This window comes from Triticum aestivum, chromosome 4A (assembly GCF_018294505.1).
Source record: "Triticum aestivum cultivar Chinese Spring chromosome 4A, IWGSC CS RefSeq v2.1, whole genome shotgun sequence".
Lineage (NCBI taxonomy): Eukaryota > Viridiplantae > Streptophyta > Magnoliopsida > Poales > Poaceae > Triticum > Triticum aestivum.
In genome coordinates, this window is record NC_057803.1 from 73,492,184 (window position 1) to 73,564,272 (window position 72,089).

The 72,089-nt window shown below is 46.2% G+C and overlaps 1 protein-coding gene across 1 annotated transcript; it reads left to right on the forward strand.

Annotated features, from left to right (window-relative positions):
* Positions 1 to 23,634: 23,634 nt before the first annotated feature.
* LOC123085222 (protein Barley B recombinant) lies at positions 23,635 to 25,680 on the forward strand. The gene is made up of 2 exons (XM_044506846.1): positions 23,635 to 23,940; positions 24,079 to 25,680. Exon 2 carries the CDS (start codon positions 24,210 to 24,212, stop codon positions 25,254 to 25,256), a length of 1,047 nt encoding a protein of 348 aa, XP_044362781.1. The 5' UTR covers positions 23,635 to 23,940; positions 24,079 to 24,209; the 3' UTR covers positions 25,257 to 25,680.
* The last annotated feature ends 46,409 nt before the right edge of the window (positions 25,681 to 72,089 follow it).

Here is a 72,089-nt window from a genome sequence, read left to right on the forward strand (position 1 = left end):
CAATTGATCCTATAACCCGATCTCCCAACTACCACCATGAGACCAGTAAAATAGAAGACCTATCAAGGGAAAACCTTTGCCTTGCACAAAGTCCACTTGAATTATATGATGACGATCTTGACTCCCTCAAGTTGGACCACCTTTCTTGATTGCGTTGGCTCGATTAAGACTAGATGATTGCTCCCCCATAGTCCACTATGGGTGAGCCACTCATCGGCAAATCTTCACAAGTCCATTGTCACCACAATGGACGGCAAGCTTCAAGCACTTGATCTCTCGTGATGCATCACTTGAACTCGCACACCGCAACCTAACCCCACAAAGAACTCTCACGAAGACCATGGGTTAGTACACAAAGCGTAATTGACAATGCTTACCATACCATGGGATCACTTGATCCCTCTCGGTACATCTTCTACGCTTTGTGTGTTGATCAATTTGATTCACTCTTTGACTTAGTCTTGATCAACCTCTCACAAGACCAATCTTTAGGTAATTCCTTGAATAGCACCTTGGTCGACACAAACTCTCCTTGAAACCAACACATGTACTCCAAGAAAAGCCTATGGACAAAACCTTCAAATATAACTCAAGGCAACCATTAATCCATCGAGATTGTCATCAATTACCAAAACCAAACATGGGGGCACCGCATGTTCTTTCATGTGCTACGATGTGCAAGCGAATGAGCTAGAGTGCTAGCGAGGCTTTACACGTTGCTGCGAATTAGATGGGCGTGTCGGGGTGACCAAATGATCGCTGGAGCTACGTTGGCATACTTCTGTCAACTTTGAATCGACGTCTACGGTGAGTGATACATCTTCGTCGTATCTATAATTTTAAATTGTTTCATGCCAATATTCTACAACTTTCATATACTTTTGGCAACATTTTATATTATTTTTGGGACTAACATATTGATTCAGTGCCCAGTGCCACTTCCTCTTTGTTGCATGCTTTTTGTTTCGCAGAATACCCGTATCAAACGAAGTCCAAATGCGATAAAAATGTATGGAGAATTATTTTGGAATACATGTGATCTTTGGCAAGTCGAACCAACATGAGACGATGCCCGAGGGGCCCACAAGCCCTAGGGGCGCGCCCCCTACCCAGGGCACACCTGGCAGGCTTGTGGCCACCCCAAAGGTCGATTAGAGGTGTCCTTAGGCCGCAATGAAGCTTATATCCAGATAAAAATCGTGTTAAAATTTTAGCCCAATCCGAGTTACAGATCTCTGGATATTTAAGAAACGGTGAAAGGCCAGAAAACAGGCCGCGAAACAGAAGAGAAACAAAGAGATAGATCCAATCTCGGAGGGACTCCTACCCCTCCGCCGCCATGGAGGCCAATGACCAGAGGGGAAACCGTCTCCCATCTAGGGGGAGGTCAAGGAAGAAGAAGAAGGAGGGGGCTCTCTTCCCCTCTCTCCTGGTGGCGCCGGAACACCGTCGGGGCCATCACTATGACGCCGATCTACACCAAAAACTTCGCCGCCGTCATCACCAACTCTAACCCCCTTTATGCAGCGGTGTAACACCTCTTCTCCCCACTGTAATCTCTACTTGAACATGGTGCTCAACGTTATATATTATTTCCCAATGATGTATGGTTATCCTATGATGTTTGAGTAGATCTGTTTTGTCCTATGAGTTGATTGATGATCATGATTGGTTTGAGTTGTATGTTTTATTATTGGTGTTGTCCTATGGTGCTCTCCGTGTCACGCAAACGTGAGGGATCCCCACTGTAAGGTTTGCAATATGTTCATGAATTGCTTATGGTGGGTAGCATGAGTGACAGAAGCATAGACTCGAGTAAGTAGGTTGTTTGCATATGGGAGTAAAGAGGACTTGATATCTTATAATGCTATGGTTGGGTTTTACCTTAATGATCTTTAGTAGTTGTGTATTCTTGCTAGAGTTTCAACCATAAGTGCATATGATCCAAGTAGAGAAAGTATGTTAGCTTATGCCTCTCCCTCATATAAAATTGCAATAATGATCACCGGACTAGTTATCGATTGCCTAGGGACAAATAATTTTCTTGTGATAAAAAGCTCTCTACTAAAACTAACCTAATTGTTTCTTTATGTAAACAGCCCCTAGCTTTCTTTTATTTACGCCTTCTTTATTATCTTGCAAACCTATCCTATCACACCTACGAAGTACTTCTGGTTTCATATTTGTTCTAGGTAAAGCGAATGTTAAGCGTGCGTAGAGTTGTATCGGTGGTCGATAGAACTTGAAGGGATATAAATTCTACCTTTAACTCCTCGTTGGTTTCGACACTCTAACTTATCGAGAAAGGCTACAATTGATCCTCTATACTTGTGGGTTATCAGTGAGCGATAGACCACGTGGTTAGGGGGGAAGGTCCATGAGCTCACAATGAAGTCGACAGCGGTCTCAGTGGCTTGGGGGAGGTCTGGTGCGGGCGGAAATATGGTAGCGATCTCCGGCATCCCGAGTAAGAAGATGACGACGTGGAGGTGATGTAGGGCCTCTGGTGAGGATGACGATGCGACGAAGCTCTTGGACACGTCGAGAAGTCGAGGGAGAGGCAATGGCTATGGCTATGGTGGCGACGCAAGCTTGGAGGCTTCGGCCATGGCGACGGGAGAGCGAGAGAGAGTGTGAGGGGGCTAATGGGTATGTCGGCTCAATGCAAAGGGCTCCCGCAAAGTGATCCACGATGTCGCACTGGCTAGGGGAGGCCAGGCAGGCAGCTGCGTGGCGCGTGGAGCACGCACGCGTCAGGCACGCGCCCAGTCCTTCTGGCGCGACGAGGAAGAAGACCCCCTTGCCCCTAGTGGGCTAGACCGGCCAGTTTGGCTATGTCAGGTAAGCTCTCTCTCCTCTCTGTCTTTTCTTATTTTATTATCTGTTTTCTTTTTCTTTGCTCTGCTTTGATTTAGAAAAAATACTAAACCATTTATGTTGCTTCTCAAATTCATTGTGGATGCAATATGGACTATTCCAAAGCCCCACAACAAATTCCAGAATTATTGGAGGTGTGATTATTTTTATAGCATTTACTAGCCCCAATTCAAATACAATATGGGTTAATTCAAAGCCCATAAATACCATGCAAAAATGTGCACCATCTTTGGTTAAGGTTTTCACCTTTTTCCTTAATCATGAACATTTTTGAAGGGCATTTTGGGTTCATTGAAAAGTATTTTAGTTGAATCTAGTTTATTAATGTGGTGCTAGGGTTTATTCAATTCCCATTTCAAATTCTTTGGAATTTAAACATGATGCATTCAAGAAATTTACTAGCCTAGATCATTACCATACTAGGGATGTGACATACACACTACTAGCAAGATATGAAGAGAGCCAACATATCTAGGAACACAACTCTCACAGGACCTTTGTTAGCGCCGGATCGGATGCCATCGAGGTAGGGAGAGACCAAAAAGACGTTATTTCAACATGCCATGGCCATTACCATCTTATCGATGTTGCTGGAATAAAAAAGGGACAGATGGGTCTCACGCCTCTTGCCGCCTAAAAGACCGCCTAATTAATGGAGAAGATGAGGAGGACCAAGGTGGCGGCGTGGCAGAGGAACTTGGCGGCAGCTATGGTTGAGACTTGGTTCTCCCTAAAGTTACTCAGATGTTTGAGGGGATTTGTGGCACGCATGTGCGGGGCATTGAACCCATTTTTCTTTGGGCTTTTGGTTTTGAATCTTTTGCATCTTTTGAATCGAAAGTACAAATTAAGTTTTGTTTGCATACTTGTGACGAGGGTTTTCAGATAAGACCACTTTTAAATAGGTTTTGACAAGTTTTTATAACTTCATCAAATTTCAAGTACTGGAACATGGTATAAAGGAACGACAAAATAAGCATGTTTCAGAAACTAAAACTTAAAACTTGGGGCATCCTCATACGGAACCCAAAGACTTTGCGGACCGCAAAACAATCGTACAATGAGGCAGGGCTAGGCATATGTGTGCCCTTGCACCTGCGTGCCCCTGTGAGTTTCTGTTTTGTTCGTAGAAGATACTTTTGTTTGCATAGTAATACATCTCATTTATACCATAAAGATCACAATATAAGCCAACACACCGACTTGGCAAAACTAAAAAGACAACAATGCTAGCCTTGGCACAGAGGAACGCTAGCCAAGAACAAAAATTACAATCAAGACTGAAGAATACCCTGAGCTTAATTGACATGAATGCCTGTCACCTGCCTCCGGTTCCACCATAATAGCCACCAAAGAAAAAAATGATGGATCACCTCCTCACTCGAGCTGGACGCGGCTCCATCACTGATATGCAGCTTTGCGGACCTCCAAGGTGACTCACCAAAGGTGAACCCATTGCCGTTGAACGAATCAGACCGAGGCAACACCCCGGACATGCCATCGAACTCGAGATATAGCACCCCACATAACTAAGACATCGGAGGAGGAAACCATACCTGCCAGCCACGAACCACGGACCCAACATACTATTCACCATCTTCTAGATGTCGTTCATGTACACCACAATGTGCATCTGCTCCTGGACTATCTCCCAAGCTCCATGTCGACGCTGGAGCAAACGCCGTCGCAACGCTGGAGCCCAAGGACACAAGTCCACCATGAGGATGACACTGCCGCCACGCCATTCTTGCTTGAGCAGACTAGTTCCCAAATTCATCCCTAATCATAGGGCCGACCGCCTCATCGAGGAAGGATCTAAAGCTTCTTTATTTAACGTCATCATCATCTCTACCAAATCCAAGCCGATGAACAACCAAAAACCTAAGCTACCAGGGCCTAAAACCTGAAGCTAAACAATCCACATGCGTGGATCTGGTGACCCCCTCACCACCAACGACGAAGTTCGTTGGTGGAGGGGAGCTGCCGGAGGACGATGACCGAAGAAGACGCCCTGGCGGCTGTGCGAGATCGCCTGGTATTTCTTCCTGGGACAAAAATAAGCAAAGCATGTGAGCGAACCCTAAGTTAATCGTTGGAGTTAAGAGCATCTACAACTGGATACACCAAATCCGACCCCTCAGACGCCCGCGGACGTGCCCCGGCGCGTCTGCAGAGAGTGACTTGTCACACCTCAAAGAGACATTTCCACAACCGGATACATCAATTATGAAACCTCAAATCCATACAATTACATGCAACGTGAAACCTGATCTAAGTGGAGCTTGTCCGGCTCCGTCCTGCCCATGTCTGACAGCTGGCTACGCCCCTCAAAGTGTTGCTCTGGTTGCCGGCAAAGTAGAGTAGGACATGGGACACACATCGGCTCACGGGACTCAAGGCGCAGCCATCTCCAACGTCCTACTCTTCCTCGTTGGAGCCCAGAGCCTTCATGTTGCTGATCGATGTGAGGTCGATGATGGATCTGTCGTATTCGGGGAAGGCCGACACGTCCACCATGATGCGGTTGCGCTGCTCGAGGTTGCCGTCCACTCGTATCGGCATCGGAGAGTGCAACTCTGCCTCGCCAGCGTCTACCGCGAGGGCTGCCATGGCCTCCTGCGCCCTCTGCCTTGCATGGTGGGCACACCATGAAGGAAATATGCCCTAGAGGCAATAATAAAGTTGTTATTTATATTTCCTTATATCATGATAAATATTTATTATTCATGCTAGAATTGTATTAACCGGAAACTTAGTACATGTGTGAATACATAGACAAACAAAGTGTCCCTAGTATGCCTCTACTAGACTAGCTTGTTAATAAAAAATGGTTAAGTTTCCTAGCCATAGGCATGTGTTGTCATTTGATGAACGGGATCACATCATTAGAGAATGATGTGATGGACAAGACCCATCCGTTAGCTTAGCACTATGATTGTTTAGTTTGTTGCTATTGCTTTCTTCATGACTTATACAAGTTCCTATGACTATGAGATTATGCAACTCCCGAATACCGGAGGAACACTTAGTGTGCTATCATACGTCACAATGTAACTGGGTGATTATAAAGATGCTCTACAGGTGTCTCCGATGGTGTTTGTTGAGTTGGCATAGATCGAGATTTGGATTTGTCACTCCGATTGTCGGAGAGGTATCTCTGGGTCCTCTCGGTAATGCTCATCACTATAAGCCTTGCAAGCAATGTGACTAAAGAGTTAGTTACGGGATGATGCATTATGGAACGAGTAAAGAGACTTTCCGGTGACAAGATTGAACTAGGTATGAGGATACCAACGATCGAATCTCGAGCAAGTAACATACCGATGACAAAGGGAACAACGTATGTTGTTATGCGGTTTGACCGATAAAGATCTTTGTAGAATATGTAGGAGCCAATATGAGCATCCAAGTTCCGCTATTGGTTATTAAATGGAGATGTGTCTCGGTCATGTCTACATAGTTCTCGAACTCGTAGGGTCCGCACGCTTAACGTTTGATGATGATTTGTATTATGAGTTATGTGATTTGATGTACCGAAGGTTGTTCGGAGTCTCGGATGAGATCACGGACATGACGAGGAGTCTCAAAATGGTCGAGACGTAAAAATCAATATATTGGAAGGCTATATTCGGACATCAGAAAGATTCCGAGTGATTCGGGTATTTTTCGGAGTACCGGAGAGTTACGGGAATTCGCCGGGGGAAGTAGTGGGCCTTAATGGGCCATACGGGAAAGGGGAGAAGGGCCTCAAGGGGTGGCCGCGTGCCCCCCCCCCATGGCAAGTCCGACTTGGACTAGGGAGGGGGTGGTTGCCTGATGTCTACTACACAACCTTCTTCTTGTAGACGTTATTGGGCCTCCAAGTGCAGAGGTTTGTAGGACAGTAGCAAATTTCCCTCAAGTGGATGACCTAAGGTTTATCAATCCCTAGGAGGCGTAGGATGAAGATGGTCTCTCTCAAGCAACCCTGCAACCAAATAACAAAGAGTCTCTTGTGTCCCCAACACACCCAATACAATGGTAAATTGTATAGGTGCACTAGTTCGGCGAAGAGATGGTGATACAAGTGGTATATGGATAGTAGATAATAGTTTTTGTAATCTGAAATAATAAAAACAGCAAGGTAGCAAGTGATAAAAGTGAGCGTAAATGGTATTGCAATGCGTGGAAACAAGGCCTAGGGTTCATACTTTCGCTAGTGTAAGTTCCCTCAACAATACTAACATAATTGGATCACATAACTATCCCTCAACATGCAACAAAGAGTCACTCCAAAGTCACTAATAGCGAAGAACAAACGAAGAGATTATGGTAGGGTACGAAACCACCTCAAAGTTATTCTTTCCAATCAATCCGTTGGGCTATTCCTATAAGTGTCACAAACAGCCCTAGAGTTCATACTAGAATAACACCTTAAGACACAAATCAACCAAAACCCTAATGTCACCTAGATACTCCATTATCACCTCAAGTATCTGTGGGCATGATTATACGATATGCATCACACAATCTCAATTCATCTATTCAACCAACACATAAAACCTCAAAGAGTGCCCCAAAGTTTCTACCGAAGAATCACGACGAAAACGTGTGCCAACCCTTATGCATAGGTTCATGGGCGGAACCTGCAAATTGGTCACCAAAACATACATCAAGTGGCACGTGGTATCCCATTGTCACCACAGATATCCACGGCAAGACATACATCAAGTGTTCTCAAATCTATAAAGACTCAATCCGATAAGATTACTTCAAAGGGGAAACTCAATTCATTACAAGAGAGAAGAGGGGGAAGAAACATTATAGGATCCAAATATAATAGCAAAGCTCGCGATACATCAAGATCGTATCATCTCAAGAACACGAGAGAGAGAGAGAGAGAGAGAGAGAGAGAGAGATCAAACACATAGCTACTGGTACATACCCTCAGCCCCGAGGGAGAACTACTCCCTCCTCGTCATGGAGAGCACCGAGATGATGAAGATGGCCACCGGAGAAGGATTGCCCCCTCCAGCAGGGTGCCGGAACGGGTCTAGATTGGTTTTCGGTGGCTACGGAGGCTTCTGGCGGCGGAACTCCCGATCTATTGTGCGTTCTAGAAGTTTTAGGGTATATGAAGTTATATGGGCAGAAGAAGCACGTCAGGGGAGCCACGGGGGCCCCACGAGGCAGGGGGCGTGCCCTAGGGGGGTGGGCGCGCCCCCACCCTTGTGGGCAGCTCCCATATCTTCTGACGTGGGGTCCAAGTCCATCAGGTGTGTTTCCTTCCAAAAATAACTTCTCTAGTTGATTTCGTTCCGTTTTGACTCCGTCTGATATTCCTTTTCTTCAAAACACTGAAATAGGCATAAAACAACAAATCTGGGCCAGGCCTCCGGTTAATAGGTTAGTCCCAAAAGTAATATAAAAGTGGATAATAAAGCCCAATATTACCCAAAACTGTAGATAATATAGCATGGAGCAATCAAAAATTATAGATACGTTGGAGACGTATCAAGCATCCCCAAGCTTAATTCCTACTCGTCCTTGAGTAGGTAAATGATAAAAAGATAATTTTTGATGTGGAATGCTAGTTGGCATAATTTCAATGTAATTCTTCTTACTTATGATATGAATATTCAGATTCGAAAGATTCAAGACAAAATTTTAATATTGACATAGAAACAATAATACTTCAAGCATACTAACTAAGCAATTATGTCTTCTCAAAATAACATGGCCAAAGAGAGCTATCCCTACAAAATCATATAGTCTGGCTATGCTCCATCTTCACCACACAAAATATTTAAATCATGCACAACCCCGATGACAAGCCAAGCAATTGTTTCATACTTTTAATGTTCTCAAACTTTTTCAATCTTCACGCAATACATGAGCGTGAGCCATGGACATAGCACTATAGGTGGAATAGAATGGTGGTTGTGGAGAAGACAAAAAGGGAGAAGATAGTCTCACATCGACTAGGTGTATCAACGGGCTATGGAGATGCCCATTAATAGATATCAATATGAGTGAGTAGGGATTGCCATGCAACGGATGCACTAGAGCTATAAGTGTATGAAAGCTCAAAAAGAAACTAAGTGGGTGTGCATCCAACTTGCTTTCTCACGAAGACCTAGGGTATTTTGAGGATGCCCATCATTGGAATATACAAGCCAAGTTCTATAATGAAAGATTACCACTAGTATATGAAAGTGACAACATAGGAGACTCTCTATCATGAAGATCATGGTGCTACTTTGAAGCACAAGTGTGGTAAAAGGATAGTAGCATTGTCCCTTCTCTCTTTTTCTCTCATTTTTTTATTCTTTTTTTATTTGGGCCTTCTCTTTTTAATGCCTCTTTTCTCTTTTTTTTGGGCTTCTTTGGCCTCTTTTATTTTTTTATTTTCGTCCGGAGTCTCATCCCGACTTGTGGGGGAATCATAGTCTCCATCATCCTTTCCTCACTGGGACAATGCTCTAATAATGATGAGCATCACACTTTTATTTACTTACAACTCGATACTTAGAACAAGAGACTCTATATGAATGCCTCCGGCGGTGTACCGGGATATGCAATGACTCATGAGTGACATGTATGAAAGAATTATGAATGGTGGCTTTGCCACAAATACGATGTCAACTACATGATCATGCTAAGCAATATGACAATGATGGAGTGTGTCATAAATGGAACGGTGGAAAGTTGCATGGCAACATATCTCGGAATGGCTATGGAAATGCCATAATAGGTAGGTATGGTGGCTGTTTTGAGGAAGGTATATGGTGGGTTTATGGTACCAGCGAAAGTTGCACGGTACTAGAGAGGCTAGCAATGGTGGAAGGGTGAGAGTGCGTATAATCCATGGACTCAACATTAGTCATAAAGAACTCATATACTTATTGCAAAAATCTATTAGTTATTTAAACAAAGTACTACACACATGCTCCTAGGGGGATAGATTGGTAGGAAAAGACCATCGCTCATCCCCGACCGCCACTCATAAGGAAGGCAATCAATAAATAAATCATGCTCCGACTTCATCACATAACAGTTCACCATACGTGCATGCTACGGGAATCACAAACTTCAACAAAAGTATTTCTCAAATTCATAACCACTCAACTAGCATGACTCTAATATCACCATCTCCATATCTCAAAACAATTATCAAGTATCAAACTTCTCATAGTATTCAACACACTCATAAGAGAATTTTATTATTCTTGAATACCTAGCATATTAGGATTTTAAGCAAATTACCATGCTATTAAGACTCTCAAAATAATATAAGTGAATCATGAGAGTTCATCTATTTCTTGCCACCATGCTCTAAAAGATATAAGTGAAGTACTAGAGCAAACAACAAACTACTCTGAAAGATATAAGTGAAGATCAATGAGTAGTCGAATAATTATGCAACTATGTGAAGACTCTCTACCATTTAATAATTTCAGACCTTGGTATTTTATTCAAACAGCAAGCAAAACTAAATAAAATGACATTCTAAGAATGGCAAACATCATGTGAAGAAGCAAAAACTTAGGATCAACCAAAACTAACCGATAGTTGTTGAAGAAGAAAGGTGGGATGCCAACCGGGGCATCCCCAAGCTTAGATGCTTGAGATTTCTTGAAATATTATCTTGGAATGCCTTGGGCATCCCCAAGCTTGAGCTTTTGTGTCTACTTAATTCCTCTCATATCACGGTCTCCCAAAATCTCAAAAGCTTCATCCACACAAAACTCAACAAGGACTCGTGAGATAAGTTAGTATAAACCATTGCAAAAACCTTATCATACTCTACTGTAGCAAATCACTAAAATCATTATTCAACATTGCATACTAAATGCCTATGCATATTTAATAGTCCTATCCTCAAATAGAATCATTAAAGAAGCAAACATATGCAAACAATGCAAACATAACAGCAATCTGCCTAAACAGGATAGTCTGTAAAGAATGCAGCAACATCCATACTTCCCTAGCTCCAAAAATTATGAAAGAAAATTTCCACTGTAGTTAATTTATCAGAGCTTAATATTCAAAAGGTTTGAACATTTTATCACATTCTGACTTTTCTAGGGAATTATTGCAACAACGGTAAACTTTCTGTTTTCAAACAGCAACATGTATACTTGTAACATAGGCATAGTAAAGACTATCAATGCCACGTTTATTGAAATAAAAGATGCAAAACATTGTTCTAAATAACAGAAAGAAAATCCTAACAAAATAAATTGATGCTCCAAGCAAAACACATATCATGTGGCGAATAAAAATATAGCTCCAAGTAAAGTTACCGATGAACGAAGACGGAAGAGGGGATGCCTTCCGGGGCATCCCCAAGATTAGGCTCTTGGTTGTCCTTGAATATTACATTGGGGTGCCTTGGGAATCCCCAAGCTTAGGCTCTTGCCACTCTTTATTCCATAGTCCATCGAATCCTTACCCAAAACTTGAAAACTTCACAACACAAAACTTAATAGAAAACTCGTAAGCTCCGTTAGTATAAGAAAGTAAATCACCACTTCAAGGTACTGTAATGAACTCATTATTTATTTATATTGGTGTTCAACCTACTGTATTCCAACTTCTCTATGGTTTATAAACTATTTTACTAGCCATAGATTCATCAAAATAAGTAAACAACACATGAAAAACAGAATCTGTCAAAAACAGAACAGTCTGTAGTAATCTGGATCAAACGTATATTTATGGAAATCATAAAATTCTCAAATAAATTTCTGGACCTTAGGAATTTATATATTAATCATCTGAAAAAATAATTAACTAAATATCACTCTCCAAATAAAAATGGCAGCAATTCTCGTGAGCGCTAAAGTTTCTGTTTTTTACAGCATGATCAACAAGACTTTCCCCAAGTCTTCCCAAAGGTTCTACTTGGCATAAACACTAATTGAAAGCATAAAACCACATCTAAACAGAGGCTAGATGAATTATTTATTACTAAACAGGAGCAAAAAATCAAGGAACAAAAATAAAATTGGGTTTCCTCCCAACAAGCGCTATCGTTTAACGCCCCTAGCTAGGCATGATGATTTCAATGATGCTCACATAAAGGATAAGAATTGAAACATAAAGAGAGCATCATGAAGAATATGACTAGCATATTTAAGTATAACCCACTTCCTATGCATAGGTATTTTGTGAGCAAACAACTTATGGGAATAAGAATCGACTTGCATAGGAAGGTAAAACAAGCATAACTTCAAAACTTTAAGTACATAGAGAGGAAAGTTGATATTATTGCAATTCCTACAAGCATATATTCCTCCCTCATAATAGTTTTCAGTAGCATCATGAATTAATTCAACAATATAACCAGCACCTAAAGCATTCTTTTCATGATGTACAAGCATAGAAATTTTATTACTCTCCACATAAGCAAAATTCTTCTCATTCGGGATAATGGGAGTATCATAAGAGACTTGGATACTATAAATTGTTTCCACATTAAAAGAGTAATGTTCAGAAAAGGGGTAACCATAATCATGACAAGTTTTATAAATATAATCCTCACTACTTTTTATAGCATATGTATCATCACAATAATTATCATAAGTAGGAGGCATGTTATTATCATTATAAATTTGCATATCAAAACTTGGGATACTAAAAATATCATCTTAATTAAGCGTAGCATCCCCAAGCCTGGGACAAACATTATTTGCAGCAAATATATTCTCAAAAACATCATCTTCATCAAACATAGCATTCCCAAGCTTGGGCCTTTTCATATTATAAGCATAATCGCTCTCATCATTAATAGTATGGATAGCACCAATAGTATAGCAATTATCATATTCTTCCAAGCAAGTGCCAAAAAGATTGTCAAGATCATAAGAAGTATCATTATCTTCCACAATTATATTTTCATGAGGCACAATAGTAATAGGAGCAACATTATTTGGTAGAGATATCTTTTTACCTCTCTTCCTTTTTCTTTTCTTATTCTTCACCACATCATGCGTGGGTTCAATTCTCTTTTGGAGCTCCTTATTAATGAGATTGGTTGAATAGGAGGCTCCTCCTCGTTACCTGATTCATCATAAGAAATAATAGGAGGATATTGGGAAGTCTCTTCCCTTTTGTTAGTATTCTCTTCATCTTCTATTTGTTTTCTTTTCTTTATGTAATTGGCAATATAAGGATTTTCAATGCAATTCACCGCACAATACATATAAATCTTCTCTAGATCAAAACCAAGAAGTTTATCGAGATTAAATTTTGGAATACCCTCAGTTATACGTTTCATTTCTTCATAACCCAAGAGCAAACTAAGTTCATTATGATGTGCAAGGGAAATCAAGTCATCACAATTTTTGGACACAATACGGTCATGAAACAATTTGCATTTGATATTTAAATGACCATGTTCATTGTAAAGTTCGCAAGTATGGGTAAGATATCTTAAATTTTCAGCACACTCATCTAGCTCTTCTTGCAACAATTTGGTTTCTAAGTACTTATGCCTCTTGCAATATCTGTCTTCCCTATTTGGTGTGTACTTGCAAACCCAGTCTACTCCACAAAAATTGACATGTTTGTAGGAGGTATTTTCATCATAACTACTGCAATCATCATTAGCATCATGGATATTCAAAGAATTCGTACTAACAACATTGCAATCATGCTCATCATTCAAATATTTAGTGCCAAACATTTTAGAGATCTCTTCTTCTAGCACTTGAGCACAATTACCCTTTCCATCATACTCACGAAAGATATTAAAAAGATGAAGCGTATGAGACAAACTCAATTCCATTCTTTATAGTTTTTCTTTTATAAACTAAACTAGTGATAAAACAAGAAACTAAAAGACTCGATTGCAAGATCTAAAGATATACCTTCAAGCACTCACCTCCCCGGCAACGGCGCCAGAAAAGAGCTTGATGTCTACTACACAACCTTCATCTTGTAGACGTTGTTGGGCCTCCAAGTGCAGAGGTTTGTAGGACAGTAGAAAATTTCCCTCAAGTGGATGACCTAATGTTTATCAATCCGTAGGAGGCGTAGGATGAAGATGGTCTCTCTCAAGCAACCCTGCAACCAAATAACAAAGAGTCTCTTGTGTCCCCAACACACCCAATACAATGGTAAATTGTATAGGTGCACTAGTTCGGCGAAGAGATGGTGATACAAGTGGTATATGGATAGTAGATAATAGTTTTTGTAATCTGAAATAATAAAAACAGCAAGATAGCAAGTGATAAAAGTGAGCGTAAACGGTATTGCAATGCGTGGAAACAAGGCCTAGGGTTCATACTTTCGCTAGTGTAAGTTCCCTCAACAATACTAACATAATTGGATCACATAACTATCCCTCAACATGCAACAAAGAGTCACTCCAAAGTCACTAATAGCGGAGAACAAACGAAGAGATTATGGTAGGGTATGAAACCACCTCAAAGTTATTCTTTCCAATCAGTCCGTTCGGCTATTCCTACAAGTGTCACAAACAGCCCTATAGTTCGTACTAGAATAACACCTTAAGACACAAATCAACCAAAACCCTAATGTCACCTAGATACTCCATTGTCACCTCAAGTATCCGTGGGCATGATTATACGATATGCATCACACAATCTCAATTCATCTATTCAACCAACACATAGAACCTAAAGAGTGCCCCAAAGTTTCTACCGGAGAATCACGACGAAAATGTGTGCCAACCCCTATGCATAGGTTCATGGGCGGAACCCGCAAGTTGGTCACCAAAACATACATCAAGTGGCACGTGGTATCCCATTGTCACCACAGATATCCACGACAAGACATACATCAAGTGTTCTCAAATCTTTAAAGACTCAATCCGATAAGATTACTTCAAAGGGGAAACTCAATTTATTACAAGAGAGAAGAGGGGGGGGGGAAGAAACATCATAGGATCCAAATATAATAGCAAAGCTCACAATACATCAAGATTGTATCATCTCAAGAACATGAGAGAGAGATCAAACACATAGCTACTGGTACATACCCTCAGCCCCGAGGGAGAACTACTCCCTCCTCGTCATGGAGAGCACCGGGATGATGAATATGGCCATCGGAGAAGGATTGCCCCCTCCGGCAGGGTGCCGAAACGGGTCTAGATTGGTTTTTAGTGGCTACGAAGGCTTCTGGCGGCGGAACTCCCGATCTATTGTGCGTTCTGGAAGTTTTAGGGTATATGAAGTTATATAGGCAGAAGAAGCACGTCAGGGGAGCCACGGGGACCCCATGAGGCAGGGGCGCGCCCTATGGGGGTGGGCGCGCCCCCCACCCTCGTGGGCAGCTCCCGTATCTTCTGATGTGGGGTCCAAGTCCATCAGGTGTGTTTCCTTCCAAAAATAACTTCTCTAGTTGATTTCGTTCCATTTCGACTCCGTCTGATATTCCTTTTCTTCGAAACACTGAAATAGGCATAAAACAACAAATCTGGGCTGGGCCTCCGGTTAATAGGTTAGTCCCAAAAGTAATATAAAGTGGATAATAAAGTCCAATATTGTCCAAAACAGTAGATAATATAACATGGAGCAATCAAAAATTATAGATACGTTGGAGACGTATCATTGCCCCTCTCTTTCCTTCTCCCTCTCCTACTCCTTCCCTCTCCCCCCTCTTGGAAAAAGGAAGGGGACTCCAACTAGGGTCCTAGTTGGACTCCCCCTATAGGCGCGCCCCTCCTAGGCCGGCCTCCTCTTCCCCCTCGTTTATATACGTGGGCAGGGGGCACCCCCAAGGCACTCCAAGATTTGTTTTAGCCGTGTGCGGTGCCCCCCTCCACAGTTTTCCACCTCGGTCATATTTATCGTAGTGCTTAGGCGAAGCCCTGCGTTGGTAACTTCATCATCACCGTCACCACGCTGTTCTGCTGACGAAGCTCTCCCTCGGCCTCAACTGGATTAAGAGTTCGAGGGACATCACCGAGCTGAACGTGTGCAGATCGCGGAGGTGCCGTGTGTTTGGTACTTGGATCGGTTAGATTGCGAAGACGTTTGACTACATGAACCGCGTTACTAAACGCTTCCGCTTTCGGTCTACGAGGGTAAGTAGACACACTCTCCCTTCTCATTGCTATGCATCTCCTAGATAGATCTTGCGTGATCATAGGATTTTTTTTGAAATACTGTGTTCCCAAACAGTGGCATCAGAGCCAGGTTTATGCGTAGATGTTATATGCACGAGTAGAACACAAAGAGTTGTGGCGATAATAGTCATACTTCTTACCAGCAATGTCTTACTTTGATTTGGCGGTATTGTTGGATGAAGCGGCCCGAACCGAAATTACATGACCACGTTCATGAGACTGGTTCTACCGACGTGCTTTGCGCATAGGTGGCTGGCGGGTGTCTGTTTCTCCAGCTTTAGTTGAATCGAGTGTGACTATGCCCGGTCCTTGTTGAAGGTTAAAACAACACACTTGACAAAAAATCGTTGTGGTTTTGATGCGTAGGTAAGAACGGTTCTTGCTAGAAGCCCGTAGCAGCCACGTAAAACTTGCAACAGCAAAGTAGAGGATGTCTAATTTGTTTTTGCAGGGCATGCTGTGATGTGATATGGTCAAGACATGTTGTGATATAATTTGTTGTATGAGATGATCATGTTTCGTTAAAGTTATCGGCAACTGGCAGGAGCCTTATGGTTATCTCTTTATTGCATAAAGATGCAAGCGCCATAAAATTGCTTTACTTTATCGCTATGCGATAGCAATAGTTGCAAAAGCAATAGTTGGCGAGACGACCATGTGACGACACGTTGATAGAGATCAAGATGATGGAGATCATGGTGTCATGCCGGCGACGATGGAGATCATGACGATACTTTGGAGATGGAGATCGAAGGCACAGGATGATAATGGCCATATCATGTCACATATTTTGATTGCATATGATGTTTATCTTTTATGCATCTTATTTTTCTTAGTACGACAGTAGCATTATAAGATGATCCCTCACTAAATTTCAAGGTATAAGTGTTCTCCCTGAGTATGCACCGTTGCGATAGTTCGTCGTGCCGAGACACCACGTGACGATCGGGTGTGATAAGCTCTGCGTTCACATACAATGGGTGCAAGACAGTTTTGCACACGCGAAATACTTGGGTTAAACTTGACGAGTCTAGCATATGCAGATATGGCCTCGGAACAGTGAGACCGAAAGGTCGAGCGTGAATCATATAGAAGATATGATCAACATAGTGATGTTCACCATTGAAAACTACTCCATCTCACGTGATGATCGGACATGGTTTAGTTGATATGGATCACGTGATCACTTAGATGATTAGAGGGATGCCTATCTAAGTGTGAGTTCTTAAGTAATATGATTAATTGAACTTTAATTTATCATGAACTAAGTCCTGGTGGTTTTTGCATATCTATGTTGTAGATCAATAGTTCGTGTATAGCTCCCCTATTTTATTTTTGATATGTTCCTAGAGAAAAATAAGTTGAAAGATGATAGTAGCAATGATGCGGACTGGGTCCGTGATTTGAGGATTATCCTCATTGTTGCACATAAGAATTATGTCCTTGATGCACCGCTAGGTCACGGACCTATTGCAGGAGCAGATGCAGATGTTATGAATGTTTGGCAAGCTCGGTATGATGACTACTTGATAGTTTACTGCGCCATGCTTTACGGCTTAGAACCGGGACTTCAAAAACCGTTTTGAACACCATAGAGCATATAAGATGTTCCAAGAGCTGAAATTGGTATTTCAGGCTCATGTCCGAGTCGAGAGGTATGAGACCTCTGACAAGTACTTTGCTTACAAGATGGAGGAGAATAGCTCAACCAGTGAGTAGGTGCTCAGAATGTCTGAGTACTACAATCGCTTGAATCAAGTGGGAGTTAATATTCCAGATAAGATAGTGATTGATAGAGTTATCTAGTCACTATCACCAAGTTACTGGAACTTCGTGATGAACTATAATATGCAAGGGATGACAAAAACGATACCCAAGCTCTTCGTGATGCTGAAATCAACGAAGGTAGAATTCAAGAAAGAGCATCAAGTGTTGATGGCTAATAAGACCACTAGTTTCAAGAAAAAAGGGGCAAAGGAAAAGAAAGGGAACTTCAAATAATGGCAAGCAAGTTGCCACTCTCGTGAAGAAACCCAAAGCTAGACCTAAGCCAGAAACTGAGTGCTTCTACTAAAAAGGGAATGGTCACTGGGAGCGGAACTACCCCAAATACTTGGCGGATAAGAAGGATGGCAAAGTTAACAAAGGTATATTTGATATACAGATTATTGATGTGTACTTTACTAGTGTTCATAATAGCCCCTGGGTATATGATACTGGTTTAGTTGCTATCATTAGTAACTTGAAACAGGAGTTACAAAATGAACAGAAACTAGTTGAGGGCAAGGTGACGATGTGTGTTGGAAGTGATTCCAAGGTTGATAAGATCACCATCGCACACTCCCTTTACCTTTGGGATTAGTTTTGAACCTAAAATAAATGTTATTTGATGTTTGCGTTGAGCATAAATATGATTGGATCATGTTTATTGTAATACGATTATTCATTTAAGTCAAAGAATAATTGTTGTTCTATTACATGAATAAAACCTTCTACGGTCATGCACTCAATATAAATGGTTTATTGAATCTCGATCGTAGTGATACACATATTCATAATATTTGAAGACAAAAGATGCAAAGTTAATAATGATAGTGCAACTTATATGTGGCACTGCCGTTTAGGTCATATTGGTGTAAAGCGCATGAAGAAACTCCATGCTGATGGGCTTTTGGAATCACTTGATGCTTGCGAACCATGCCTCATGGGCAAGATGACTAAGACCCCGTTCTCCGGAACAATGGAGAGCAAGCAACTGCCTTATTAGAAATAATACATACTGATGTATGCGATCCGATGAGTGTTGAGGCTCGCGGCAGGTATCGTTATTTTCTGACCTTCACAGATGATTTGAGCAGATATGGGTATATCTACTTGATGAAACATAAGTCTGAAACATTTGAAAAGTTCAAGGAATTTCAGAGTGAAGTGGGAAATCATCGTAACAAGAAAATAAAATTTCTATGATCTGATCGCGGAGACGAATATTTGAGTAACGAGTTTTGTCTTCATTTGAAACAATGTGGAATAGTTTCGCAACTCACGCCACCTGGAACACCATAGCGTAATGGTGTGTCCGAACGTCATAACAGTACTTTATTAGATATGGTGCGATCTATGATGTCTCTTACCGATTTATCACTATCGTTTTGGGGTTATGCATTAGAGACAGCTGCATTCACGTTAAATAGGGCACCATCTAAATCCATTGAGACGACACCATATGAACTGTGGTTTAGCAAGAAACCTAAGCTGTCGTCTCTTAAAGTTTAGGGCTATGATGCTTATGTGAAAAAGTTTCAACCTGATAAGCTCGAACCCAAATCGGAGAAATGCGTCTTCATAGGATACCCAAAGGAAACTGTTGGGTACACCTTCTATCACAGATTCGAAGGCAAGATATTCGTTGCTAATAATGGATCCTTTCTAGAGAAGAAATTTCTCTCGAAAGAAGTGAGTGGGAGGAATGTAGAACTTGATGAGGTAATTGTACCTTCTCCCGAATTGGAAAGTAGTTCATCACAGAAATCAGTTCTAGTGATTCATACGCCAATTTGTGTGGAAGCTAATGAGGATGATCATGAAACTTCAGATCAAGTTGCTACCGAACCTCGTAGGTCAACCAGAGTATGGTCCGCACCAGAGTGGTACGGTAATCCTTTCTGGAAGTCATGTTACTAGACCATGACGAACCTACGAACTATGAGGAAGCGATGATGAGCCTAGATTCCGCAAAATGGCTCGAGGCCATGAAATCTAAGATGGGATCCAAAAGGGTGGACTTTGGTTGACTTACCCAATGATCGGCAAGCCATTGAGAATAAATGGATCTTCAAGAGGAAGACAGACGCTGATAGTAGTATTACTGTATACAAAGCTCGAATTGTCGCAAAAGGTTTTCGACAAGTTCAAGATGTTGACTATGATGAGTTTTTCTCACTCGCAGCGATGCTTAAGTCTGTCCGAATCATGTTAGCAATTGCCACATTTTATGAAATCTGGCAAATGGATGTCAAAACTGCATTCCTTAATGGATTTCTTAAAGGAGAGTTGTATATGATGCAACAAGAAGGTTTTGACAATCCTAAAGGTGCTAACAAAGTGTGGAAGCTCCAACGATCCATCTATGGACTGGTGCAACCATCTCGGAGTTGGAATATATGCTTTGATAAAGTGATCAAAGCATATGGTTTTATACAGACTTGCGGTGAAGCCTATATTTACAAGGAAGTGAGTGGGAGCACTGCAGCCTTTCTGATAAGTGTATGTGAATGACATATTGTTGATCGGAAATGATGTAGAATTTTCTGGAAAGCATAAAGGAGTTTTTCAAAGAAAGACCTCGGTGAAGCTACTTACATATTGAGCATCAAGATCTATAGATATAGATCAAGACACTTGATGTATTTTTCAATGAGTACACACCTTGACAAGATTTTGAAGTAGTTCAAAATGGAATAGTCAAAGAAGGAGTTCTTGCCTGTGTTGCAAGGTGTGAAGTTGAGTAAAGACTCAAACCCGACCACGGCAGAAAATAGAAAGAGAATGAAAAGTCATTCCCTATGCCTCAGCCATAGGTTCTATAAAGTATACTATGCTGTGTACCAGACCTATTGTGTACCTCACCAAGAGTTTGGCAAGAGGGTACAATAGTGATCCAGGAGTGGATCACCAGACATCGGTCAAAATTATCCTTAGTGGAATAAGGATATGTTTCTCGGTTATGGAGGTGACAAAAAGTTCGCCGTAAAGAGTTACGTCGATGCAAGTTTTGACACCGATATGGATGACTGAGTCTTAATCTGGATACATATTGAAAGTGGGAGCAATTAGCTAGAGTAGCTCCGTGCAGAGCTTTGTAGACATAGAAAAATTTGCAAAATACATACGACTCCGAATGTGGCAGACCCGTTGACTAAATTTCTCTCACGAGCAAAACATGATCACTCTTTGCGTGTTAATCACATAGCGATGTGAACTGGATTATTGACTCTAGTAAACCCTTTGGGTATTAGTCACATGGAGATGTGAACTAATCACATAAAGATGTGAACTATTGGGTGTTAAGTCACATGACAATGTGAACTAGATTATTGACTCTAGCGCAAGTGGGAGACTGAAGGAAATATGCCCTATAGGCAATAATAAAGTTGTTATTTATATTTCCTTATATCGTGATAAATGTTTATTATTCATGCTAGAATTGTATTAACCGGAAACTTGATACATGTGTGAATACATAGACAAACAGAGTGTCCCTAGTATGCCTCTACTTGACTAGCTCGTTAACCAAAGATGGTTAAGTTTCCTAGCCATAGACATGTGTTGTCATTTGATGAACGAGATCACATCATTAGATAATGATGTGATGGACAAGACCCGTCTGTTAGCTTAGCACTATGATTGTTTAGTTTGTTGCTATTGCTTTCTTTATGACTTATACATGTTCCTATGACTATGAGTTATACAACTCCCGGATATCGGAGGAACACTTAGTGTGCTATCAAACGTCACAACGTAACTGGGTGATTATAAAGATGCTCTACAGGTGTATCCGATGGTGTTTATTGAGTCGGCATAGATCGAGATTAGGATTTGTCACTCCGATTGTCGGAGAGGTATCTCTGGGCCTTCTCGGTAATGCTAATCACTATAAGCCTTGCAAGCAATGTGACTAAAGAGTTAGTTACGGGATGATGCATTACGGAACGAGTAAAGAGACTTGCCGATAACGAGATTGAACTAGGTATGAGGATACCAACGATCAAATCTCGGGCAAGTAACATACCGATGACAAAGGAAACAACGTATGTTGTTATGCGGTTTGACCGATAAAGATCTTCGTAGAATATGTAGAAGCCAATATGAGCATCCAGGTTCCGCTATTGGTTATTGACCGGAGATGTGTCTTGGTCATGTCTACATAGTTTTCGAACCCGTAGGGTCCGCACGCTTAACGTTCGATGATGATTTGTATCATGAGTTATGTGATTTGATGTACCGAAGGTTGTTCGGAGTCCCGGATGAGATCACGGACATGACGAGGAGTCTCAAAATGGTCGAGACGTAAAAATCGATATATTGGAAGGCTATATTCGGACATCAGAAAGGTTCCGAGTGATTCGGGTATTTTTCGGAGTACCAGAGAGTTACGGGAATTCGCCAGGGGAAGTAGTGGGCCTTAATGGGCCATACGGGAAAGGAGATAGGGGCCTCAAGGGGTGGCCCCCCCATGGCAAGTCCGAATTGGACTAGGGAGGGGGCGGTGCCCCCCTCTCTTTCCTTCTCCCTCTCCTACTCCTTCCCTCTCTCTCCTCTTGGAAAAAGGAAGGGGACTCCAACTAGGATTGGGAATCCTAGTTAGACTCCCCCTATAGGCGCGCCCCTCCTAGGCCGGCCTCCTCTTCCCCCTCCTTTATATACGTGGGCAGGGGCACCCCAAAGGCACTCCAAATTTTGTCTTAGCCGTCTGCGGTGCCCCCCTCCATAGTTTTCCACCTCGGTCATATTGTCATAGTGCTTATGCGAAGCCCTGCGTCGATAACTTCATCATCACCGTCACCACGCTGTCATGCTGACGAAACTCTTCCTCGGCCTCAACTGGATCAAGAGTTCGAGGGACGCCACCGAGCTGAACATGTGCAGATCGCGGAGGTGCCGTGTGTTCGGTACTTGGATCGGTTGGATCGCGAAGACGTTCGACTACATCAACCGCATTACTAAACGCTTCCGCTTTTGGTCTATGAGGGTACGTATACACATTCTCCCTTGTCATTGCTATGCATCTCCTAGATAGATCTTGCGTGATCGTAGGATTTTTTTTGAAATACTGCGTTCCCCAACACACCACGCCATAGCCTCAGCGGACAAGCCACATATGGCCTCGTGGCGGCGCGTCAACGAAGGGCTTGCGCATTCGTCGCGGCGTTCCGACGCCAGATGGAGTGCACCGCCTCCGGTGAGGCAGCGACGACGCACCGCGCGCTGGATCCAGGCGCCATTGGGCTGAGGCGATGGCTTCTCGGCAGATCGAGTCCGACCGCTGTCGGGCATTCTCCTAACGTACGCGGCGAAGCGCAATGCGAACGACCATCTCCTCCTCGGGCCCAACTGGGACGATGTCCTAGTTCATAGATCGGCTGACAACAGACTCAGACCCATTGCCGGCCATGCCAGAGAAGGTCGGAGTTCGTGGAAAGTGAGCTTGGAGGCAGGGGGTGATGGAGTGGCTAGGATTTGATCTCGGAGCAAATGAGGATGAATACATGCAGGGTCAGGGTGGGCCAACGTGGTCCAGATCCGACCTGACGGACGTGCCCGGGCCTCCCATATCCGCCCTAGAATTAGGCTGCATATGAGGGGTGTCGGTCAGCCCAAGCGTTTGAGGCCGGTTTGAGGTGCCCGGTTGGGTCGTACTTTTTGGACCGGTACCGGCCGACCATCCGGGTGTTTGAGGAGGGTTTGAGACGTCCGACTGCAGATGCTTTAATTTTCCATAGAAGATAATAAATCTAACTGTTGCTGTAATTCCGTGGTATTTACTCGATCATACATTTCAACTTTACATATTTCGGTTGGAGATGCTCGGCAGTTTTGGCTTTGACGAAGCGCCATTTCGGTGCCGCTTACACGTGGGGTCTTATCCAAAGCGTGGCATTTGTGTCCAAGTGCAAGAAAGAAATATGCCATTTTCTCTAGACCATCCTGTACCTTGCTTTCGTCTTCCTCGCCCCGAGCCTCGGCCCTCCTGACCTAACCAATCCGACCCAAGGCGGCTCCATCTCTCCTAGACTGTACCACGCCGTGCCCTGCCGTAGCACTGCGTTACCGCCGACGCCTCACCCCCACCCCTCCGCACCCCCACTCCCACAACCCCTCCGCCCCTCTCACGCGCCTCGCCTCCATCGCCGTCCCCGTTCTTCCCTGTCGCCGAATTTCGTCCCTGCTGTCCCCGCCCCGTCCGCAATCTCGGGCCATTGGGTTTTGAGGTATGAGGGTTGTTCCCAATCAGAGATTTGTTAAATCCCACTCACCAATCGCAATTTCTGGGTGTACCGGTGCGCACCATCTAGATCCGCCCCTGCTTACGGATCCCTGATTTTTTTTCTGCTTGTTTTTGGAAATAGGTCCCAGGGATTGGCGTCTGGAATGCAATGGTGGGTATAGCCTGACCGTCCAGAGCCCGAAAGAAGAGCACATTTCTCGTTCCAATCTCGGTTTTCTTGGATTTCGATTCGTTTGTTCAGGGCCGGCCGAGATGGACGACGACGGCAGCTTGAGCATTCGGAATTGGGGCTTCTATGAGACGATGAAAGGCAACCTCGGCCTGCAGCTGATGCCATCTGTGGCCGGCGGCCACCGGGACACTAAGCCGCTGCTCCCCAACGGCACCTTCTTGCAGCACCACAACGCCCTGCACCACCCGCCACATTCACATCACCCCCGCGACTATGGTAACGGCGAACCCTCTGGTGGCATGCCCACCGAGCCGCCGGCTATTCACATGGATTTTGTGCGCAATGAGGCCTGGATGCACCCCTCGCAGCATCAGCATCAGCAGCAGCACCAGCACCATCACCAGAACCAACATCAACAGCAGCATCAGCATCAGCATCAACATTCCCGTGAGCAGAAGGTCCTTCATGCTGTTCCTCTTGGGCCTGCTGGACATATTGGACATCCTGGACATGCTGTGCATCACCACCCTACAGGTTTTGGGATGATGCCAGATGCGCGTGGTGCGCACACTCTCCAGATGATGCAGCCACAGGAGCCTCCTGTGCCCGAGGAGGAAAAAATTGCCCCACCGTTGGTTGAAGAGCATTCTGTGGTAGGAAGCAAGCCTCCGGTAAAGAAGAGGCAGCAAGGTCGTCAGCCTAAGTTGCCGAAGCCGAAGAAGCCTAAGAAGGTTGCTACTCCAGGGGAAGATGGGGCACCCAAGGCCCGTGCACCCCGAAGCAGGGGTCCTCTTAAGCCTGTGGAAATGGTAATTAATGGTATTGATTTTGACATTTCAAGGATACCAACACCTGTGTGCTCATGCACTGGAGCTCCCCAGCAATGCTACCGGTGGGGTGCAGGTGGCTGGCAGTCTGCATGCTGCACAACTTCTATTTCGACATACCCGCTGCCAATGAACACAAAGCGCCGGGGCGCACGTATTGCTGGAAGGAAGATGAGCCAAGGTGCATTCAAAAAGGTTCTTGAGAAGCTAGCTGGTGAAGGGTACAACCTTAATAATCCAATTGACTTGAAGACCTTCTGGGCCAAGCATGGCACAAACAAGTTTGTAACAATCAGGTAAGAGACATGCTATGTTGATCGCCTTGTAGGCTCCAACACTGCAGTTTGGTCTGAGTTATTCTCTGTACCTGCTCTTGCCAATCTGTAGGCGTCTTTAGAAGTAGCTTGTAGCCATGTTCAGTTTCCCGGACTTAATTTACATGCCTATTTCGAGCTTCAGCTGTGAAGTAGGAAGCCTGTCTGTATCTGTCATGTCAATTTAGAAGTTGTAGTGTAATGGCAACAGTTTTTCTGATTTAGTTAGCATTTAATGCTTCAATGTCTGTTATGACCTGGATGTTTATGGCTTCATGTAGAGGTTTTCTCCATTAAAGTTGAAAGATAATCACTACCTCTTCTAGGGCTAGTTATCATTTAATTTGGCATTTCTTTACATCTGCCAAGTTTATATATGAAATACTCGCATGACTCATGCGGTTCTTATCTTTGACCTGCTATTAAGCTTGTGCTCCATGGATCTAAGCAAGTAAAATGCCTAATAGTTTCTCATTGTTCCGATGTGGTGTTACTATGCGCTGAACCGAGTATTTTTATTTGTGTGCCTCTACCTTGATACCTTGGGAATTATTATAGCAACTGCTCACCAAGGCTTGCATATCTTGACTCAATATGTGTAGTATTTTCCTTTTGAAATAGCATGAACTTTAACTTGTGTGGTGTTTGATTGCCCTTTCTCTTAGAATTATGCAAGGGAGTATATTTATAAGTTATGTGTAAAAGTCTTGCAAGTTAAAAAGAACATGACAAATGAAAACAGAAGAGAAAGAAAAACATCACCAGCAAGTGGACAGACAACTACTGCTGCACAGCGTACTACCTGAGTGCCCCCAAGAGTGAAAGATTTGCTACCAAAGGTCAGTAAGATCCTGCAAAGGTGTGGCCGGGCCTCCTTGGGAAAAAACCTTTCCTTCCTTTCCTTTCATAGGTGCCATGGGCCCAAAATGATGAAGCTGTCCATACATTTTCCTTTCTGAAAGATCTGGGAGTCCCTATCCTCTTGCCACCAGTGTTACAGTTCACTATCAAGAGAGGGTGTTGCATTTAAGACCAGTCCATCTGTAGTTTAAGAAGTTTAATTATAGCGACTTTCTATAACAAAATCCGAGTTGTTGAAATCTGATTACATGGCTTTCTGTCAACATCTTACTAGCTTAGTAGGTTTCCAGAAGTACGAGGATAGATGTTTGCTCAGGGTTCAGTATTTGGAAATCGAGGTTTCGTTGTGGCATCTGTTTGCAAATATTTATCTATACTTAGAAACTGATTAGGTTTGATTGCAACGAGGGAAAAAAACACGGGTAGCAAAACTAAGTAATATGCAGATTGTTTGGTTTAGCCATTGAACAAAAGCCCATTTGCTTGCCAGCTCTGGTTTGTTTCTTCTTTTAGCCAACAGACATGATGAACTACTACCAATCCTTTTGCATTTACGTTCGTTGGCTTTCTGAAAGCACTTTTCCGTTTCTATTTTTGTGCGTTTCAGTCATCTTAAGATCTACTACCACAGTGCAGAAAGCGCTTTCTTATTTCTATTTTTGGATGTATCAGTTACTTGACCATCCTAAAAGCGCTTGTCTGCTTCTACCATTCTATGTATTACTCCCTCCGTTCCGAATTACTTGTCTTAGATTTGTCTAGATACGGAGGTATCTAGCACTAAAATAAGTCTAGATATATCTGTATCTAGACAAATAATTCGGAACGGAGGGAGTACTCCCTCCGTTTTTATTTAGTTCGCGTATTAGCTTTGGTCAAAGTCAAGCTTTGTAAACTTTGACCAATTTTATAAACAAAAATATTAACATATATGATAACAAATCAACATCATTAGATTTATTATTGAATGTACTTTCACATAGTATAAATTTGTTATGGTAAATGTTTATATTATTTTCTATAAACTTGATCAAACTTTACGAAGTTTGACTTGAGTCAACTTTAATATGCGGAGTAAATAGAAACGGAGGGAGTACTAGTTAGCTGGAAAAGCTGGAAAGTACTACTATCCTTTTGTGGAACTAACATCAAAATCCTGCCAAAGTTAGTAATTATTCTCTATCACAATACAACATCGGCCGGATATGCCATGGGTCTATTTCAAGAAACTGGTGTGGCGGTGTAGGAGGTTGGGCCCCCCAGCCAAATTAAGCAAAATCAATGATAGATCACTCTCTATCGCTCGCTGCATACATCTTTAAAGAATGACACAGCGAGAGAGGTTATTTTGAAAAATGCTCACGTCGCTGGGCTCTCGCGTCCGCGGATGGTGAGCGACCGCGACCCCTTCTCTCTCCTCTGATCTTCCCCGCGACAACCTCGACCAGATCCGGTTCCCCCTGTGTGTCCTCTCCTCTTCCGTCGAAGCCACGCTCTCTCGTGCTCCCTTGAGCTCGTCTATGCTACTGATGCGTTGACATGCTGCCCGCGTCAGAAGCGGCGGTAGGCTCTCCGTCATTGCTGCTGCAGCACACGTCGCCGGTCTGCTTTGGACGGGGGGCTTGACCGCGACCCCTTCTCTCTCCTCAGATCTCCCCCCGTGACAACCTCGACCAGATCCGGTACCCCCTGCGTGTCCTCTCTCCTCTCCCGTTGAAGCCACGCTCTCTCGTGCTCCCTTGAGCTCGTCTATGTTGCTGATGCGTTGACATGCTACCGGCGTCAGCAGTGGCGGAGAACTGGCGGTAGGCTCTCTGGCAATGCTGTTGCAGCACAGCCGTCGGTCTGCTTTGGATGGGGGGCTTGACGCGACCCCTTCTCTCTCCTCCGATCTCCCCCGCGATAACCTCGACTAGATCCGGTACCCCCTGTGTGTCCTCTCTCCTCTCCCGTTGAAGCCATGCTCTCTCGTGCTCCCTTGAGCTCTGCTGATGCGTTGACATGCTGCCGGCGTCAGCAACGGCGGAGAACCGCTGGTAGACTTTCCATCAGTGCTGCTGCAACACACCTCGCCGGTCTGCTTTGGATGGGGGGGCTTGTCCTGCTCAGCAACCAGCCTCCTCCAGCTATGGCTGCCAAGGTTCCTCGAGCTCTTCCCTAGTCGGTGTTCGTGCCGTCAGGAGCGGCGACAGGCTCTCCGTCCATGTTGCTGCAGCCCGCGCCGCGGTCTGCCCTGGTTGGGGGGCTTGTTCTACCCGGTGACCAGCCTCCTTTAGCCGCGGTTGCCATGGCGCAGCGACACCCTGTCACTAGGGATAACCATAGTAGTAGCGTTTGTTTTATAGCTATTAGTAGCGCTTGTACAAGCGCTACTAGTAAGGCGATATAGCTATACCTAGTTAGTAGTAGCGCTTGGTAGGGAAAAACGCTACTAATAATAGTAAGTAGCAGCAGCGTTTCTTTCGAAAAGCGCTACTGCTAAATTTTCCTGTATTTTTTAAAATGCAACTTATTGTCGCTGTATTTGTATAGGTTTTATATACAATACTTTTATCATATGATTTTATGATCATGACTAGTTATTATATATAACAATGGATGAAATGAACGTGGATCAGATTCAAATGGAGGCAACATGTGGTGCACATTCACCCACTAATAATAATAACAGTGGGTGAAATGAACATGGATTAGATTCAAGTGGAGGCAACATGTGGTGCACATCGATCAGATTCAAGTGGAGGATGTGCACCACATGTTGCCTCCACTTGAATCTAATCCATGTTCATTTCACCCATTGGTATATATAATAACTCATCATGTTGCCTCCACTTGAATCTAATCCATATTCATTTCACCCACTGATATATATATAATAACTTAACATTATGCATAATAATAATAATAATAATAATAATAATAATAATAATAATAATAATAAATAGCTCATCATTGGTATCATAACAACAAGTCCAACTCATCATCATCATACAACTTCTACTCGTTATCATAATAACAAGTCATACTCATCATCATCATAGTCATTTAACCAACCCTACTTAATTGTTCTTAGCACATGATCATGAGTATTAGCTAGGACCTAACTACCCTCTCTAAGGTAAAATAGCATAAAACAAGATAGGCCCCGACTCTCCATTACGGAGAATGGAGATTATCATGTCTCCAATTCTTGCACTTCGCACAATATTGCTTCCAAGTAGCTCCCTACGATTGTCCATACATTTTTTTTCAATCTTTGATTGTCATGTCTTCACCGATTTTAGAAATCCGGTATGAACAATAGTGAAGCCTAGGATGACCTGGCCGTAAGCTCATAACATCAAGGTGACCTTTCAGAAACATTAGATTAGGCACACAATCCTTCGGGATTTTTTGTTGAAAAACATAATAATAACATGTAGTTAGCAATGTAGTTTAGCTTTAGAAGAATATATGCAAAAGATGTACGGACATTGTAATAGTAAAAAATCTTACCATGCCATCTCCATGGATGTTACCGTAGGTTAGCACGTGCACTAGTGGCATGTATTGACCATAATGTGCAGAAGTTTGATAATTGCAATTGTAATTTTCAACATTAATAATAAATGAGATAAGATGATCTTTCGCCTGATAAGTTAATTCTACGCCATCCGTGTAGTAGGTTCTGTCTACCATCTTACGTAAATTGTTTGGAGAATGGAAATATCCTGTCAATGGAAATAAGTTGTCAACTATTTTGAAATAAATAATATAAATTACATAATAACTATGTTTGAGAAACTCACATAGCGGTAGAATTGGAAGCGTATCAACAAGAACCCAAATGTTCATATTCTCTTCGTCGATGTCAGGATCACCAAGATCCAAGGTGACAAGCATACTCTCATGAAAATCATACGTCTTGCAAAGTGCTTCCCAATTCGAGCAATCAAAATGGGATACTCTCTCAGAATTGTATAGATTTACAGCAAAATCATAACCATGATGGGTCCTTAGGTGAACTATCTTTGTTTCCATACTTTCATGATCTTCAAAATCCATACTCTCCAAGACATAGTGTCTTGCATGGCATGGAATAAGCTAGTCGAATTGTAAAAGACGAAAATTACACGTTGAAGAAGCAGAAGTCGTGCTTAATTATGAAAAAAACACTTGTCGTCGTTGCGTACCGTTTCAACATCGAAGGTCTCCTGGAGCTTAATACTGAAGCGCGGACCTTCTACCAGGTGAGGCATGTCACACAGACCCCGGTCATCGCCGCACCAGTCACACTCCGGGAGCCTATCGTCGTCGTCAGACATTTCCTATGTTCATAATTCAAAGATTGAACTTGTACAATTCAACATATGTACTACAAAAACTAATTAGACCATTATTATTCATCACGGGTTGAATATTGGTCTGTCAAGTCTTTTCTTGAAAACTCCCAGCTCACGTGGTGTATATATTCGACCGTTGGTGATGGTTGCTCCTCCCTTCGTTCCCGAGTGCATTACACCAAAATGTTTAGCACACGGGAACGAAGGAGAAGCGACCCCCACGACAATAGTCGGGATTCTTCGTCCTCTCATATATGGTGGAGACTCTCCCTCACTGATTCCTCTCTGACATCTGTGACCGTTGGTGATGGTCGTTACTCCTCCTTCCCCTAGTGCATAACAAAGGTCTAGCACAAGGAGAAGAAGGAGAAATGACCCCCACGAAAACAGTCGGGATTCTTCGTCCTCTCTCATATACGGTGGACACACTCCCTCACTAATTTTTTCGACCGTCGATGATGGCCGTTACTCCTCCTTCCCCTAGTGCATAACAAAGGTCTAGCACAAGGAGAAATGACCCCCACGACAACAGTCGGGATTCTTCTTCTCTCATATATGATACAGACTTTCTCCGTCACTCATTTGTTGACTGTCATGTATGGAGCCTTGATAGACTTAAAGTCAACCTAAAATGTCGTTTAATTATCTTTCTACAAAATCCGGGCGACTCGATATTTTCTACATATTCTAGCACACGTCATGCCAAAATTCAAGGAAAGATCCGGCATGACCTTTGCTAAAAAGGACATATATCGAGCGCCTGAAATTTACTGGAATGGAAATTAATCAACACTCCGGCAAAACATAGGCCACCGTGAGGTGTTCCCCGCAAACATAGGCCACTCATGTAGCTACTACTCTACTACAACTATCAAAACATCTACATCATCATCGACATGGGGATTTGGCTGGTCTCACCTCGAGATTGGAGGTGGTCAGTGACGGGGATGACGACAGGGATGATGCAGGGGCTCCTTGATTTATGCAAAAACAAAATATAAACAAAAACATCATTATCCTCATCTTAGGACTTAGTGAAACCCTATGTCTAAAACATCCTACTTCTAGCCCTACCATTTACTAAAAATACCTTGTTCTAACCCTAAAAATTGAAAAGACATATACATTCACTAAAAATACCCTAGTTCTAGCCCTAATATCTGTCCATCCATCCATCTATCTATATATCCTCATAAACCCTAGAAAAATGCCCTGGTTTTTTAACTACTGTCTACTTCTTGAATCATAGAAAAGTGCCCTAATTTCACATAACTTACAAAAATTCCTATTCTATTCAAAAGACCTACATTTACTTATTTTTTTCAATTCGATTCAGAAAATCTACATTTACTAAAAAAATTCTCATATAGCATAATACATTTCTGTACCTAAAAATTTCTATTACTAAATTCTTTTACTAAAACTATTCTATACCTAAATTTTTATACAAAGAGAGGTGGGAGGAGGAGGATGAGGAGGGAGGAGTGAGGGCTTCGGGTGGCTGGGGGAGGGAGGAGAGAGGAGGGTAGTGGGAGGAGGGAGGAGGGAGCAGGGCAGTTGGAGGAGGGAGAAGGACCACCGGTGGGAGGAGGGAGGAGCGAGGAGGGCCGCTAGAGGGAGGAGAGAGGAGGGCGGTGAGAGGAGGAGGGAGGGAGCCAGATACCTTGGGGGCGCTGGTGGGTGACGGTGGGCGACGACGGGAGACACCACGTGGTGGAGTGAGTGAGTGAGAGTGTGAGGGGGAGAGTAAGGACGCGCGCGGGCCGGGGTGTGGATAAGGTGCCCCGTAGTAGTAGCGCTGGTTTGTAACCACCGCTATTGCTAAGCTCCGTAGCAGTAACGCGTTAAGGGAACTAGCGCTACTGCTACGATCATTAGCAGTAGCGGTTTTATAGAACCAACACTACTACTAAGGCTAAGCATGTAAAAAACATCAAATTAAAAAAAGCATTGGTCATCAATGATCTTTTTGTGTAGAATCTAAATTGTTAGTATGAATCTTTGCCGGTTTAGGAATTGGTGAAGATTCATATTGCCATAGATCCTACACATAGAGTATAATGAAGACCAAGTGGTTGTGATAGTTTGAGAAGCACCATATTTAAGGTGGTAAACATTCTGTTCGCGGAGCGAGGTGGGACTAAACTTTGATCATAGGAGGGGACTGAATTTAGCAGTAGCGCTGGTTGGAGGAAAGCGCTATTGCTAAGTATAATAGCAGTAGCGCTTTTTACGTATGAGCGCTACTAGAATACCTTGCCTGCCGGCAATGGTCTGGCAATTATAGTAGTAGCGTGTTTTATAACTACAGTGCTACTACTATGTGCATAGTAGCATCGCTCTTTCTACCCAAGCACTACTACCCAAGCACTACTACTAAATAGTAGTAGTGCTACCTTTTAAAATGCGCTACTCGTAAGCTCTTGTGTATAAGGTTTTCCCTAGTAGTGTGTGCCTTTGGTCGTCCACGAGTGCTGGACTCTTCTGCTGCCATCATTGTTGGCCGCCCCTTCAACGCAAGCCTCTGTTGCTCAAGACGATGCCCTCGTCCAGTGGCCTTGGATGGCATCATCCCTTGCGCGATGATATAAGGGCTTAAGCCCAACGGTATGCCTGCCTGTGATGTGGGCCTCCCTCGCCAACGAAGACGAAGTGCTAGCCCCGCAGGCGGCGCTGGCTACCAATTTCTCACCTTCGACTGCTCGGCGTGTGTGGGGTGTAAGGTGGTGACAGACAAAGGATGGCAAGAGGTGTTGCCGTGAGGTCCGGCACCACCTGCCCCGGTGATGACTCCTGTCCCATTCCCGCTTGGCTTCATGGTAGATGTTGCATATGCCTCGCTTTTGGGCACCATGCGACTGTTTGTTGAGATTCCCTTTGGTGCCTCCATTGTTTGGAGAACAGGCACCATGCACGTGAGTGCTGCAACCCTTGGCGTCCACTCGACTCGTTGGCATGCCTTGTCATGTCGTCCGAACCCCGCCTCAGGATAGAGCATCATCGAGGAGCTTCTTGTGGAGGTCCGATGAAGTCCGTGCATCCCTCCAAGGCGTCATCTCTGCCTCTCTAGTATAGTTTGCTCGGCAACCTCATCTAATGTGGTGTTGTAGTCTGCTTTGGCAGATCAGTTCAAGCTGGTGCGAGGCTTGTTGGCGCGGCTTGAGAGCTTTCTAGAGTGGGCGGAGGCTGCTCTCGGCAAGCTCTCCCTTGTATCGACTATGTTGTTGATCGCTTCAATGTCGTGGCCTCCTGGTGTTTCTGGCGTTGGTTCCGCGGATGACAAGGGTACATAGCTCTTCAGTTGTTTCTCCCCTCATGTTGGGGTTAGTTCATTGTCATTGTCTGGCCTGCTCTTTGTGTCGTCTACCGCCAAGGGCGAGGACATCGTCGTGATCATTGCCCATGTGTTGCAAATCATGCCCAAGCTTCATCAGCTATGTGTGAGACATGCTTCACCTTAGTCTATGGAGCATATGGAGGTCGACTCACCCGCGGCCTCTAGTGAGGGACATGATTCACCTATGCCATGTGAGCAATTGGAGGCGCCTGGGTCCATCGTGTCGGTGGTACTTATGATTGATAATGCTGAGGTGGTCGGTATGCTGGAGCCTGATCCTTTGGAGGCAAGCCAGCTGCTCAACTTTGTGGACCGTGGAGGTTCGGATGTTGCGGTCACCCACTCGCACGTGACCGTTGTTGGGGAATGCAGTATTTCAAAAAAATTCCTACGATCACGCAAGATCTATCTAGGAGACGCATAGCAATGAGAGGGGGAGAGTAAGTCTATGTACCCTCGTAGACCGAAAGCGGAAGCGTTAAGTAACGTGGTTGATGTAGTCGGACGTCTTCGCGATCCAACCGATCCAAGTACCAAATGCATGACACCTCGGCGATCTGCACACGTTTAGCTCGGTGACGTCCCTCGTACTCTTGATCCAGCTACGACCGAGGGAGAGTTTCATCAGCATGACGACGTGATGACGGTGATGATGAAGTTACCGGCGCAGGGCTTCGCCTAAGCACTACAACGATATGACCGAGGTGGAAATCTGTGGAGGGGGGCACCACACACGGCTAAGACAACTGTCAACTTGTGTGTTCTAGGGTCCCCCTACCCCCGTATATAAAGGAGCAAGGGGGAGGCCTCCCGGCCCTATAGGGGTGCGCCCCAAGTAGGATTCCTACTAGGAATAGGAATCCTATTCCTAGTAGGTTTCCAACAAGGAAGAGAGGGGGAAGGGAAGGAAAGGGGGGGCGCCCCCCTTTCCCTAGTCCAATTCAGACCCAAGGGGGGGGGGGTTGGGCACGGCCAGCCCCTCCTGGCCCTTCCTCTCTTCCCACTAAGGCCCATAGAGGCCCATTAGTTCCCCCGGGGGTCTCGATAACCCCTCGGCACTCCGATATTTATCCGGTGACCCCTGGAACTCATCCGGTGTCCGAATAACATCGTCCAATACATCAATATTTATGTCTCGACCATTTTGAGACTCCTCGTCATGTCCGTGATCATATCCGGGACTCCGAACTATCTTCGACACATCAAAACACATAAACTCAAAATACCAATCATCATCGAATGTAAGCGTGCGGACCCTACGGGTTCGAGAACTATGTAGACATGACTGAGACTCATCTCCAGTCAATAACCAATAGCGGAACCTAGATGTTCATATTGGCTCCCTATATTCTATGAAGATCTTTATCGGTCAAACCGCATAACAACATACGTTGTTCCCTTTGTCATCAGTATGTTACTTGCCCGAGATTCAATCGTGGTATCATCATACCAAGTACAGTCTCATTATCGGCAAGTCTCTTTACTCGTTTCTTAATGCAACATCCTGTAACTAACTCATTAGTCACATTGCTTGCAAGGCTTATAGTGATGTGCATTGCTGAGAGGGCCCAGAGATACCTCTACGACAATCGGAGTGACAAATCCTAATCTCGATCTATGCCAACTCAACAAACACCATCGGAGACACCTGTAGAGTATCTTTATAATCACCCAGTCATGTTGTGACGTTTGATAGCACACTATGTGTTCCTCCGGTGTTCGACAGTTGCATGATGTCATAGTCATATGAACATGTATAAGTTATGAAGAAAGCAATAGCAACAAACTAAACGATTATCGTGCTAAGCTAACGGATGGGTCAAGTCAATCACATCATTCTGTAATGATGTAATCCCGTTCATCAAATGACAACTGATGTCTATGGTTAGGAAACTTAACCATCTTTGATTAACGAGCTAGTCAAGTAGAGGCATACTAGTGACACTCTGTTTGTCTATGTATTCACACATGCACTAAGTTTCCGGTTAATACAATTCTAGCATGAATAATAAACATTTATCATGATATAAGGAAATATAAATAACAACTTTATTATTGCCTCTAGGGCATATTTCCTTCAGTCTCCCACTTGCACTAGAGTCAATAATCTAGATTGCACTGTAATGATTCTAACACCCATGGAGTCTTGGTGCTGACCATGTTTTGCTGGTGAGAGAGGCTTAGTCAATGGACCTGCAACATTCAGATCCGCATGTATCTTGCAAATCTCTATGTCTCCCTCCTTGACTTGATCGCTGATGGAATTGAAGCATCTCTTGACGTGCTTGGTTCTCTTGTGAAATCTAGATTCCTTTGCCAAGGCAATTGCACCAGTATTGTCACAAAAGATTTTCATTGGACCCGATGCACTAGGTATGACACCTAGATCGGATATGAACTCCTTCATCTAGACTCCTTCATTTGCCGCTTCCGAGCAGCTATGTATTCCGCTTCACACGTAGATCCCGCCACGACGCTTTGCCTAGAACTGCACCAACTGACAGCTCCACCATTCAATAAAAACACGAATCCGGTTTGTGACTTAGAGTCATCCGGATAAGTGTCAAAGCTTGCATCGACGTAACCGTTTACTACGAGCTCTTTGTCACCTCCATAAACGAGAAACATATCCTTAGTCCTTTTCAGGTATTTCAGGATATTCTTGACTGATGTCCAGTGATCCACTCCTGGATTACTTTGGTACCTCCCTGCTAAACTAATAGCAAGACACACATCAGGTCTGGTACACAGCATTGCATACATGATATAACCTATGGCTAAAGCATAGGGAATGACTTTCATTTTCTCTCTATCTTCTGCAGTGGTCGGGCATTGAGTCTGACTCAATTTCACACCTTGTAACACAGGCAAGAAACCTTTCTTTGCTTGATCCATTTTGAACTTCTTCAAAACTTCATCAAGGTATGTGCTTTTGAAAGTCCAATTAAGCGTCTTGATCTATCTCTATAGATCTTGATGCCCAATATATAAGCAGCTTCACCGAGGTCTTTCATTGAACAATTCTTATTCATGTATCCTTTTATGCTATTCAGAAATTCAGTATCATTTCCAATCAACAATATGTCATCTACATATAATATCAGAAATGCTACAGAGCTCCCACTCACTTTCTTGTAAATACAGGCTTCTCCAAAAGTCTGTATAAAACCATATGCTTTGATCGCACTATCAAAGCGTATATTCCAACTTCGAGAGGCTTGCACCAGTCCATAAATGGATCGCTGGAGCTTGCACACTTTGTTAGCACCTTTTGGATCGACAAAACCTTCTGATTGCATCATATACAACTCTTCTTTAAGATATCCATTAAGGAATGGAATTTTGACATCCATTTGCCAGATTTCATAATCATAAAATGTGGCAATTGCTAACATGATTCAGACGGACTTAAGCATCGCTACGGGTGAGAAGGTCTCATCGTAGTCAACTCCTTGAACTCGTCGAAAACCTTTTGCAACAAGTCGAGCTTTGTAGAAAGTAACATTACCGTAAGCGTCAGTCTTCTTCTTGAAGATCCATTTATTCTCTATGGCTTGCCGATCATCGGGCAAGTCAACCAAAGTCCACACTTTGTTCTCATACATTGACCCCATCTCAGATTTCATGGCTTCAAGCCATTTTGCGGAACCTGGGCTCATAATCGCTTCCTCATAGTTCATAGGTTCATCATGGTCAAGTAACATGACCTCCAGAACAGGATTACCGTACCACTCTGGTGCATATCTTACTCTGTTTGACCTACGAGGTTCGGTAGTAACTTGATCAGAAGTTTCATGATCATCATCATTAGCTTCCTCACTTACTGGTGTAGGAATCACTGGAACTGATTTCTGTGATGAACTACTTTCCAATAAGGGAGCAGGTACAATTACCTCATCAAGTTCTACTTTCATCCCACTCAATTCTTTCGAGAGAAACTCCTTCTCTAGAAAGGATCCATTCTTAGCAATGAATATCTTGCCTTCGGATCTGTGATAGAAGGTGTACCCAACAGTCTCCTTTGGGTCTCCTATGAAGACACATTTCTCCGATTTGGGTTCGAGCTTATCAGGTCGAAGCTTTTTCAGATAAGCATCGCAGCCCCAAACTTTAAGAAATGACAACTTGGGTTTCTTGCCAAACCACAGTTCATAAGGTGTCGTTTCAACAGATTTCGGTGGTGCCCTATTTAACGTGAATGCAGCCGTCTCTAAAGTAGCGGTAAATTAGTAAGAGACATCATAGATCGCACCATATTTAATAAAGTGCGGTTACGACGTTCGGACACACCATTACGCTGTGGTGTTCCAGGTGACGTGAGTTGCGAAACTATTCCGCATTATTTCAAATGAAGACCAAACTCGTAACTCAAATATTCTCCTCCATGATCAGATCGTAGAAACTTTATTTTCTTGTTATGATGATTTTCCACTTCACTCAGAAATTCTTTGAACTTTTCAAATGTTTCAGACTTATGTTTCATCAAGTAGTTATACCCATATCTGCTCAAATCATCTGTGAAGGTCAGAAAATAACGATACCCGCCACGAGCATCAACACTCATCGGACCGCATACATCAGTATGTATTATTTCTAATAAGTCTGTTGCTCGTTCCATTGTTCCGGAGAATGGAGTCTTAGTCATCTTGCCCATGAGGCATGGTTCGCAAGCATCAAGTGATTCCAAAAGTCCATCAACATGGAGTTTCTTCATGCGCTTTACACCAATATGACCCAAACGGCAGTGCCATAAATAAGTTGCACTATCATTATTAAACTTATATCTTTTGTCTTCAATACTATGAATATGTGTATCACTACTATCAAGATTTAGTAAAAATAGACCACTCATCAAGGGTGCATGACCATAAAAGATATTACTCATATAAATAGAACAATCATTATTCTCTGATTTAAATGAATAGCCGTCTCACATTAAACAAGATCCAGATATAATGTTCATGCTTAACGCTGGCACCAAATAATAAATTCAGGTCTAAAACTAATCCTGAAGGTAGATGTAGAGGTAGCGTGCCGACGGTGATCACATCGACTTTGGAACTATTTCCCACGCGCATCATCACCTCATCCTTAGCCAATCTTCGCTTAATCTATAGCCCTTGTTTCAAGTTGCAAATATTAGCAACAGAATCAATATCAAATACCCAGGTGCTACTGCGAGCATTAGTAAGGTACACATCAATAACATGTATATCAAATATACCTTTCACTTTGCCATCCTTCTTTTCCACCAAATACTTGGGGCAGTTCCGCTTCCAGTGACCAGTCCCTTTGCAGTAGAAGCACTCAGTCTGAGGCTTAAGTCATGACTTGGGCTTCTTCACTTGAGTAGCAACTTGCTTGCTGTTCTTCTTGAAGTTCCCCTTCTTCCCTTTATCCTTTTTCTTGAAACTAGTGGTCTTGTTGACCATCAACACTTGATGCTCCTTCTTGATTTCTACCTCCGCAGCCTTTAGCATTGAACGGAGCTCGGGAATCGTCTTATCCATCCCTTGCATATTATAGTTCATCACGAAGCTCTTGTAGCTTGGTGACAGTGATTGAAGAACTCTGTCAATGAAACTATCAACTGGAAGATTAACTCCCAGCTGAGTCAAGTGATTGTGGTACCCAGACATTCTGAGTATATGTTCACTGACAGAACTATTCTCCTCCATTTTTCAGCTGTAGAACTTATTGGAGACTTCATATCTCTCAATCCGGGCATTTGCTTGAAATATTAACTTCAACTCTTGGAACATCTCATATGCTCCATGACGTTCAAAACGTTGTTGAAGTCCCAGTTCTAAGCTGTAAAGCATGGCACACTGAACTATCGAGTAGTCATCAGCTTTGCTCTGCCAGGTGTTCATAACATCTGGAGTTGCTCGTGCAGCGGGTTTGGCACCTAGCAGTGCTTCCAGGATGTAATTCTTCTATGCAGCAATGAGGATAACCCTCAAGTTATGGACCCAGTCTGTGTAGTTGCTACCATCATCTTTCAACTTAGCTTTCTCTAGGAACGCATGAAAATTCAACGGAACAACAACACAGGCCATTTATCTACAACAACAAAGGCATGCAAAATACTACCAGGTACAAGTTCATGATAAATTAAAGTTCAATTAATCATATTACTTAAGAACTCCCACTTAGATAGACATCCCTCTAATCATCTAAGTGAGCACGTGATCCATATCAACTAAACCATGTCCGATCATCATGTGAGATGGAGTAGTTTTCAATGGTGAACATCACTATGTTGATCATATCTACTATATGATTCACGCTCGACCTTTCGGTCTCAGTGTTCCGAGGCCATATCTGCATATGCTAGGGTCATCAAGTTTAATCCGAGTACTCTGCGTCTGCAAAACTGGCTTGCACCCGTTGTATGTGAACGTAGAGCTTATCACACCCGATCATCACGCGGTGTCTCGGCACGACAAACTGTAGCAACGGTGCATACTCAGGGAGAACACTTGTACCTTGAAAGTTAGTGAGAGATCATCTTATAATGCTACCGCCAAACTAAGCAAAAATAAGATGCAGAAAGTATAAACATCACATGCAATCAAATAAGTGATATGATATGGCCATCATCATCTTGTGCCTTTTGATCTCCATCTCCAAAGCACCGTCATGATCACCATCATCACCGGCTTGACACCTTGATCTCCATCGAAGCATCATTGTCGTCTTGACAACTATTGCCTCCACGACTATTGCTACCGCTTAGTGATAAAGTAAAGCAATTACATGGCGATTGCATTTCATACACTAAAGCGAAAACCATATGGCTCCTGCCAGTTGCCAATAACTATGTTACAAAACATGATAATCTCATACAACAATTTATATAATCACGTCTTGACCATATCACATCACAACATGCCCTGCAAAAACAAATTAGACGTACTCTACTTTGTTGTTGCAAGTTTTATGTGGCTGCTACGGGCTTAGCAAGAACCGTTCTTACCTACGCATCAAAAAACCACAAAGCGGTATAGTGATTGCTTTTTGATCTTTAGAAAGAACCCTGTACATTGAATCCGATTCAACTAAAGTTGGAGAAACAGACACCCACTAGCCACCTGTGTGCGGAGCATGTCGGTAGAACCAGTCTCGCGTAAGCGTATGTGTAATGTCGGTCTGAGCCGCTTCATTCAACAATACTGCTGAATCAAGAATCAACTAGTGACAATAAGCAATATGTATATACCCACGCCCACAACTCCTTTGTGTTCTACTCGTTCATATAACATCTACGTACCCTCGTAGACCAAAAGCGGAAGCATTAAGTAACGCGGTTGATGTAGTCGAACGTCTTCGCGATCCAACCGATCCAAGTACTGGATGCACGGCACCTCCGGGATCTGCACACGTTCAGCTCGATGATGTCCCTCGTACTCTTGATCCAGTTGAGGCCGAGGGAGAGTTTCGTCAGCACGACAGCGTGATGACGGTGATGATGAAGTTACCGGCTCAGGGCTTCGCCTAAGCACTACAACGATATGACCGAGGTGGAAATCTGTGGAGGGGGGCACCGCACACGGCTAAGACAAATGTCAACTTGTGTGTTCTTGGGTGCCCCCTGCCCCTAGTATATAAAGGAGCAAGGGTAAGGCCGGCCGGCCCTATAGGGGCCCGCCCCAAGTAGGATTCCTACTAGGAATAGGAATCCTATTCCTAGTAGGTTTCCAACAAGGAAGAGAGGGGGAAGGAAGGAAGAGGGGGAAGGGATGGAAAGGGGGGGGGGCGCCGCCACCCTTCCCCTAGTCCAATTCGGACCCAAGGGGGAGGGCGTGCAGCCAGCCCCTCATGGCCCTTCCTCTCTTCCTACTAAGGCCCATAGAGGCCCATTAGTTCCCCCGGGGGGTCCGATAACCCCCCGGCACTCCGATATTTATCCGGTGACCCCTGAAACTCATCCGTGTCTGAATAACATCGTCCAATATATCAATCTTTATGTCTCGACCATTTCGAGACTCCTTGTCATGTCTGTGATCATATCCGGGACTCCAACTATCTTCAGTACATCAAAACACATAAACTCATAATTTCGATCGTCATCGAATGTTAAGCGTGCGGACCCTACGGGTTCGAGAACTATGTAGACATGACCGAGACTCATCTCCGGTCAATAACCAATAGCGGAACCTGGATGTTCATGTTGGCTCCCACATATGCTACGAAGATCTTTATCGGTTAAACCGCATAACAACATACGTTGTTCCCTTTGACATGAGTATGTTACTTGCCCGAGATTCGATCGTCGGAATCATCATACCTAGTTCAATCTCGTTACCGGCAAGTCTCTTTACTCGTTCTGTAATGCAACATCCCGTAACTAACTCATTAGTCACATTGCTTGCAAGGCTTATAGTGATGTGCATTACCGAGAGGGCCCAGAGATACCTCTACGACAATCGAAGTGACAAATTGATGCGTCTCCAACGTATCTATAATTTTTGATTGCTCTATGCTATATTATCTACTGTTTTGGACTATATTGGGCTTTATTTTCCACTTTTATATTATTTTTGGGACTAACCTATTAACTGGAGGCCCAGCCCAGAATTGCTGTTTTTTTTGCCTATTTCAGTGTTTCGGAGAAACAAAATATCAAATGGAGTCCAAACGGAATAAAATCTTCGGGAACGTGATTTTCTCACCGAACGTGATCCAGGAGACTTGGACCCTACTCCAAGGAGTCAAAGAGGAGGTCACGAGGGTGGGGGGCGCCCCCCTAGGGCACGCCCCCTGCCTCGTGGGCCCCTCGGTGCTCCACCGACGTACTCCTTCCTCCTATATATACCTACGTACCCCCAAACGATCAGAACAGGAGCCAAAAACCAAATTATACTGCCACAACTTTCTGTATCCACGAGATCCCATCTTGGGGCCTGTTCCGGAGCTCCGCCGGAAGAGGGCCATCATCACGGAGGACTTCTACATCATCCTAGCCCCTCCGATGAAGTGTGAGTAGTTTACCTCAGACCTTCGGGTCCATAGTTAGTAGCTAGATGGCTTCTTCTCTCTCTTTGAATCTCAATACAAAGTTCTCCCCCTCTCTTGTGGAGATCTATTTGATGTAATCTTCTTTTTGCGGTGTGTTTGTTGAGACCGATGAATTGTGGGTTTATGATCAAGTCTATCTATGAATAATATTTGAATCTTCTCTGAATTCTTTTATGTATGATTGGTTATCTTTGCAAGTCTCTTCAAATTATCCGTTTGGTTTGGCCAACTAGATTGGTAGTTCTTGCCATGGGAGAAGTGCTTAGCTTTGGGTTCGATCTTGCGGTGTCCTTTCCCAGTGACAGAAGGGGCAGCAAGGCACGTATTGCATCGTTGCCATCGAGGATAACAAGATGGGGTTTATTTCATATTGCATGAATTTATCTCTCTACATCATGTCATCTTGCTTAAGGTGTTACTCTGTTTTTAACTTAATACTCTAGATGCATGCTGGATAGCGGTCGATGAGTGGAGTAATAGTAGTAGATGCAGAATTGTTTCGGTCTACTTGTCATGGACGTGATGCCTATATACATGATAATGCCTAGATATTCTCATAACTATGCTCAATTCTGTCAATTGCTCAACAGTAATTTGTTCACCCACCATAGAATACTTATGCTCTTGAGAGAAGCCACTAGTAAACCTATGGCCCCCAGGTCTATTCTCATCATATCAATCTCCATCAGTTTAATCTTGCTTTGCTTTTTTACTTTGCCTTTACTTTTTACTTTGCATCTTTATACCAAAAATACCAAAAATATTATATCTATCAGATCTCACTCTCGTAAGTGACCGTGAAGGGATTGACAACCCCTAATCGCGTTGGTTGCGAGTAGCTATCGTTTTGTGCAGGTACGAATGACTTGAGTGTGGCCTCCTACTGGATTGATACCTTGGTTCTCAAAAACTGAGGGAAATACTTACGCTACTCTGCTGCATCATCCCTTCCTCTTCGGGGAAAACCAATGCAAGCTCAAGATGTAGCAAGAAGGATTTCTGGCGCCGTTGCCGAGGAGTCTACGCAAAAAGTCAACATACCAAGTACCCATCACAATCCCTATCTCTCGCATTACATTATTTTCCATTTGCCTCTCGTTTTCCTCTCCCCCACTTCACCCTTGCCGTTTTATTCACCCTCTCTCTCTATCTCGCTCTCTATCCTCCCTCTCTAATTGCCTCTTTTGCCTGCTTGCCTCTTGTTTGCTCGTGTGCTAGTTTGCTTGCTTGTCGTTATGTCTGAAATTGGTGAAGTTATCGCCAATATGGGTGATAACAATATCATGGAAAATTCTGATGCTCCTGCTAAAGAACCTACCATCTTTCGTACAAAAAAAATTCCGTGTTGGTAGTGGTAATATTATTGGAAAAGGAGTTATTCAAGATTTCTTTACTTGTGCCGGTGCTTTACCTTCTATGGGTAGTTCTATCCTTCACAGAACTAGTAGTTTTGCGGACGCTATTGCCATGCTTGTAGTTGAACTTGAAAGACAATTCATGCACATGCATCCTTCCATACAAAGGATTTTTCTAGAATTTTCTAATATTGAGCATTCTTTTGTTAAGCGTGCCGCTACTACCTTTTTGGCTCATGAGTTTAGATTCATAATAAAAGAAGCCAAAGAAATCGTTGCGCATTATAGGGTGGACGCTTGCCGTCCCCCCATAGAGGCTATCCTCTTTGATCAAGAAGAAATAATGCGTTTTAAATCTCTAGATTATGTTGCTTTCAATGAAAATCTTAGAAAAAGGGTTCCTACCAATGTTTTAGTTGACAGAATTTTTGAACTTAATGATGATTTGACTATTCGAAATAATGAACTAGGATATTCTCTTGAATATAGGCTTACAAAGTTCTGTCAAAAGAATGCTTATAATGATGAATTGGTTGTGCATTATGAAGGACCAAAGGAGGAACCTATACCTCCCAAGGTTGATCTTGGGGACTTTTGTCCCATTAAATTTAGTCCTTTTGATTACTTTTGCTTGCCTCAAAGAAAACTTGCTGCCGAACGTAGAGAATATGAAATGAGTTTTAATAATCTATCTTACTATTATGGCAATACCTAGATCTATCCTTGCTTTTATGCCTAGCTAGGGGCGTTAAACGATAGCGCTTGTTGGGAGGCAACCCAATTTTATTTTTATTCCTTGCTTTTTGCTCCTGATTAGTAATAAATAAATTATTTAGCCTCTGTTTTGGTTGTGTTTTTTGTGTTTAATTAGTGTTTGTGCCAAGTAGAACCGTTGGGAAGACTTGGGGAAAGTCTTGTTGAACTTGCTGTAAAAAACAGAAACTTTAGCGCTCACGAGAACTGCTGTCATTTTTATTTGGAGAGTGCTATTTAGTTAATTATTTTTGAATATGATTAATAGATAAATTCCTCACGTCCAGCAATTTATTTTAGAATTTTTGGGGTTCCAGATCTTGCGCTAGCTACAGATTACTACAGATTGTTCTGTTTTTGACAGATTCTGTTTTTCGTGTGTTGTTTGCTTATTTTGATGAATCTATGGTTAGTAAAATAGTTTATAATCCATAGAGAAGTTGGAATACAGTAGGTTTAACACCAATATACATAAAGAATGAGTTCATTACAGTACCTTGAAGTGGTCTTTTGTTTTCTTTCGCTAACGGAGCTCACGAGTTTTCTACTTTAAGTTTTGTGTTGTGAAGTTTTCAAGTTTTGGGTGAATTCTTTTGATGGATTATGGAACAAGGAGTGGCAAGAGCCTAAGCTTGGGGATACCCATGGCACCCCCAAGATAATCCAATGACACCAAAAAGTCAAAGCTTGGGGATGCCCCGAAAGGCATCCCCTCTTCCGTCCACTTCCATCGGTAATTTACTTGGAGCTATATTTTTATTCACCAACATGATATGTGTTTTGCTTGGAGCGTCTTGTATTATTTGTGTCTTTGTGTATTAGTATGCCACAATCATCCTTTCTGTACACACCTTTTTATAGAGCCATACATGAATTAAAATTTGATAGAATACTATATGTGCTTCACTTATATCTTTTGAGCTATGTAGTTTTGCTCTATGTGCTTCACTTATATCTTTTGAGCTATGTAATTTTGCTCTGTGTGCTTCACTTATATCTTTTGAGCGTTATAATTTTGCTCTATGTGCTTCACTTAGATCTTTTAGAGCACGGTGGTGGATTTGTTTTAAAGAAACTATTGATCTCTCATGCTTCACTTAAATTATTTTGAGAGTCTTAATAGCATGGTAATTTTCTTAATAATAATATGCTTGGTATTCAAGATTTGTGAAACTTTCTTTTGAGTGTGTTGAATACTAAGAAAAGATTGAAGCATGATAATTTTTTTGAGATATGGAGGTGATAATATTAAAGTCATGCTAGTTGAGTAGTTGTGAATTTAAAGAATACTTGTGTTAAAGTTTGCGATTCCCGTAGCATGCACGTATGGTGAACCGTTATTTGATGAAGTCGGAGCATGATTTATTTATTGATTGTCTTCCTTATGAGTGGCGGTCGGGGACGAGCGATGGTCTTTTCCTACCAATCTACCCCCCTAGGAGCATGCGCGTAATACTTTGGTTTGATAACTTCTAGATTTTTGCAATAAGTATATGAGTTCTTTATGACTAATGTTGAGTCCATGGATCATACGCACTCTCACCCTTCCACCTTTGCTAGCCTCTCTAATACCGCACACCTTTCGCCGGTATCATACACCTACCATATACCTTCCTCAAAACAGCCACCATACCTACCTATTATGGCATTTCCATAGTCATTCCGAGATATATTGCCATGCAACTTTCCACCATCTAGTTCATCATGACACATTCATCATTGTCATATTGCTTAGCATGATCATGTAGTTGACATAGTATTTGTGGCAAAGCCACCGTTCATAATTTTTTCATACTTGTCACTCTTGATTCATTGCATATCCCGGTACACCGCCGGAGGCATCCATATAGAGTCATACTTTGTTTTAGAATCGAGTTGTAATCATTGAGTTGTAAATAAATAAAAGTGTGATGATCATCATTTAATAGAGCATTGTCCCAATAAAAAAAGAGAAAGGCCAAAGAAAAAAAGAAGGCCCCCCCCCAAAAAAAGAGAAAATAAATAAAAAGGGGCAATGCTACTATCCTTTTACCACACTTGTGCTTCAAAGTAGCACCATGATCTTCATAGTAGAGAGTCTCTCATGTTATCACTTTCATATACTAGTGGGAATTTTACATTATAGAACTTGGCTTGTATATTCCAATGATGGGCTTCCTCAAATTGCCCTAGGTCTTCGTGAGCAAGCAAGTTGGATGCACACCCACTTAGTTTCATTTTGAGCTTTCATACATTTATAGCTCTAGTGCATCCGTTGCATGGTAATCCCTACTCACTCACATTGATATCTATTGATGGGCATCTCCATAGCCCGTTGATACGCCTAGTTGATGTGAGACTATCTTCCCCTCCTTTTTGTCTTCTCCACAACCACCATTCTATTCCACCTATAGTGCTATATCCATGGCTCACGCTCATGTATTGCGTGAAGATTGAAAAAGTTTTGAAAAAGTTAGAGTATGAAATAATTGCTTGGCCTGTCATCGGGGTTGTGCATGATTTAAATACTTTGTGTGGTGAAGATGGAGCATAGCCAGACTATATGATTTTGTAGGGATAACTTTTTTGGCCATGTTATTTTGAGAAGACATAATTGCTCTATTAGTATGCTTAAAGTATTATTATTTTTATGTCAATATAAAATTTTGTCTTGAATCTTTCTAATCTGAATATTCATATCACAATTAAGAAGATTTGCATTGAAATTATGCCAAGTAGCACTCTGCATCAAAAATTCTCTTTTTATCATTTACCTACTCAAGGACGAGCAGGAATTAAGCTTGGGGATGCATGATACGTCTCCAACGTATCTATAATTTTTGATTGCTCCATGCTATATTATCTACTGTTTTGGACTATATTGGGCTTTATTTTCCACTTCTATATTATTTTTGGGACTAACCTATTAACCGGAGGCCCAGCCCAGAATTGATGTTTTTTTTGCCTATTTCAGTGTTTCGGAGAAACAGAATATCAAACGGAGTCCAAACGGAATAAAATATTCGGGAACGTGATTCTCTCACCGAACGTGAACCAGGAGACTTGGACCCTACTCCAAGGAGTCAAAGAGGAGGTCACGAGGTTGGGGGGCGCGCCCCCTGCCTCGTGGGCCCCTCGGTGCTCCACCGACGTACTCCTTCCTCCTATACATACCTACGTACCCCCAAACGATCAGAATAGGAGCCAAAAACCTAATTCCACCCCGCAACTTTTTGTATCCATGAGATCCCATCTTGGGGCCTATTCCGGAGCTCCATCAGAAGAGGGCCGTCATCACGGAGGACTTCTACATCATCCTAGCCCCTCCGATGAAGTGTGAGTAGTTTACCTCAGACCTCCGGATCCATAGTTAGTAGCTAGATGGCTTCTTCTCTCTCTTTGAATCTCAATACAAAGTTCTCCCCCTCTCTTGTGGAGATCTATTCGATGTAATCTTATTTTTGCGGTGTGTTTGTTGAGACCGATGAATTGTGGGTTTATGATCAAGTCTATCTATGAATAATATTTGAATCTTCTCTGAATTCTTTTATGTATGATTGGTTATCTTTGCAAGTCTCTTCTAATTATCCATTTGGTTTGGCCAACTTGATTGGTAGTTCTTGCCATGGGAGAAGTGCTTAGCTTTGGGTTTGATCTTGCGGTGTCCTTTCCCAGTGACAGAAGGGGCAGCAAGGCACGTATTGCATCGTTGCCATTGAGGATAACTAGATGGGGTTTATTTCATATTGCATGAATTTATCTCTCTACATCATGTCATCTTGCTTAAGGTGTTACTCTGTTTTTAACTTAATACTCTAGATGCTTGCTGGATAGTGGTCGATGAGTGGAGTAATAGTAGTAGATGCAGAATCGTTTCGGTCTACTTGTCACGGACGTGATGCCTATATACATGATCATGCCTAGATATTCTCATAACTATGCTCAATTCTGTCAATTGCTCAACAGTAATTTGTTCACCCACCGTAGAATACTTATGCTCTTGAGAGAAGCCACTAGTGAAACCTATGGCCCCCGGGTCTATTCTCATCATATCAATCTCCATCACTTTAATCTTGCTTTGCTTTTTTACTTTGCCTTTACCTTTTACTTTGCATCTTTATACCAAAAATACCAAAAATATTATATCTATCAGATCTCACTCTCGTAAGTGACCGTGAAGGGATTGACAACCCCTAATCGCGTTGGTTGCGAGTAGCTATCGTTTTGTGTAGGTACGAGGGACTTGAGCGTGGCCTCCTACTGGATTGATACCTTGGTTCTCAAAAACTGAGGGAAATACTTACGCTACTCTGCTGCATCATCCCTTCCTCTTCGGGGAAAACCAACGCAAGCTCAAGACGTAGCACAAATACTAATCTCGATCTATGCCAACTCAACAAAGACCATCGGAGACACCTGTATAGCATCTTTATAATCACCCAGTTACGTTGTGACGTTTGATAGCACACTAAGTGTTGGGGATATAACTATCAGTTATGACCCGCCCAGGAGGGGCCGGGTCAGCCCCGCCAGTAAACATTAAGATGATAGTTTATCAAATATTATAGAAGGCCCAAAAGTCTAGCGGCGGCTTAAGGCCCAAAATTGAAAACTGCCGTATGTAATGAAAGACTTGTAAAGAAAGGAATGTAAAGGAAGTCACCGAGCCAGACACGATTATGAGCCGGCCGGGACTCTATAGGCCACCAGGCATCAACCCGTGTATATAAGGGGACGACCCGATGGCGGCTTAGGGCAAGAAACAAAAGATCGATAACCAAGCCGGCGAGTTGAGCCTCTTGGTGATCAAAACCCCAGCAATACCAACACAACTAGACGTAGGCTTTTACCTTCATCGTAAGGGGCCGAACTAGTATAAAACCTCTCGTGTCCTTTGTCCCGATTAACCCCTTTAAGCTTCCTAGTTGCGATGGCCCTACGACTAAGTCCTTTCTCTAGGACATCTGCCGTGACAATTCCACGATAGTTGGCGCCCACTATGGGGCCAGCGCATGGTGGATTTGAGTTCTTGAAGGGCAACTTTGAAGGGCTCAAGGGATACGCTGTGGGCCGGATGACCAAGAGTCGTCGCGGCAAGCTCTACATCGACGACGAAGGGTGGGGCCCCGAGGCTAGCTCGATTGAGTACGGGTACCGGGTCCCCTTCGGCGGAATTCACGTCTTCATCGGCTGGATCAGCGAGTCAGGCCCTGAGCCGGACGTCCACACCAATCTCATCGAAACGGCTCAACGCGCAAGGACCACCCGTGTTCAATCTGTCGTGAAGCATGCCTTCGTAGGCTGCATTCACAGCGGTGAATACTCTGAAGGATCGGTGGAGGGCAGTGAGACGGCCGTCTGTTCCGACACTGCATCATCAACGGACGAGACGGACTCTTTGTACCAGCTGCAGGATGGCATGCTCGGGGGCTGTTCCGATGGCAGCAGTATTCTGGACCCCCTTGAGCCGCTGAATTGGACCGGAGTCTTCATGGCAGGGACACAGCCTGGGAAGAACTCCACAATAGCGGTGGTGACAGCTACCGGGTCGGCCGCAGCCGGGTCAGAAGACCCCGCGCGCCCCCGGCTCAGATTCTAATGGACCTCATGGATAAACTGACGACTCTGTTGACTGCTGTGGTAGAGCCGGCGGATAAAGCCCAGCATGACGCAGAGGTGGCATGCGTACGTGAAGAGATGGTGAAAGCTAAGGAAAATCTGGCCGTAGAGGAAGTCAGGATGTCAGCGGAACGGACGGCTCTGGACGTTCGTGCTCAACAGCTTCAAGCAGAGACCTTCCGGCTCTCGGTGGATCTAAACGCGTCAAATGAGGTCATGAGGAGAAGGCATCAGAAAACTCAGTCACGTCTACCTCTGATGCTTGATCCTAGGAACCTATTCCATACACTCAGAGCTGGGGGAAGTAACCCGCCGGAGGCACACCGGATCACGACACCTGGCGCGCCGGTCCAGCCGCGTGCCATGGTACCACCTCGTATCATTACCGCTTCGCCTCATTACGTACCAACACCGCCGGGTCACTTCTCCAACCCCTTGGAAAACCTCATCACAGCGTCGGCTCGCTTGGTGGCTCTCCCAATGGAAGGTGACTCACCGGCGGCGGTCGAAATGCGGAGGGTAAGAGAACTTATTCAAACAGCTCTAGCACAGCAGGATGCATACTCCTACAGTCGAGACATGATCCATTCAAATCCTCGCGCAAGCCAAATCCCGAGCTACAGTAGGCATATGGAATCCGCAGACATGTCAAGCAATGCTCAACACTGCAACCGGCCACACAGGCATGAGCCGGTGCGGGCTGGAGCCCTTAACTTGGCGGATCAAGAGAGGATTCGACAAGAGGTAGAACGAGCAGTTCGATTGGCAGTAGATCAGGCGGTTCGTCAAACTTTTCCGGCTTATCCAGCAACCTCGGTCGAGGCAGGAGTGGCCACGAGAACCGGAGGCATCCCTTGCTTGGTGCCGGCCATATGTAATGAGCATTTTCCCAAGGACTTTAAAGGGCCTCGTAAGGTGCCTAATTATACGGCTGACTTACAACCTGGGGCTTGGATTGAGAGTTATGAGATGGCTATGGAGTTGTTAGAGGTCAGCAACGCAACAATGGCTAAGTATTTCACCATGATGTTGGATGGAACAGTTCGTACTTGGTTGAAGGGGTTGCCACCCAATCGATCGGCTCATGGGCGGAGTTGAAGGACCGGTTCATCCAGAACTTCAAAGACACATGTAAGCATCCTATGTTGATTGTGGACCTGACTAATTGTAAGCAAGAGGACAGTGAGTCTACGACCCATTGGGTGTGCCGGGTCAAGGAGATAATACATTCGTCTGATAAGATGGATGCCGGCTCAGCAGTCTTGATGTTGGAGAAAAATTGCCGTTTTGAACCTCTGAAGCAGAAGTTGGGGCGGCTCAAACGTGATTGCAATGACATGGGCCAGTTGATGGCGGCTCTCGTCAAGTATGCCGATTCTGACAGTACCAAAGACCCGGTGTCTGATGAAGAAAAGACAGCGAAGGAAAGAAGAACGGCAATGACAAGGGTCACCAGCATAACCCGACAAATCAAGGAGGTAATAAATGTAAGGCTGATGAGTTTGTTGCTAACACCAATGCACAGGGCGAAATCAACAGCGCAAGGGCAGACAACCCCTCGGTCGGGCCGGTCAGATCCCACCCTTGAGCAACTATTGAATGAACCTTGTCCAAGGCATGGCACCCGGGAGAAGCCAATCACCCACCTGTGGAAAGATTGTACGATCATTAAGGCGTTTAAAAATTCAAATGCGTTTGATGGCGGTCACGGCCCAGGTGGCGGTTCAGGTGGAGGCAGTTTCCAAGGCCCGGGCGCCAGTTCAGGTGGAGGAGGATTTCACGGTCAGGGCCATCCTGGTAACCAAGGAGGATATAATCCACAACCCGGCCAAGGTAATCAGCAGCAACAGTCCGGATATCAGAGCAACCTAAAACAACTAAATAGTGGGCAATACCATGTATTCACCACTAGTTTATGTAAGAGGGACCAGAAGCTTCACAAGAGGGCCGTCAATGCCGTTGAGCCGGCGATTCCATGTTACTTACGTTGGTCAGAGCAGCCTATTGTGTGGAGCAGAGAGGATCACCCACCCCGGGTCGATAATCCTGGTCACTTGGCTTTGGTAGTGGTGCCTCAGGTTGGTGGATACAAATTCACTAAGGTACTCATGGATGGAGGCAGTAGCATCAACATCCTCTACTATGAGACGTTTCGCCAGATGGAGTTGACTGATAAGAGTCTTAAACAATCCAACACTGTTTTTCACGGTGTGGTTCCTGGCAAGTCGGCATACCCAGTGGGTAATATTGAACTGGAAGTAGCCTTTGGGGATGAGTATGATTCCAGAGCAGAAAAATTAACCTTTGAGGTGGTTAAGATCAAAAGCCCATATCATGCTCTGTTCGGACGACCGACTTATGCCAAGTTCATGGCTCGGCCGTGTTATGTATATTTGCAGCTCAAGATGTAGGGCTATAAGGGCACCATCACAGTACATGGGAGCCGGAAAATAGCTTTGGAGTGTGAAGAAGGTGATGCTGCCTATGCTGAATTTGTTTGTGCAACAGAGGAGTTAAATTTTTACAAAGATCACGTTGACCCGACAGACATGACGTCGTTAAAGAAACTAACAACAAAGCATGAGCTGGCATTGAAGTTCAAATCAGCTGATGACACCAAGATGGTTGACTTTGTGCCTGGCGACTCATCCAAGCAGTTCATCATCAATGCAAACTTGGATCCAAAATAGGAAAGCGCGCTCATCAAGTTCATCCGTGAGAACCGGGACATCTTTGCATGGAAACCTTCAGACATGCCGGGTGTCCCGAGGGAACTCGCTGAGCACACTCTCAATATTGATCCAAAGTTTAAACCTGTCCGACAGTTTCTCCGATGATTCAATGAAGAAAGGCGCAAGGCCATTGGAGAAGAGGTGGCCCGGCTCTTGGCGGCCGGGTTCATTGTAGAAGTCTTTCACCCATAGTGGTTAGCAAACCCGGTGCTTGTGGTAAAAAAGAATGGCACCTGGCGTATGTGTGTGGATTACACCAATCTGAACAAGGCTTGTCCGGCTGATCCTTTTGCCCTCCCCCGTATTGATCAGATCATCGATGCTACGCGGGTTGCGCATGTTTGAGTTTCTTGGATGCTTATTCAGGTTATCATCAGATCAAGATGGCGGTCAAAGATCAGGAGAAGACGACTTTTATCACTCCCTTTGGAGCTTTCTGCTATGTGTCTATGCCTTTTGGGCTTAAGAGTGCCCATGCGACTTATCTATGGTGTGTGTGCAGAATTGTCTTCATAATCAGATTGGGCGTAATGTTCATGCCTATGTGGATGATATAGTGGTAAAATCCAGGAAGGAGGAAACCTTGGTTGCAGATCTGAAAGAGACCTTTGATAATCTCCGGGTCTACAAAATGATGCTTAACCCGGCTAAGTGTGTTTTGGGAGTCCCAGCCGGCAAGCTCTTGGTTTTTTTGTGTCCAACAGAGGTATTGAAGCTAACTCGGAGAAAATCAAGGCACTTACATCCCTGGCCAAACCAACGTGCGTCAATGACGTTCAACGCCTGGCAGGTCGTGTTGCTGCTTTGAGCCAGTTCATAAGCTGGTTAGGGGAGAAGGCAATGCCTTTGTATCAGATGATGAAGAAAAGAGATGATTTTGTTTGGAGCGATGCTGCAAACTTTGCTTTTGAAGATCTGAAGACACAGCTTGCTGAGCCACCGGTCCTTGCTGCTCCAGTTGAGAAAGAGCCACTGTTGTTATACGTGGCTGCCAACTCACGAGCTGTTAGTGTGGCTATTGTGGTGGAGCGCAAGGAGGCTGGCAAGGAACATCTAGTTCAACGGCCGGTTTACTACGTCAGCGAGGTGTTAATTGAATCCAAGCAACGATATCCACATTGGCAGAAGCTCGTATATGGCGTGTTTATGGCAAGCCGGAAGCTTAAACATTATTTTCAGGGTCATCCAATCACTGTGGTCAGCTCTGCTCCTTTGGGAGACATCATTCAAAACAGAGAAACCACTGGATGAGTCGCCAAGTGGGCCATTGAGCTTGGGTCTCATGGGTTGAAGTATGTACCACGTACTGCGATCAAGTCTCAAGCACTGGTTGATTTTATCAATGACTGGACAGAAATGCAGATGCCAGAGGAGAAACCAGACAACACATATTGGACTATTCATTTTGATGGATCCAGACAATTGGAAGGCTCGGGGGCTGTGTAGCGCCCTCGATGCGGCTATATATCCCACGTGTCGAAGCACGACTTAGAGGCATAACCGCATTGAAAGCAATGTCACAAGTGAGGTAATCTTCACACAACCCATGTAATACATAAGGGAAAAGAGATACATAGTTGGCTTACAATCGCCACTTCACACAATACATGAATAAAGCATTATATTCATCCAAATACAATCAAGGTCCAGCTACGAAACCAAAATAAAAGAAGACTACCCCAAATGCTACACAGATCCCCGATCGTCTCGACTGGGCTCCAATACTGCTCAACTAGCACGAAACAACACAAAGGACAAGATCTTTTATCGAGCTCCTCCTTGAGCTTGGTTGCGTCACCTGTACGGTTTCATCGACACCTGCAAACTGGTTTTGGAAGTATCTATGAGTCACAGGGACTCAGCAATCTCACACCCTCACGATCAAGACTATTTAAGCTTATAGGTAAGGTAACGGTATGAGGTGGAGCTGCAGCAAACGACTAGCATATATGGTGGCTAACATACGGAAATGAGAGCGAGAAGAGAAGGCAAAGCACGGTCGAACAACTATGATCAAGAAGTGATCCTAGAACAACCTACGTCAAGCATTACTCCAACACCGTGTTCACTTCCCGAACTCCGCCGGAAAGAGACCATCACGGTTACACACACGGTTGATGCATTTTAGTTAAGTTAAACTTCAAGTTTTCTACAACAGGACATTAACAAATTCCCATCTGCCCATAACCGCGGGCATGGCTTTCGAAAGTTCAAAACCCTGCATGGGTGTCCCAACTTAGCCCATCACAAGCTCTCACGGTCAACGAAGGATATTCCTTCTCCCAAGACAATCCGATCAGGCTCGGCATCCCGGTTACATGACATCCTCGACAATGGTAAAACAAGTCCAGCAAAGCTGCCCGATGCACCGACATCCTGATGGGAGCTGCACATATCTCGTTCTCAGGGAAACACCGGATAGGTCAAGCTACGAGTAAAACCAGCCCTCAAGTTTCCCCGAGGTGGCCCCGCAGGCTGCCCGGTCCGGACCAACACTTAGAGAAGCACTGGCAGGGGGGGGGGGTTTAAAATAAAGATGACCCTCAGGCTCGTGAAAACCCAAGGGAAGGTTATAGGTTGTTAGTGCAAATGGTAAAACCAAGGTTGGGCCTTGCTGGAGGAGTTTTATTCAAGGCGAACTGTCAAGGGGTTCCCATTATAACCCAACCGCGTAAGGAACGCAAAATCCGGGAACATAACACCGATATGACGGAAACTAGGGCGGAAAGAGTGGAACAAAACACCAGGCATAAGGCCGAGCCTTCCACCCTTTACCAAGTATATAGATGCATTAATTAAATAAGAGATATTGTGATATCCCAACAAGAATCCATGTTCCAAACATGGAACAAGCTCCAATCTTCACCTGCAACTAACAACGCTATAAGAGGGGCTGAGCAAAGCGGTAACTTAGCCAAACAACATTTTGCTAGGACAAGGTGGGTTAGAGGCTTGGCTTAACAATATGGGAGGCATGATAAGCAAGTGGTAGGTATCGTAGCATAGGCATAGCAAAAGAGCGAGGAACTAGCAAGCAAAGATAGAAGTGATTTCGAGGGTATGGTCATCTTGCCTGAAATCCCGCAAGGAAGAAGAACGAGTCCATGAATAAAACAAACGGACGTAGCCAACGTATCCTCACAAACGCAATGTTTCCGGATTACCGAGAAGAAGTACACCGGAAAGAAAGCAAACAACATAGTAAACAAACATCACATAAGCATGGCATGATGCACAACCAAGTATGATGCATGTCCGGTTTGAAGAGGCATGGCATGGCAAAGTGCACAAACAACCCTACAAATTAAGTGGAGCTCAATATGCAACTCCGTTGCATATTGAAAAAACACCACATGAATTATTTAGATCGATCTTGTTTATGTACCGAACAGTATTAAATGTTGTTAAACATTGCAAGAGGGTGAAGCTAAAGAAAACTACCTACCTAGGCAAGTTTAAATGAGGCCGGAACAACAAGCAACAAGACCGGAAACTCCTCATGTGCATATTTTAGGTTTTGGTACTGTTCTGCCCTAAAACATATTTTAGAGTTGTTAAACATGCAAAGTAAGGCCACCATGTTAAACTAGGCATATTTCCACCCCATTTAGATATAAAGTTTATTAAGTTCAGAGTTACGGTTATTTAGTTATCAAATAAAGCATTTTAACATGGCATAGGAGAAAATATAACCAAACAACATTTTAAACATTTCAAACATGGATGAAAGTTGCAAATTATTAAACTAGACAAAATTCTAAGCAACTTTCATATATAATTTATTTAGATCCGATGCACGGTTGTGAAGTTATTAAATGCATGAAACTAGGGGGTTTTCTGTAAAAACTGCAGTCCCGGGTTTAATTGCTAAAATCGCAGACAAGGAAAAAAATACATTGGGCCAAATCCATTCTTGGGCCAACAGAGAGGCGCTGGGGAGCAGCTCACCATGGGCTTCGGCCCAGTCCAAGCAGTGGTGGGGTAGGCTGGATCTGTGTAGCCCACACGAGTAGGGAGGCTGCTCGGTCAACTGAAGGGAGTCAACCCGCTCGTCTTCACCATAGAGGAAGCAGGGGCGAGGCGGCTGGGAGCAACACTCCGGCGAGCAAGTCAGAGGGGCGGCGAGGCGAGGGACTACAGGTGCGGTGGCCTGGAGCGGCAAGAGGTGGGGTGCACGGGCCGACAGGGCACCGACGCGGTCAACGCGGCAGACGAGCGGGCGAGGCACAGGTTTGCGGGCGCTCCTCTGCTCAAGAAGAAGCAGAGCTGCGGCGGCGTCTTGGCGCAGCTGTAGGCGGCGCGGATCCGGGCGAGGACGACGACTCTGGTCGGCCAGAAGGTTTCGGCGAGCGAAGCAGGGTTCGAGGAGGACAGATCTGAACGGTGGAGGCTTGAGGCGCTGGCGCGGGAAAAGCTCGGCGACTCCATGGCGCGGGGTACTCCTGTCGACAGAGAAAGGAGAACAGAGAAAGATGAGAGAGGGAGAAACGGGAGGAGCACAGGAAGGAGAAGAAGGGGGTGACGCTCATCTAGATCTGGAGGAGCACGGGCACGAGGGCAGCGGCGGAGCAGTGGCTTGCGGGGGCTCAAATAATATTTATGAGCCTTATTAGTTGAGTTGTCAATTTAACCACACCTGGGAAATAATATTTCTGCAGCAAAGTGTTTAATAGCACAGTAGTTTGATAGTAGCAGTAACAGTAGCAATTGTAACAAGAATAGTAACAGAAGCAGTTTTGTAGTGATTGTAATAGCAGCATCAGTAGTGACTTAGCAAATATTAATATGAGAAAAACGTAGGCATTGGATCAATGATGGATATTTGTGTTGGATGATATTCATCATATAACAGTCACAACCTAGAGCGATGCACAATATCTCCAATTCATCAATTCAATTTAGGCATGTATTTCGTGTGTAGTCATACGTGCTTATAGTAAGAATTTGCATAACATCTGTCAGATTCGGGGTTCCAGCAAACCCTTGAGGTTCGAACTCTGGGGTGCGCACGAAGATCTCTCTCTCCCCGGCTTGCTCTCGCAACGATCTCAAGGCCTAGCTCACCGAACCCAAGGAACAAGAGACATGAGGGTTTATACTGGTTCAGGCCACCGTTGTGGTGTAATACCCTACTCCAGTGTGGTGTGGCGGATTGCCTCGTGGGCTGAGGATGAATCAGTACAATGGATGAACAACCTCCTGAGGAGAGGTGTTCTTGAGCTTGATGAGCTTGTGTGACTCAGGATGGTCCGAATGATCCCTCTTTGCTATAGTGGTGGCTAGCCCTATTTATAGAGGCCCTGGTCCTCTTCCCAAATGTTAGGCGGGAAGGGATCCCACAAAGGCCAATTTTGAAGGGAGACAACTAGTACAAGTTATCCTGACAAAAGGTGGTCTTCGCCTGCCAAAGGCTCTGGTGGTGATGCAGCTGTGGGCTCCGCGGTGACCTCCGTCCTGCCATCCTGCTGGTATTGGTCTTGTTGCACCGATATGGAAACCTTTGCCTAATGCCTTGGGACTCCTCGCCTCTGCCTGCCTCTTTAGCACCAAAGAGGAAACTGGCACTTTGCGCCCACTGGCACCCGCATGGCTTCGGTCGTCATGGCTCATGTCATGCGAACCTCGCGAGGTGCCCCCCGCCTTGATATCTCCGCTCCCCAGGAGCCAACCTAGCGAGGCTGCCCCTGAGGAGGTCCTGTGTCGTTCGTCTGGCGAGGGTCTTGAGTGGTTGCTGATGAAGATGGGCCGTACCGGGCCGCGGGTAGAGCCACGCCGTGGGCCGCAGGCACGCAAGTCTGGGTACCCTTGTTCCCAGGACGCCGACTGTATCCCCCGGGCCCAAGGCGCGCTCGGACTTGGCTTCGAGGAGAAGCCAAAGGGCAAGTGTGGAGCGCCACAAGCCCCAACCGCACGCAGCCTTGATTGACGCGTGGCGATTGACAAGACGTGGGCGTCTCCACTTCCCCATGCTGCCTTGGCAACTGTCCTCGATTGACAAAAGGCTGGCGCGAGCAGCAGAGCCTTCATTGCCTTCCTTCGCCTTGCTCGAGATCCCCTTTCTCCTTCTCACCCCAAGAGACCCCCAATCTGCCAGAAATCCTCCCCAAGCCCGCATCTGATGGCGCCTGACAAGGCTAAGGCCTCGCGCTCACCCGCCTGGTATGAGCCGGCATTGAGCGCACCCACTGTATTGGAGGAAAAGCTTATCACCGCGCGTCGGATGACGGTGGGCAACGATGACGAAGAAAGGGAGGCGGCACCGCGGGCCGGCTCCGCCAAACCTGAGGCTCCGGGTAGCACCTTTCGTCCTTTCTTCTTGAATAGTGTGTTCACGGGGCTGGTCCCTCCCTTTTTTGATTTCTTCTATGTTGTGCTCAGCCACTACAACCTCCATGCTCTCCACCTCCATCCTAACTCCGTTCTCCTCCTGTCGATTTTTGCCTTCCACTGTGAGGCACGTGGGGGTGATGACGTCCGTGGCGCTGCTGCGCCACTTCTTCTACCTTCGGGTCAAGGACGGCCACTGCTCGGGGTGCGCCAATTTCGTCGTGGCCAGCGGGACCAACACGATCTCGAAGGCGGGGAAGAAAGCAGAGGGATTTAGGAACAAATGGGTACTCATGGACGCCAAGTGCTCCTACCCCCGGCTGCCGCTGCCGACAGGTATGCCTTCTTCTCACAAGGGCTGGCTCAGCGCAAAGCTCGCCGATCCCTGGGCGAAGCAAGTGCTGGAGAAGATGGCCGCCGACTTGAATCATGATGACCCGAAGGCGTAGAAGCTGACGGGGGGCATGATACTCAAGGAGTTACTGGCTCAGCACCTGGTCCCGCTCTAGGCGCATTCGCGCCCCCTGTGGAAGCTCGAGGGCGAGGGGGACGATCTCCGCTTGTGCCATGACTCTTTGTCCGATGAGGAGCTGGATGCGGCCCTGCGCCTCCTGGTCGGGGAGGACCAGGGGTTCCCGCCGGACTCGCATCTCCCGTTGTACCACCGTGCTGATAGGGCAGAGATTGCTGCCGCCATGCCCGTCTTCAACGAGTATGGGACCATGCCGCCACCGCCCGCCGAGGCCCCAGTGGAGCTGTCCTCCGGTAACTCCGACGAGGAGGAGGAGCCGGACTCGGAGGCAACCCGGGAGGGGGCAGGGGAGACTTTCCCTCGGTGCATGACAGATCTCCTCCATGCTTTCCCTGACGATGTCGGCGACCATCTGGTGAGGGAGGCCATGCCCCTTGGCGGGATCACCACAAGGTCCAAGGTCACCCCTCGAAGAAGCCGCCAGCAGGGATTCCAACGAAGAGCAGGTCGGCGCTGATCTCCCGAGGCGGTGCTCCTGCCCTGACGCCGGCTGGTGCTTCCGCAGGGCCAGCTGCTGCGGCCTCCTCTGCCCTTGGGGCTTGCACGGTGCCCTAGGCTGCGAAGTCTTCGGGCTTCGTACTTCAGAAGAGGCCGAGAGATTACGCTGCCATGGACCAGTAAGTGCTTCATCCTGATTCTGTTCCTACTCCTGTCGCTGCTTCTTGATGTTTTTTCTTTGCGCCACCAGGCCAACGCTGGCGGCGAAGAAGAGAGAGGGAGCGGCCACGCCCCCTGGGACCCAACAGCCTGCTACGACCGCACCTCCCCTGGCATGGGAGAGTATTGATGGCGCTCGCGCCTCACTGGCCCGGTCATCCTCGCGAGGCCTGGAGGACCGATCTCGGGAGAAGGCGACCTCCACAGCCAAGTCGGCTTTGGAGGCGCCAGCTTTCGGCTCGGCTGCCGAGGTCTCAAGGGCCCAGGAGCCCCCAGCTCCTTCCGCCGCCACCAACTCGCAAGACCTGGAGAAGATGCTGTCTTCTCCTCATCCCATCGCGCCGCAGGGCCGTGATCCTTCCGCTTCACCTGACGCTCTGGAGGAGGCTCTTTCCATGTTGACCCAGCTTCGAGGCGATCTTTAGGGCACCGACCATCGCCTCGTGTCAGGGCGCCTGGAGTTAATCGCAGGGTGGTTGCGATCCGACGCGTCTGTGAGGGCGGCTTGGGGTTAGGCCATGGTAGCTTCCGAGGAGGTTAAGCAGGCCGCCAATCTGGCCATGGCTTCCTGCGAGGCGGTGTTGAAGGATGTCGAGGCTACCAAGGAGCGCTTCTGTGTCGTGGAGGGCGAGCTGGAGAACCTACGCAAGGAGCGCGCTGCCGCGACTCGCCAGCGTGAGGCACGAGAGGAGAAGCTGAAGGCTCGAGAAGAAGTGGTCGCCGGCCGCGATGCTGAGCTGGATCGTATGGCGCGGGCGTAGGCCACGGAACATGACTGCCTGGAGAAGTTGGAGAAGAAGGTGGAGGCGGAGAAGGTCCTACTAGAAACCAAGGCAAAGATTCTTGCTGAGGATCGTGCGACCTTCAAATCTCTTGAGGAGAGGTCCCGTGAGGCACTGCAGGAGCTCTACGAGAAGTGCCTGGAGAAACCGCTAGTGACTGATGACGAAGGTCCTGCCCAGCTACTTCCTCATCTTTTCACGATGCTCGAGGGCGTCGTCAACGGAATCGGCCCCATGGTGGAGGGGGAAGCGCAGGCGCTCTCCTCATGGGCCTTGACGCGTGTCCTCAGCCACCTTCACCTTCGCGATCCTAATGCCGACCTTGGTGTCCTGCTTGAGCCTGTGGATGAAGAGCCCTGCGCGACTACTGCTGAAGCCGTGCAGGGCCAAGTGCAGGCCTTGTTGAGGAAGTTCCTTGCCATCGACCCCACGCCTCCGGCCGATGGTGCCGCTAGTCCCGCGACCAAGGCCGGCGACACGGGCGACGGCGATGCTGTCGACAGGGGGCGCTTCCTGACGATGGCGCCCAAGGCTGAGGAGGAGGTTTGCTGGTGAATGATGGTGCTCCTTCCCGTATTTACTTTTCCTGCGACATGCAACGTGCCTCGTGGAGGCGTCAAAACTTTTGTCTGGTGTTTGAAGAACAATATGTCTTGTAATATTTTGCTAATGTTCCGTGATTTCCTTCCCGTTTGCTTGATGTTCTACGTCGGCAGGGCCCGACCCCACGCGTACCTCAGCCACCGTTGGGCCGTCCGGATCACCAGGATGGAGCCAAGGGGTGAGGGGCTACGTGGCCAGTTAGGCTCCTGAGTCGTGATGCTCAGGAGTCCCCCTTGACGCGCAAACGGCCTATGGGGAGGAGATGCGAAAGTAGGCCTTAGCGTTCTACGTCGGCTGGGCCCAGCCGCGCGTGTACCTCAGCCGCCATTGGGCCGTCCGGATCACCAGGACAGAGCCAAGGGGTGAGGGGCTACGTGGCCAGTTAGACTCCTGAGTCATGATGTTCAGGAGTCCCCCTTGACGTCCAAATGGCCTTCATACTTTTTCCTTCACCGAGGCTCCGCTCAGGAGGGACGCATGACGACTAGGTCTGAGGGACCTGGCAGGGCAGCGTATGCTCGGGCGTGACCCGAGTGTAGCCCCCGTCCCCAGCCGCCTTGCGCGACCCTCCTAAGGGGAAGTGTTGCGATGAGGTTGGACACTGAGTCCGGAGGCTCCTTGAGGTTGGTACGGCCATGGGGACGCCCTCAGTTGTTTATCATCAGCGCGGAGCGTAGCGCTTCTGCACTTGCACGGGCATAGCCGCTCCTCGACCATGTCGACTGCCAGCATGGAGCATGGTGCTTCCACTGGTGCGTGGGTGAGGGCTCCCTCTGATTGGAGCCCCCAGGGCGTGTACAACCCTGCCCTAACATGTGGCTCGCATGACAGGGCTACACGAGGTGTGCCTGGGCACTCATGAGCCAGTGTGGAACTTACGAGGCCCTACCGCAAGGCGGGTTGCGCCTGGTCTTGATTCTTGATGGCTGCGGTGACCCTGCCAGATGGTTAGGCAACCTGCGCCAGACGAATCTCCTGAGGTGATCACATGAGAAGGCCAAACACCAATTACCCCAGGAGGTGGTGACGTGAACGGGGCCAGCCCACCAGACAGAGCTCAGTCATTGGATTTATTGACGCTGCACGGACGGACCCGAGCACAGACGCCGTGCCTAGTCTTCTCATGCGAAAAATCCTAAAGAAAGACGACCGACGCGCGGCTCCCGTGGTGGCAAGGCACCGGATTACGCATCCCGGCCTGTCCGTCCGCGATTAGCTCATGCGAGAAGAAGGCACCAAGGGCCATGGGAGGTGACGTACACGAGAGCGAGCCCGCGAGCCAGAGCTCAGCCACTTGGTTTTGGCCACACTGCAGGGACGGACCCAAGCACAGACGCCATGCCTGTCCTTAATCATGAGGCATCGTGGGCGGGCTTCCAAGGGCGTGCAACATTCATGGTATCGAAGTACCGGATAGGCAGGTGATAATCATAAGGTAGTCCATGCAAGAGGGCAAGCTAGTTCAGATAGATGCAAGAACGATACATGCCACTGGGACGGACCCGAGCGGCCTAGGGATGATGCAGTCCGTGAGGCGCTCCCAACAGAGTAGGCTGAAGATGCAAAAGGATACATGTCACAGGGACAAGCCCATGTGACTTGGGGATGATGCGGCCTGAGGGGCACCCCCAGATGAATGAACCGGAAAGTGTCACCTGGTACTGTTGCTGAAGAAGTGTTGAAGCAGCTGAAGATGTGCGCCGGGGAGGTCGCTCCTCACGAGCCGCCAGGGCCCTGAGCCTCAGGAGGCTCCGGGGGCTTGGGTGATTCTTAAAGAACCATCGCCATCTCCGCCAGGACTGCATGGTGTCTGGCCTCCTGAGCCGCTAGAATGTTCCACATGTGGCGTTGGAAGGTGATAGCTGCGTTCGGCAGGTCGAAAGGCATGCGAACGTAGCTGTGAGGGGGACCCTTGAACCGTCCAACACTCGATGGCCAGAAACGCCCCTGAGATGCGGCCCTGTTGAGCCCTGCAATGTCAACGCGGACGCGCAGCCCGCCGTCCTTGCCAGGATAGGGAGTTGCACCAAGTGGTGGGCGGCGGTTGCCGCACATGGCTCTTGCTTCCTGAAGCTCCTCAGTCGCCTTGGTGATGAACTCCCGAGCACCAGGTGCCCCGCGTCTTGCGCCCTCTTGGGGGAACATGCGGCGAAGCACGCCTCCACGTGGTGCCCGAGCACCTCCCTCGTGACGTTGGCTAAGTCTGAGGCCCTCGAGAAGAGAGCCCTCGAGCCCAGCCTGAGGAGGGCACCGGGCGCGCCTTCCTACGCGAGGGAAGGAGGCATCCCAGCTGTGGGCGCAGATCCTGAGGTGGCGCCGCTGGAAATGCCGCTTTCCTGAGGCCCTTGGTGGAGTAGCTGCTTCTTCTTCTTGGGGTTGGCCTCAGGAGGGTACAGGGTGCCTTCGTTGTCGGGGTCTTCTGCCGCTGCAGCTTGGTAAGCACACTCGAGGGAGCACACCGCATCTCTTTCCTTGCAGGCAACCGAGATGACGCTGCCACTCCCTGGCATCTTAAGGACGTTGTAGCCCTGATGGGTCACCGCCATAAACTTAGCTAGGGCTGGATACCCAAGGATGGCGTTGTACGACGGGCAAATGTGGGCGACGTCGAAGTCGATGAGCTTGGTGTGGTAATTGTCGTGCTGGCCGAATGTGACGGGGAGGCGGACCTGCCCTATCGGGGTGGTGGAGCCGTCGATCACTCCTGAAAAGGGCTTGGTAGGCTGTAGCTGATCGTATGGCACTTGGAGGCGATCGAACGTCTCGACGGACAGGACATTGAGCCCTGCGCCGCCGTTGATGAGGGTGTTGGTGACTTGGATGTTGCTGATGATGGGCGAGTAGAGCATCTGGAGGGCACCAACGGTTCTCGCACACTTGAGTTGGTCGGACGAGCTGAGGGTAATGGCGCACTTGGACCACCGAAGCGGGCGTGTGGCCTCGAGCCTGGGGAGAGCCGCGTTCACCTCGCGGGCGAACTGCTTGAAGACGTGCTAGGAGGCTGGGGCCTGAGCACCACCCAAGATGCAGGCGATGGCATGGGGCTCCTGAAAGCCCCTAGCCCCCTCGTCCTGATGGTGGTCGTTGTTTCTCCTTGGCGGTGGCGGCAGCGGAGGGAGGCCGGCGTTGCCCTGAGGACAGTCCTCACGAGGCTGCTCCCTCCAGGGGCCCTCGCGAGGCTGGTCCTGCCAGCGATCCTCATGAGGTCAGTCACACCACTCCTGGCGGGGACCATGGTCTCGTCCCAGCGTCCTCAACTTCGTCCACCTCCTCGGCTGCATCCCCGGTCGCTGCGCTCAGGGCGTCGACTGAAGCGCCCGTCACGGATGGCCCTGAGCTCTTGATAGTCATTAGTGTTGTGGCTGTGTATGTTGTGGAAGGCGCAGAACGGGCTGCTACTCTTGGACGACTCGGGGTGGTCTCGGCCGTGCTTCGTCTCCGGCTCAGCCGCGAGCACGGCTACCCCGTTACGCTTTACATCTTTAGCCTTGGCCTTCTTGTCTTCTAGGTTAGCGGCTGGAAGCTCGAGGAGGGAGAGGTGCCCTTCCTCAGCTCTTGCACACTTGGTCACCATATTGAACATCTCCAGGGCCGTGCATAGCTCCTCATGGATGGCGAGCTCCTCCTTCATCTTGACGTCGCGGACGCCGTCGGAGAACACGGAGATGATGGCCTCATCCGTCACCATGGGGATCTTGAGGCAAACGCTGTTGAAGCGCTGGATGTACTTCTACAGAGTCTCCCCTGGCTGCTGCTTGATGCGCCGCATGCAGGTCACCTGCGGCCAGCGGGCGGTCGCGAGTACCCTGGAAGTTGGTGAAGAAACTTCGCGCATCTCGCCCCAGGAGGAGATCGATCCCGCGGGCAGATTCAGGAGCCACGGGCGTGTGCCATCTTTGAGGGCCATGGGGAACCAGTTCGCCATGACCTTCTCATCGTCGTTGGCTGCCTTGATGCTCAACTCGTAGAGCTGCAAGAACTCCGTGGGGTCGGGGGTGCCATCGTAGCGCGGAGGCAGGTCTAGCTTGAACCTGCCGGGCCAGATGATGCTGCGTAGCTCGGGAGTGAAGGCGTGGCAGCCTGCTGTGGTCACCGGAGCCCGTCGCGGAGGCAAAGCCCGGTCCTGGTATCCACGTGCCGCCGCTGCAGGCAGTACGCCATCTTGATGCGGTGGTGCTGGGAGCGCAGGAGCGTTTTCTTGTGGCCTCGGGACTTCTTGGCAGCTTCCTTCTTCATGCATGGGCGCCGGATGCGGCGGTCACGCCGCGGGACCGTGGCTCTTGGTGCGAGGGCGCCGTCTTGACGCGGAGGTGGTGGAGGTGCTCCATGAGCCGCATCACCCTCATCTGGAGGTGGGCGAGGCAGCGAGAGAGACGGTGCGGGAGAGCCCCTAGCGGCGCTGACGAGCTCGGCGATGCGGTCCAGCCAGTCCTCATAGAGGTCGTCGGTCGGGCTGTAACGCTGGAGCTCGCGTGCCATGAGAAGTGCAGCCTGCATGTCCGTGGGAGCGCGACGAGCATGGGACGACGAGCCGGCCGGAGTTAGCGATGGGGTGGCGGTGCGTCTGTCCCGCCGCACGGAGGGGTGCAGCGATGAAGCTTGCTGCTTGTTCGCTGCCGGGCCGGTGGCGGCTTGGCAGCGGGTGATGGAGAATGGCGGGGAGATCCGCCAACGGGCGCTGTCTGAGCGATGCGGGCGGCGAGGGCGGCCCGACGCTCAGCACGGGCTCGGCGAGCATCAGTCGTGGATGCGGTGGAGCAGTGGAGCATGGATCGACGGAAGAAAGGCTTCAGCGCACCCCTACCTGGCGCGCCAAATGTTGGATTCGGGGTTCCGGCAAACCCTTGAGGTTCGAACTCTGGGGTGCGCACGAAGATCTTTCACTCTCTCTCTCTCTCCCTGGCTTGCTCTTGCAACGATCTCAAGGCCTAGCTCGCCGAACCCAAGGAACAAGAGACACGAGGGTTTATACTGGTGCGGCCACCGTTGTGGTGTAATACCCTACTCCAGTGTGGTGTGGTGGATTGCCTCGTGGGCTGAGGATGAATCAGTACAATGGATGAACAACCTCCTGAGGAGAGGTGTTCTTGAGCTCTATGAGCTGGTGTGACTCAGGATGGTCCAAATGATCCCTCTTTGTGGTGGCTAGCCCTATAGAGGCCTGGTCCTCTTCCCAAATGTTAGGCGGGAAGGGATCCCACAACTGCCAATTTTGAAGGGAGACAACTAGTACAAGTTATCTCGACAAAAGGTGGTCTTTGCCTGCCAAAGGCTTTGGTGGTGATGCAGCTGTGGGCTCCACAGTGACCTCCGTCCTGCCATCCTACTGGTCTTGGTCTTGTTGCACCGATATGGAAACCTTTGCCTAATGCCGTGAGACTCCTCGCCTGCGCCTGACTCTTTAGCACCAAAGAGGAAACTGACACTGTGCGCCCACTGGTGCCCTCCGCCTTGATATCTCTGCCCCTTGGGAGCCAGCCTAGTGAGGCTGCCCCTGAGGAGGTCATGTGTCGTCCGCCTCTCGAGGCTTGGCCCCTCGCGAGGGTCTTGAGTGGTTTCTGATGAAGATGGGACGTACCGGGCCGCCGGTAGAGCCATGTCGTGGGCTACAGGCACGCAAGTCTGGGTACCCCCGTTCCGAGGACGCCGACAACATCTTTTGTCCTACCCTCCCATGGCAGCGGGGTCCATAAGGAAATCTAAGGGATATTAGGGCCTTCTTTTAATAGAGAGCTGGATCAAAGCATTAGCACTCAATGAATACATGAACTCCTCATACTATGGTCATCACAGGAGCAGATCCCAATTATTGTCACCCTGGGGTATACTAATCATAACACATAATAGGTGCATCTACTTGCAAGATAGGATCCAAAACTCACTTATATTCATGAAAAATAAAGAGTTTGGATCTGAAATCATGGCACTCGGGCCCTAGTGACAAGCATTAAGCATAGCAAGGTCATAGAAATATTAATCTCAGAACATAGTGGATACTAGGGATCAAGCCCTAACAAATTGACTCGATTACATGACAAATCACATCCAACTCCATCACTGCCCAACAAGCCTACGAAGGAATTAGTCACTCCCGGTGGTGAGCATCATGGAATTTTTGATGAAGAAGGGTTGATGATGACAACGACGACGAATTCCCCTCTCTGGAGTCCCGAACGGCTTCCAAATCAGCCCTCCCAATGAAGAATAGGAGGTGGCAGGCTCCATATCGTAAAATGTGATGATTTCTTATCTCTGATTTTTTTTCTCCGTGAGACGGTACTTATGGAGTTGGAGTTAGGGCTAACGGGGGTCTACGGGATCCCAAGCTCATAGGGGGCGCCCTAGGGGGCGCCCCTGAGCTCGTGGCTCCCTAGTGGCCCCCCTCTAGTAGGTATTTTCGCCAATATTTTTTATATAATCTGGAAATATTCTCCATAAATTTTCATCCCATTCCAAGAACATTTATTTCTGCACAAAAATAACACCATGGTAGTTCTGCTGAAAATAACGTCAGTCCGGGTTAGTTTTCATTCAAATCATGCAAATTAGAGTCCAAAACAAGTGCAAAAGTGATTTGAAAAGTAGATACATTTGAGACGTATCAACTCTCCCAAGCTTAACTCATTGCTTATCCCCAAGCAATTCAATTGACAAACTGAAAGTGATAAAGAAAAACACACAAGAGTTGTTGTCTATAAAAAGGCCACCGTGATCTCCACACAAGTAACAACAATTTGACCACCAACTTCTCTAAACATCTACTAGCACTTGAAGTAGAATAGGATGTGGGAGTGTGGATACATACCTAAAAAAGATTCATAAGAGCGATGCAGCCCAGCCATCGGTGACACTCCCTGCTTCCCCTCTCTAGGCACCACTGATAACCCACAAGAATAGGGGTCGCGACAGTTTTCGAGGGTAGTATTTCACCCAAATTTGTTGATTCAACGCAAGGAGAGACAACTAATATTTATGAGCCTTAGCAGTTGAGTTGTCAATTCAACCACACCTGGAAAATAATATTTCTGCAGCAAAGTGTTTAGTAGCACAGTAGTTTCATAGTTTTGATAGTAGCAGTAACAGTAGCAATAGTAACAGGAATAGTAACATACACAATTTTATAGTGATTGTAACAACAACATCAGTAGTAACTCAGCAAAGATCAATGTGAGAAAAGCGTAGGCATTGGATCAGCGATGGATAGTTGTGTTGGATGATATTCATCATATAAAAATCACAACCCAGAGCGATACACAATAGCTCCAATTCATCAATTCAATGTAGGCATGTATTCCGTATGTAGTCATACGTGCTTATAGTAAGAATTTGTATAACATCTTTTGTCATACCCTCCCGTGGCAGCGGGGTCCATAAGCAAATCTAAGGAGTATTAAGGCCTCCTTTTAATAGAGATCTAGAACAAAGTATTAACACTCAATGAATACATGAACTCGTCATACTACGGTCATCACCGGAGCGAATCCCAATTATTGTTACCTTGGGGTATACGGATCATAACACATTATAGGTGCATACAACTTGCAAAATAGGATCCAAAACTCAGTTATATTCATGGAAACATAAAGGGTTCAGATCTGAAATCATGACACTCGGGCCCTAGTGACAAGTCATAGCAACATCAATCTCAGAACATAGTGGATACTAGGGGATCAAGCCCTAACAAACTGACTCGACTACATGACAAATCTCATCCAACTCCATCACCGTCCAGCAAGCCTACAAAGGAATTACTTACTCTCAGTGATGACCATCATGGAATTGTTGATGAAGAAGGGTTGATGGTGACGACGATGACGAATCCCCCTCCCGGAGCTCCGAACGGACTCTAGATCAGCCCTCCCGATGAAGAACAGGGGGTGGCGGTGTCTCCGTGATGACCCACAAGTATAGGGGATCTATCGTAGTCCTTTTGATAAGTAAGAGTGTCGAACCCAACAAGGAGCAGAAGGAAATGATAAGCGGTTTTTAGCAAGGTATTCTCTGCAAGCACTGAAATTATCGGTAACATAGTTTTGTGATAAGGTAATTTGTAACGAGTAGCAAGTAATAAAAGTAAATAAGGTGCAGCAAGATGGCCCAATCCTTTTTGTAGCAAAGGACAAGCCTGGACAAACTCTTATACGATGTAAAGCGCTCCCGAGGACACATGGGAATTATCGTCAATCTACTTTTCATCATGTTCATATGATTCGCATTCGGTACTTTGATAATCTGATATGTGGGTGGACCGGTGCTTGGGTGCTTCCCTTACTTGGACAAGCATCCCACTTATGATTAACTCCTATTGCAAGCATCCACAACTACAACAGAAGTATTAATGTAAATGTCGGTGTCAAAACCGGCGGATCTCGGGTAGGGGGTCCCGAACTGTGAGTCTAGGCCGGATGGTAACAGGAGGCAAGGGACACGAAGTTTTACCCAGGTTCGGGCCCTCTGGATGGAGGTAAAACCCTACGTCCTGCTTGATTAATATTGATGATATGGCTAGTACAAGAGTAGATCTACCACGAGATCGGAGAGGCTAAACTCTAGAAGCTAGCCTATGGTAAGATTGTTGTTCTGTATGTTGTCCTACGGACTAAAACCCTCCGATTTATATAGACACCGGAGAGGGTTAGGGTTACACAAAGTCGGTTACAATGGTAGGAGATCTACATATCCGTATCACCAAGCTTGCCTTCCACGCCGAGGAAAGTCCCTTCCGGACACGGGACAAAGTCTTCAATCTCGTATCTTCATAGTCCAGGAGTCCGGCTGAAGGTATAGTCCGGCTATCCGAACACCCCCTAATCCAGGACTCCCTCAGTAGCCCCTGAATCAGGCTTCAATGACGACGAGTCCGGCGCGCAGATTGTCTTCGGCATTGCAAGGCGGGTTCCTCCTCCAAGTACTTCATAGAAGATTTTGAACACAAAGATAGTGTCCGGCTCTGCAAAATAAGTTTCCACATATTGCCATAGAGAGAATAATATTTACACAGACCTAATCTACTGACGTATTCCGTAGTGTGACACACCACGGCCAAGCCTTTATCCGAGTCGTTTTATTATCCCACCTCAGCGCGTCATGCGAGGCGGTTTCCTTGGCACGTCTTGTTAAAGCAGAGATCGTGTCCCCTTATTCCGGGATTCTCATCAATACGGGCGTGGGTAACCCAACCGCACCATTGATTACAACGCTTGGAGATAAAGCGAGTTTTACCAGGCTGGTGGGGACACGTAGTTGCGTCCACCATATAAGGGGATAAGGATCCACCTTTTCACCTACGCCTTCTTCCTCCCTTGCTTATCCATTCTCGCACACTCGAGCTCCAGCGCCCAAGTCCGCACTCCCCACCTCAACCTTCTCCAGCCATGTTCGGAGCGGGAGGCAAGTGGATGGTCTCCTCCTTCACGGAGGGACACATCAAAAAACTGAGGAAGGCCGGATACTTATCTAACGACATCGTGTACCGGCTTCCTGAAAAGGGGCAGCTCATCCCCACCCCTAGGCCCCATGAGAGGGTGGTGTTCCTCCCCCATTTCCTACGCGGACTGGGCTTCCCTCTCCACCCATTTGCCCGGGGGCTCATGTTCTACTATGGCCTGGATTTCCACGATCTGGCCCCGAACTTTGTCCTCAACATCTCAGCGTTTATCGTCGTGTGCGAGGCTTTCCTCCGCATCCACCCCCATTTCAGCCTATGGCTCAAGACTTTCAAAGTCAAGCCGAAGGTGGTGCGCGGCAACCAGGCGGAGTGCGGAGGCGCCATGGTGGGCAAGATGCCCAACGTCTTATGGCTCGAGGGCTCCTTTGTGGAGACCCTGAAGGGGTGGCAATCGGGGTGGTTTTACATCACTGAGCCGCGTGACCCCGAATGGGTCGCAGCCCCCGAGTTTCGATCCGGACCCCCTACGCGGCTCACCTCCTGGAAGGAGA

Excerpts from the sequence above, each read along its gene's own strand:
- LOC123085222 (XM_044506846.1), top strand. The coding sequence starts at position 24,210 with ATGGACGACGACGGCAGCTTGAGCATTCGGAATTGGGGCTTCTATGAG.